The sequence below is a fragment of the Rutidosis leptorrhynchoides genome, chromosome 11, assembly GCF_046630445.1.
Source record: "Rutidosis leptorrhynchoides isolate AG116_Rl617_1_P2 chromosome 11, CSIRO_AGI_Rlap_v1, whole genome shotgun sequence".
Classification (NCBI taxonomy): domain Eukaryota; kingdom Viridiplantae; phylum Streptophyta; class Magnoliopsida; order Asterales; family Asteraceae; genus Rutidosis; species Rutidosis leptorrhynchoides.
In genome coordinates this window covers 71,084,923-71,157,011 of record NC_092343.1, presented here as the reverse complement: position 1 = coordinate 71,157,011, position 72,089 = coordinate 71,084,923, and the positions used below count along the sequence as shown (strand labels likewise).

The 72,089-nt window shown below is 31.9% G+C and overlaps 2 protein-coding genes across 2 annotated transcripts; one reads left to right on the top strand and one right to left on the bottom strand.

The window, feature by feature from the left end:
• The first annotated feature begins 21,488 nt into the window (after positions 1–21,488).
• Positions 21,489–39,739, top strand: LOC139874672 (uncharacterized). Its single transcript, XM_071862079.1, has 7 exons — positions 21,489–21,748; positions 37,725–37,782; positions 37,849–37,966; positions 38,086–38,146; positions 38,890–39,077; positions 39,168–39,394; positions 39,482–39,739. The coding sequence occupies exons 1-7, from the start codon at positions 21,489–21,491 to the stop codon at positions 39,737–39,739; spliced, it is 1,170 nt and encodes a 389-aa protein (XP_071718180.1).
• Positions 39,740–47,137: 7,398 nt separating this feature from the next.
• On the bottom strand, positions 47,138–48,351 carry LOC139877847 (protein FANTASTIC FOUR 2-like). Its single transcript, XM_071865253.1, has one exon. It carries the CDS (start codon positions 48,246–48,248, stop codon positions 47,298–47,300), a length of 951 nt encoding a protein of 316 aa, XP_071721354.1. The 5' UTR covers positions 48,249–48,351; the 3' UTR covers positions 47,138–47,297.
• Positions 48,352–72,089: the final 23,738 nt, after the last annotated feature.

The window sequence follows — 72,089 nt, the reverse complement described above, 5'->3', positions numbered from 1 at the left end:
CACCTTTTCAACAACTTTTATTCTTTTAAATCGTGGGCTGAGAAACATACATTACATACTTATATACATTTCACATGTATATATACTTTTCATACTTTTATACTTTGAACACAAATACGAATACAAAGATACAGACGAGTTAGAACAAAAGTCCTCAATCCAATTATCATTAGTTCCACTTGCAGGGTGTAAGTGTAAGCGAGTGATTATGTTGTGTGGCCATACGGGTTTAACGAACCCTCATTCAGACGGTTCGCTACCGTTAGTGGATGAAATATAATTTCAACGTGCATAGTGTATGTTCTAACACTATATTCAAAATTCAGAGGGAAGATTCAGTTAAGCTTTGGTAATTGGGTGCTCGCAATACAAACTACATTCTTCGGAATAAATACGATTTGGATAATCATCTATACAAACTATTGTGGTTCAAAATATACGTTTACAAATACATTTATGATCTCACCAACGTTTTTGCGTTGACAGATTCTTCTATGTTTTCTCAGGTTTTCACATGGCTATTTGTTACACGCTTCCGTACTCTTTGATTACTTGATTGGAGTCTACCATGCATGCATACGCTAGGGATAGCATTTTTGGATTCAAACTTTTGTCTACTTACTTACGCTATGTATAGCAACTGTGGTTTCAAACTAATTATGTCGCAAGTTATTTCATTCATACTTTATAACGTTGTAAACTTAAACTTATTGTCGATCCGTTTGTTAAACTAAACTTTGTACCTTTCAAATGAACGCGACATAATTTTGGTCAAACGAGTCTCATATAGGGGCTACGACCATGCAACGGGACCTAAGTTAACGACGCCGTCAATAACGGTTTTGGTCGGGTCGTTACAAGTGGTATCAGAGCGTTGGTTGTAGAGAACTAGGATGCATTAGTGTGTCTAACAGAGTCGTTAGGACGCATTAGTGAGTCTAGACTACAACCGGATAGTTAGCATTTGCATTCTGACATACATTTGCTATAGATAGCACTTACTTGACTACTTGTGCATTATACTTGAATCATTCTTAGGCAAACTTTTTAATGGTACCCAACCTTCATCATACGAACTCGTATTCCGCCACTTTTTGGTAACACACGTAAATTCATGATTCATACACGTATGGATGACGACGACTTCATTAGTCACACTTGTTCTAGAACTCTGTCTCCCGGATTGTTATTTGCCACCGTTTCAACTTACTATCGGTTTCCCACTGGTGTTTCTTACTATCTACTTTTTGGTGTTACTACCATCACTACTCTAGGTGAGTATCGTCATCAACATTTATCACTACGGTTGCGTGCTACTCGTTATCATGACTCGTTACTCTTTTCATACCTGAATACCTTATTGTTTGAATCGAACCAATTTGACGTGAACAATCATTTATACACTTCCCACGGGGGAACGCTTCTTTATAGTTGCACTAATTCTTTCGATTCAATACGAGTCACGTTAGAGACGTTGTTACACTTTGTTTATTTTAAACTTCACGATTACACGAACTTGAATCCATAGAGTGATGTGGGAATGGAGGTATGAGTTAGCGTAATATAACGACACTCGATCAACGTGGTTATATTACGGTAAGACATACCAAAGTTCTAGTGACACGTGATGGTGGTTAGACTCGATCAACCTAAACACCACCATGTGCCATGTACATGACTTCATCTTTTCAGGTTTGGACATCCGAAAACTCCGAGAATATTTATAACAACCATACCGGGGACACACCTTCAATTATTGTCAAATTATATTTATGCTTCTGAATGAATTACCGATTCCATTCGACTTCAACCGTATGTCACACGGGTATACTAGCTCGTCCTCTCGCAGTCTTATTGACTAACTACAATTTACTCGTTATGCTCACACCGAGGTGGAAACTTCTCTCGTATTACACTCGTACTTCCGTATAAGGAAATCATTATTCTAAATTCTCAATGGAGAGAGACTCTTCACGTTATACTAGTATTCGCCTCGAGGGTGAATAGTCTCGACGAACGTATTTGGAAACCGATAAATCTTCCGCGACGCGAATTTTCTTGAGAAACTTGTCCTAGCTAACGTTTTCGATTCCTAGCAAACTTGTTCAATATGCCTTAGGGAGATGTACCTCGTTTCGGATCGAGATCCTCGTTTCACTTCTAGATTTTGGAGTACCTTACAAAAAGCCTCGGGACCACGTTTAGACATGAGTACCGCGTACCATCCGCAACCCGACGGACCGAACAAACATACGATTTAAACCTTGGAAACCATAATACAAGTTTGTATTACCAACTTCAAATTTACTTGAGAAAAGTATTTTCCTTAAACCGAATCCTCGTACTACAATGATTTTCATTCGAGTTTTAACGTCACTCCTTTTGAAACCACATGTGACCGGAAACGTCATTCTCTTTTGTCGAACAAAGTAAACGATGATCAATTCACCGGGGCCGAGTTTATTCATGAGCAACTGAGAAAATTTATTCATATTCAAGAAAGACCCAACACGACTCGTAGTCGCCCAGAGAGCTTGCCAATGTTAGACGTAAACATTTCAAATTCCACGTGGGAAACCGCGTCACGTTAAGAGTCGCACCTTGGAAAGGTGCAATCCGTTTCGGGAAAACGTAGGAAGCTAAATCCGCGATATTTTGATCCTTTAAATTCTTGGGGTGTTTTGGACCCGTCGCAAGCCGTTTAGATTTTTTCCGACTCATTTTGGGTCTCCGTTTATCCTACATTCGATGTATCAACTCAAAGACGTGTTTTGCGAAACGAGAACTTGTTATCTCCTTTGATGAACTCACTATCGACGATAACCCTCACTTCCTAGGAGGACCGGTTGAAACCATAAATCGTGAAGCCAAACCTTAAAACAACATATGATCCCGACCGTCAAAATTCGTTGAAATACCCTAGAACGTACTTCTCCCCCATTCGTAGAATTGGCAACACAAGATCTCGAGGAAGATTCAACAACTACTACTTCCAACTAAATTTCGGGACGAAATTTCTTTTAAGGTGTAGGTAATGTAACATCCCGCCTTTTTCCGTTAAATTTATTTTTAACACCGTCTTTTTTTTTTAATAATACCTTTCGTTATTTAAATTCGTAGTTTCCGTCGACTAACGTTCATAATAATTCCGTCATTTAATTATAACACCTCTCGTTAACTTGCGTTTTAAAAATATTCGATCGGTTAAATCCCGCACCCGCTTCTAAACTCGAGGGACTAAAATTGACACGGGGCAAACTAGTTGACTAGGTCAACTAGTCCACCCCAATCACCACCATTCAATCACCTCTCTCTCTCTCTCTTTCTTTCTTTTTTTCTCTCAAGAACACAAACATAATTCATCATCTAAATTCGGATCGGGAAGCAAACTTCAAAACAAATTACATATTCGTGATCCTCTCATCATCCTCTTCGATTTGGTACCAATTTCATCCATTTTGGGTAACATTTCTAAAACACTAAATTTCTCTGAATTCGTTTTATATACTTGAAATTGTGTTAGTTAGTGTCTATGGCTCGTGTGTAACATGAATATATGTTTTGTTTGCTCGATTTGTGGTTTGGAGTAACTAGTTTGAGTTTTTGAAATGGGTTTGCTTAATCCTTAATTTTGGATGAGTTAATGTTGTTAGATTGTTAAAGTGCATGTTTTAATTGTGTTACTAGTATCATTAGCCACATTTGGATGTGTAGGTTGATTAAGAAAACTTCAAAAACCCGATTAATGATTTTGTGATGTTTGACTAGGGTTTGATAGTTCTTGACATGAACTTTTGGATGCTTAAATGCCATGGAATGTTAATTGTTAGTGTTTAGTAGTAATGTATGCTTCATTACCTTCAAAACGGCATATCATATGTGTGAATTGGATTCCCGGAACTCAAAATGCATTTGATGAACTTGAAACTTTGAAAATGGACTTTTATTGATCACTTGATGAGATTTCGGCTATTGTAAATGATGTTTTTGTTTGATGATATGTGGTTAGTTGTATTGCTCGTCAAAATACCTTTCCGAGGATATAAGATACATGTTTTGGTTGTTTGCGGATCATAAATGGTGAATGTTTGATGTTTGGTTCGTGCATACTTTGAAAAACTGACCAGAAATCTCTGCCCAGATGGTGGCGCGGCGCGCCCCATCCCAGCGCGGCGCGCGGATTGGCCTGGCCAGATTCTGCTCACTTTGTCACATTTCACGCGAAATGTTTGACTAGCTACCGACCTCCGATTCACATGAAACTTGTTTTAATATACTTGTATATGAATATTTAGCATAGAAAAATAGTTCGGGACCCGACCCGAACGCGTTGACTTTTTCGTTGACTTTGACCAAGTTTGACTTTTAGTCAAACTTAACCAAACTTTTATACAATCATTCTAACATGCTTTTATACTTGTTTCTTGTATGAAACTTGACAACGTGATTCACATGCTATACTTAATCGAGTCGTAACGAGCCATAGGACTAATTGAACACATTTCACCCGACCTTGTATCGTAACCGGTTAATTGATATAACTTACTTGTTTAGGTCAAGGCTAAGCAACTTTCATGCACACGTTTACTTGTTGAAGTACTTTTATACTCGTGCACTCGAGGTGAGATCATAGTCCCACCTTTTCAACAACTTTTATTCTTTTAAATCGTGGGCTGAGAAACATACATTACATACTTATATACATTTCACATGTATATATACTTTTCATACTTTTATACTTTGAACACAAATACGAATACAAAGATACAGACGAGTTAGAACAAAAGTCCTCAATCCAATTATCATTAGTTCCACTTGCAGGGTGTAAGTGTAAGCGAGTGATTATGTTGTGTGGCCATACGGGTTTAACGAACCCTCATTCAGACGGTTCGCTACCGTTAGTGGATGAAATATAATTTCAACGTGCATAGTGTATGTTCTAACACTATATTCAAAATTCAGAGGGAAGATTCAGTTAAGCTTTGGTAATTGGGTGCTCGCAATACAAACTACATTCTTCGGAATAAATATGATTTGGATAATCATCTATACAAACTATTGTGGTTCAAAATATACGTTTACAAATACATTTATGATCTCACCAACGTTTTTGCGTTGACAGATTCTTCTATGTTTTCTCAGGTTTTCACATGGCTATTTGTTACACGCTTCCGCACTCTTTGATTACTTGATTGGAGTCTACCATGCATGCATACGCTAGGGATAGCATTTTTGGATTCAAACTTTTGTCTACTTACTTACGCTATGTATAGCAACTGTGGTTTCAAACTAATTATGTCGCAAGTTATTTCATTCATACTTTATAACGTTGTAAACTTAAACTTATTGTCGATCCGTTTGTTAAACTAAACTTTGTACCTTTCAAATGAACGCGACATAATTTTGGTCAAACGAGTCTCATATAGGGGCTACGACCACGCAACGGGACCTAAGTTAACGACGCCGTCAATAACGGTTTTGGTCGGGTCGTTACATGATTACTGAGTGTATTATGTCTATTCTCAGGAGGAAAAGATAAAGAGAAAGCTCAGTAGTCAAGATCTGAGTCGTTGCTGGATATTGGTGAGTGGGTCTATCTCCGGATAGAGTTTAAGTAACAAGTCATGTTACTGTGGTTTATTCTGATAACCTGGGTAGTATAGTGATTACCATGCTATTTAGATATTGCATGCTTGTTATTGTTTGTTGTATATGTGCACTGTGTTTGGCACCAACTAAGTCAGAAAGGTTGAGGACCAACCGAGTCAGAAAGGTTAAGGTCCGTATGAGGTCATCAGATTCAGAAAAGTTGGGTCTATGTCCTACAACCAGTACGGTATAGCATAGAAAAATACGTGGTTGTGTTTGGAAAGTTATGCAGCAGACTCGGTAGGAGGGACTATCGGTAGACTCTAGCCCGATCAGCTTGGGTCGTGTGATGACCCGGGAATTTCCGTCCAAATTTAAACTTTAATCTTTATATATTCCCGACACGATAAGCAAAAAAAATCTGTAATGTTGAGTCTCGAAAGTTTTGAAATCTATAATCATGTAATCAATTACCCTTTGACTATGCCTGACGATTCAAGAACATTTATGTGATTATAGATATATATATTTATATTCATATATAATAATAATTTGAAGCATTTAATTTGTTATATTATTATTAATATTACTAAAATTATTGTCATCAGTATTAATATCATTATTTAATTTACTTTTATAATTATTCTTATTATTATTATTAGTATCCTTATTATTATTAATATATTTATATTTATATTTTGTTATATTAAAGTAAAAAAAATAAAAATTAGATTGTACAAGTTGTTACATATCACGATCAAATATATATTTACTTGTCTCTTTTCTGTATTTCTGTTTTACTCGTGATTATATGTCAAACCTTTCCATCACTATATGACAGCTGAGCAATTCACCTGTAAAGAAAATAATTCAACTTTACATAATTAATAATATAGTATTATAGTATATTATATCTAGATATTTTACGAATCTGTTTTTCATTTAACTGTCCACTAACTAAGTACTTATATATTTAATATATATTCATTCATATAGAGATTTGATAGAAGGGAAAAATCACTCAAACATCTTATCTCCTTCACCATCACAAACACTTATGCTTTTTCTTCTCCACTCTTTATATCCGTCATCACCCTTTTCTTTCTCGATCCCATTTGAAAAACCCCATCGACCACCTTATCTAACTGCTACGAAGATTACTACTAAATGAGTTTCTGTTATGCTGTAAAACAATCAATCGTCACCAAACGAGTCACATACTTGTCTCACTTACAATCACATCCGAAATTAATATAGGTAACTACTAAATTAATTTCTGTTTTAATTGAATCACAACCACCACTCGTACCCACTGTTTGCAGCTGAATACCCAACTCCTATAACCATAAAAACCACTCTCAAAGGTCAATATACTGCCACATGTTTTCTGTTTCGATCATCATCATGAAACACCACAAACAACACACTCGCCATCACTTCAACATCATAACTACCACCATGACCACCACCGTCAACTCCACCACTTTCTTTGATTTCTCCTTTACGGTTACAACCATCTTCACCACCTCTTAAACACTACAAAACATCAGAACAAACAAACCATAAAATTTATCGTGTCTAGTTGCAACTTCAAAAACGAACCCACATACAACTACAACTGTATTCTCCTACTTCTGTTTATACTTCTGTTTTAACTCGATTGAAACTCACAAACCATCGACTATATATTTTCTTTTTCAACTGCTATTGCTGCAACCTTTTCTTTTCTAGCTGTGCCGTTACTCTTCATGACCCACACACACACTTATACACGAAACCACAACTGCCATAAACCACCATGTTCAACCACCATGAACACCATCTGAATGCTCGCTATTTAATGCTGTTTCTAGTCGCTGTAAATACGATAAAGAATGATGATTCACTAAGTTGATAATGAGATGTGGGTTCGGTCAGTTAATAAAGAAAAGAGAAAGTGGCCGACAATTGATTTATGTGTTTATTACTTTGAATAAAAAAAAGGCGTACATGTCTAGGGATTGAGAGATGGTTGGCCGCTGCTATTGTTATTTTTTTTTTTAAACCGTGAACCAGGCCCATTGTATGTGTTGTTGATTGATACAATTGGGTTTATAAAAATGTGTGGCTTATGAAACTGCAGTTGGGCCGGATCCTATGCCTTTTTCTTTTGGGCTGAGACCCATCGGTTGTTTTAAGTTGAATATGTTATAAAATTCCTTGATGATGGATGACGATATGTTATAAATAATTATGTTGGATTCAAATAAAAAAAAACAAGGACAGATAAATGGTTAAGGAGTGTTGGTATTATGCGAGAGGTCGTGGGTTCGAACCCGGGCAAGGGCGGTTTATTTTTAGGAGCTTGGTTACTTCAAAGGTTGTATTTTTATTATTATTATTATTATTATTATTATTATTATTATTATTATTATTATTATTATTATTATTATCATTATTATTATTATTATTATTATTATTATTATAAATTATTGAATATAAAAGATAATGAATAAAACTAAGGTGAGTATATGTAAATGTTAGTAATTGTAATATTAGAAATTTTGATGAAATTTGGATTATGAGAACGATAAGTATAATATTAATGGAGATAAAATCATCAGTATTGACAATAGATAATATTAAGAATATGTATAAAATTTATTTAAGTTCATGAATTATATATGTACGTATAACACAGCTTTGAAACTTTATTATAAGTATTATTACTAATATTATCATAAGTATCATTTCATAATTATTAGTATTATTATTATTATTATTATCTATATCATTATTATTAAGTTAATATTATTGAAAAATAAAAGTTTTTAAATGACGTTGCAAAGATTATAAGTATTAAAACAAAGAGTATAGATATAAAATTATATTTAAATTACATAACTTAACTATATTGATAACAAAATGAAAATATATAAATAATTAATAAAACTTAAAATATTAAATATGATAAGTACATCACTAATAATAATATATAAACTTATTCGATTACAAATATGTGTATTAATAAATATACAAATGATATAGGTTCGTGAATCCAAGGCCAACCCTGCATTGTTCAATATAGTTATATGTATTTTTAATACAAAATACAATATGGTGAGTTCATTATTCCCTTTTTATATACATTTTGGGCTGAGAATATATGCAAATGCTTTATTAACTGTTTTACAATATTTATATGCGTGAGTTTTATTTGCTCCCTTTTACTCATTACATTTTTGGGCTGAGAATACATGCACTGTTTTAATAACTGTTTTACAATATTTATATGCGTGAGTTTCATTTGCTCCCTTTTACTCATTACATTTTTGGGCTGAGAATACATGAACTGTTTTAATAACTGTTTTACAATATTTATATGCGTGAGTTTCATTTGCTCCCTTTTACTCATTACATTTTTGGGCTGAGAATACATGCACTGTTTTAATAACTGTTTTACAATATTTATATGCGTGAGTTTCATTTGCTCTCTTTTTAAATGCTTTTGCAATATATATTTTTGGGACTGAGAATACATGCGCTGCTTTTATAAATGTTTTACGAAATAGACACAAGTAATCTAAACTTCATTCTATGGTTGGATTATCGAATCGAATATGCCCCTTTTTATTAAGTCTGGTAATCTAAGAATTAGGGAACAGCCACCCTAATTGACGCGAACTCTAAAGATAGATCTATCTGGCCCAACAAACCCCATCCAAAGTACCAGATGCTTTAGTACTTCGAAAATTATATCATGTCCGAAGGAGGATCCCGGAATGATGGGGATATTCTTATATACATATTGTGAATGTCGGTTACCAGGTGTTCAATCCATATGAATGATATTTTTGTCTCTATGCATGGGACGTATGTTTATGAGAATTGGAAAGATGAAATCTTGTGGTCTATTAAAATTATGAAATGATTATTTATGCTAAACTAATGAACTCACCAACCTTTTGGTTGACACTTGAAAGCATGTTTATTCTCAGGTACGAAAGAAATCTTCCGCTGTGCATTTGATCATTTTAAAGATATTACTTGGAGTCATTCATGACATATTTCAAAAGACGTTGCATTCGAGTCGTTGAGTTTATCAAGATCATTATTAAGTCAATTATAGTTGGATATATTATGAAATGGTATGCATGTCTGTCAACTTTAGATGAAATGAAAGATTGTCTTTTCAAAACGAATGCAATGTTTGTAAAATGTATCATATAGAGGTCAAGTACCTCGTGATGTAATCAACTGTTGTGAATCGTTTATAATCGATATGGACTTCGTCCAGATAGATTAGGACGGGTCCTTTCAGTTGGTATCAGAGCGGTGGTCTTAGCGAACCAGGTCGTGCATTAGCTTGTCTAACTGATAGTTGTTAGGATGCATTAATGAGTCTGGACTTCGACCGTGTCTGTATGTTAAAAGTTTTGCTTATCATTTCGTGTAGGAAATTACTTACTTATCATCCTTAAAGTTTAGACACATCTTACTGCCTCTATTGCCTAGATAGTGTATAGACAAAACTCATATCTTAGCATATCTGCTAATTCATATCTTAGCGTATCTGTTACAATAGACCTTGCCTGACAGCTTTCGTAGATTTCCTTCGTAACTTATGGGATTTTAGTATTATATCTGCATATGTAAATTATGTATTGCAGGGTACTAATCTACATCCCATAATCTATTCTTATCGAAAATCCTTCATCTGATCATACGAGATGAATCCCTCAACCAGTTCGAATTCCTTGTATTCTGACAGCTATTCCGATATGGAGTTTCAACTAAGCTCTGAAAGCAGAGTCACCAGAATGAATCAACCAATTCATCTGATGGGTTCGTAGTCTACTCAATCATTGGAGACAAGAAAAAAAAAAGCGATCCTTTCCACCAACCAAATTTCCCTCTTGGCGATGAACCAGAAGCACTCACCGGCGAACCAATCCGAAACACCATTTTCACCCTCATTTTTCGAATATCTCGCTATGATTATATACTATCTCAAATTTAAAACCTTATTCACTCGCTGTTCCTACCGACAATCATCCCGAAGAAATAAGTCAACGAGCTTCGCACCCGAGTTGTAGCCTTAAAAAAAATATGGTGCAAAATGTACCAGCTTCAGCAACATTACCGGCACCAACAGTACCACCAACAACAACATCCGCATCTCAAGCCTAAATTTCTCAATCTGTACCTCGAACATCAATATCCTACGCACCATAGATACCAAGGAGTATCAACAACAACTATTAACGATGAAGTATTAATTCATAACTTCATTAATATTATGCGAAGAATATGTGGTTCCTAATAGTTTTAGAGATTACTTATTCTAGCTCAACCCGAAAATCAAATGAGTCTAATATTATATTGACTCATTAAATCCATAATTACATCTGAAGAAAATATATATGTATATATATATATATATATATATATATATATATATATATATATATGTATATATATATATATATATATATTTTCATAAAGACTGTAATTAAAAATTCTTTTGTACAAACTGTTAATGGTGAAAATATTTTAACGGGTAGGTAATACCCGAGGAATATTTAGATTTCACTTTAATAAGTTATACTGTACATTCTTCGAAGCTGATTCAACAGTCATTTACTATCATATTTACAACCACCGATATACGTATCCGTTCACCAAAGAATAACTATTTTCATTCAAATTCAATTTCATATTTGGATTTTGACCTATCAGAATCCAACAAGTGGTATAATGAAGAAATAATGGACACAATAAAAAATTGATTAGAAACAGACTAATTAACAATATGAAATTTTGTTAAGAAACCACGCTAACAAGATCCTAGCTAACTGTTCCTAGCTAACTATTAATTCCGTAATACATTTTATTTTATCGCATTTTATTTATCGCAATTTACATTCTCGCAATTTTATTTATCGTCATTTAATTTCTGTTATTTACTTTACGCACTTTATTTATCGTCATTTAATTTCTGTTATTTATTTTTACACACTTTAAATATCGGGACATGTATACAAGGTTTTGACATATCATATCGACGCATCTATATATATTATTTGGAATCACCATAGAGGTTGATTCTACAATAATATATATAGTTTGAGTTGTGATCGAGTCTGAGACATGTACACCGGTCACAATACGTATTAATTAATTCGAATATTATATATTAAATTATATATGAATTGTGGAATTGCTAACTGTGGACTATCAATCGAGGACTACCAACATTGGACAATTAAAATGAATTAAAATATTGATTAGAACATATGAAACTAAACAAATCTTCAAGTTTGCCACTTGATTTCATCTTCAACCTCATTTGTATCTTGACGATTACAATCTGCGTTCAAACCTTTCATGATTCTTGAAAACACCTCAATCGATAGGATGAACCAACCGCAGTTCATCCACGGAAGAAAAGATTGATACATATAGTTATGCATCTGAAAAACTCTCGGAAACAGAGTAAACGTTTAACACGTAGTTGTGTTAATTCCTTAGTGTTATTATTACCCAAAATAACTTGATAATCCCTTTTCAAATTAGCCAATTTTGTCACAGCTCCAGCAAATCAACTTCAACTTTCATTCGGATTAAACTTATTATAACTTCGATATATAAGTTGCCTTACGTCATCGATACCAGAAAACCGTTTATATCTCACTACATTAGCAGTAAACTTACCAACAACATCATTAATCTTTGACTTTATGAAAAGTTATTATATTCATTGAAATCCTATCATCTACTTATCTACATCTGATAACGAGAATTACCGTACCAAACACCGAGAATCAGCAATCAATATTTTGAAATCTCGCAGCATGTCTACATCAACAGTTATAGGTAAACATATAACATTTATCTCTTAGAATTATGATCTTCCATTCTGAAATTCTGAAAAGCAACCAGTCTACAAATCAATACCACAAATTCTGAAAAAGCTGAATGAAGCAGCAGAAAACTGTAGATAACCGTAAACGATCTTAATCGTCGGAAGTTTGATGATAGAGAATAGTACGTTGGAAAAGCTCAGAAAAATTGAAACTAGAAAGCGAATTGAACTAACCACGAAGGAGATCAAGGACAAATACAAATACCAAACTCTATATTCAAAGAATCCAGGTAATTCTGGATCCGATGAAATCTTTAGAGAATATCTTGCTCCGAAGTCATAATCTTGTGGAAAATCTTTCTCCATCAACCATCGAACTTAGAAATTCCAAAATATCATCATCAATATCTTCGATATTTCTGAGGATATTTTCATAAATATTCTCGTCTGAAATTATATACCTCTTCGTGCTTCCTGTGTATCATTATATTGGAAACATTCAATAGAAAATTTAGTACCGAAAAGCAGATTATGCGAAATTATGAAGAAAACCGTGGACAAATCACAAAGAATAAGTTTGACTTCAAAGAATTCAAATGATTCAATGTCTTTTAAATCCTTTAGTGAATATCTTACTCCTTACTCTAAACCCTTGCAGACAATAATTTATATCATCCTCTGATATTAGATATTCCGAGATATCATCATATCTTTTATTATAAATATCCTCCATATTTCTGAAGATATTTTTATAATTATTCTTATCTGAGATCATCAATCTTTCGTGTTATCAGTGTTACCTCATATAGAAACTGTTAGTTTCTATATATTCTGTAAACTTTCGAGCTTAAAATATGAAAGTTATTGAAGTAATGTTGGAAATTGATGCATGAGTTAGTATAATATAATGACACTTGATCAACGTGATTATATTACAGTAAGTCATGCTGAGTTTCTAATAGGACGTGATGATTCACAGAACATACCATCATCATGTGCCATTTACACGACTCTTACATTCTATCTAATCTCCAAACATATTAAGAACATATCTCCTTAATAGTTCTATCTTTTCGGATATTATGGTAATTGCCAAATCAAGATCGTGCCATTTTGATTTCTTTCTTAGAACATTAAATATGTTCATTTCACAATCCATACCTACGAATTCCGGACCATTATTCGCTTGACTTAAAGTCGAGAAGAAGAGACAAAAGTATGGAACTCTTGAATATAAAAAAAAATATAAAGCCCACTAACAACACGGAGGTTACAAACCGTGAATATTAATACGAATAACAATATAAAGACACGGTATAATTACGAATAGTATCATTCCAAAGTAATAGTAGAAGTAAACAGATTTTTTTTTCTGGTGGAAGATTTAAAGGAAAAATGACAGAAATGATAATTAGGAAAATATCAAGGATTAGAACGGGATTTAGCATTTTCACAATCTTTTGGATGGATGAACTAAGAAAGAAAGTATAGGAATGGTGAGAATAATGGAACGGAAGAGCTTAATTTATAATGGAAATATCAGACAGAGTAATCGAGGCAGATCACCGTATTTATTTATAGAGATCTTCATTTCCTTATTCGCCGAAGAATCAAATCTTTTAAATTTTGAAGATTTTCTTTAAATTCCTTAAATTCCGGAATTCAATCGCGACTACGTCAAAAGTTATGGAAAGATCTCCATTTCTTCATCTCGATCTTCTGTGATAGCTTCATTCATACGCTTCGATTAATCGAATCATTTTATCCATATTACTCAATGATGATAAAACTCTATTTATCAACTCATATTCGTCATGAAAATATTTTTATTGTTAACCATGACCACCTCACTCAAATTTCGGGACAAAATTTCTTTAACGGGTAGGTACTGTGATGACCCGGGAATTTCCGTCCAAATTTAAACTTTAATCTTTATATATTCCCGACACGATAAGCAAAAAAAAAAATCTGTAATGTTGAGTCTCGAAAGTTTTGAAATCTATAATCATGTAATCAATTACCCTTTGACTATGCCTGACGATTCACGAACATTTATGTGATTATAGATATATATATTTATATTCATATATAATAATAATTTGAAGCATTTAATTTGTTATATTATTATTAATATTACTAAAATTATTGTTATCAGTATTAATATCATTATTTAATTTACTTTTATAATTATTCTTATTATTATTATTAGTATCCTTATTATTAATATATTTATATTTATATTTAGTTATATTAAAAAAAAAGGAAAAAAAAACAAATTAGATTGTACAAGTTGTTACATATCACGATCAAATATATATTTACTTGTCTCTTTTCTGTATTTCTATTTTACTCGTGATTATATGTCAAACCTTTCCATCACTATATGACAGCTGAGCAATTCACCTGTAAAGAAAATAATTCAACTTTACGTAATTAATAATATAGTATTATAGTATATTATATCTAGATATTTTACGAATCTGTTTTTCATTTAACTGTCCACTAACTAAGTACTTATATATTTAATATATATTCATTCATATAGAGATTTGATAGAAGGGAAAAATCACTCAAACATCTTATCTCCTTTACCATCACAAACACTTATGCTTTTTCTTCTCCACTCTTTATATCCGTCATCACCCTTTTCTTTCTCGATCCCATTTGAAAAACCCCATCGACCACCTTATCTAACTGCTACGAAGATTACTGCTAAATGAGTTTCTGTTATGCTGCAAAACAATCAATCGTCACCAAACGAGTCACATACTTGTCTCACTTACAATCACATCCGAAATTAATATAGGTAACTACTAAATTAATTTCTGTTTTAATTGAATCACAACCACCACTCGTACCCACGGTTTGCAGCTGAATACCCAACTCCTATAACCATAAAAACCACTCTCAAAGGTCAATATACTGCCACATGTTTTCTGTTTCAATCATCATCATGAAACACCACAAACAACACACTCGCCATCACTTCAACATCATAACTACCACCATGACCACCACCGTCAACTCCACCACTTTCTTTGATTTCTCCTTTACGGTTACAACCATCTTCACCACCTCTTAAACACTACAAAACATCATAACAAACAAACCATAAAATTTATCGTGTCTAGTTGCAACTTCAAAAACGAACCCACATACAACTACAACTGTATTCTCCTACTTCTGTTTATACTTCTGTTTTAACTCGATTGAAACTCACAAACCATCGACTATATATTTTCTTTTTCAACTGCTATTGCTGCAACCTTTTCTTTTCTAGCTGTGCCATTACTCTTCATGACCTACACACACACTTATACACGAAACCACAACCGCCATAAACCACCATGTTCAACCACCATGAACACCATCTTAATGCTCGCTATTTAATGCTGTTTCTAGTCGCTGTAAATACGATAAAGAATGATGATTCACTACGTTGATAATGTGGGTTCGGTCAGTTAATAAAGAAAAGAGAAAGTGGCCGACAATTGATTTATGTGTTTATTACTTTGAATAAAAAAAAAGGCGTACATGTCTAGGGATTGAGAGATGGTTGGCCGCTGCTATTGTTATTTTTTTTTTAAACCGTGAACCAGGCCCATTGTATGTGTTGTTGATTGATACAATTGGGTTTATAAAAATGTGTGGCTTATGAAACTGCAGTTGGGCCGGATCCTATGCCTTTTTCTTTTGGGCTGAGACCCATCGGTTGTTTTAAGTTGAATAGGTTATAAAATTCCTTGATGATGGATGACGATATGTTATAAATAATTATGTTGGATTCAAATAAAAAAAAACAAGGACAGATAAATGGTTAAGGAGTGTTGGTATTATGCGAGAGGTCGTGGGTTCAAACCCGGGCAAGGGCGGTTTATTTTTAGGAGCTTGGTTACTTCAAAGGTAGTATTTTTATTATTATTATTATTATTATTATTATTATTATTATTATTATTATTATTATTATAAATTATTGAATATTGAATATAAAAGATAATGAATAAAACTAAGGTGAGTATATGTAAATGTTAGTAATTGTAATATTAGAAATTTTGATGAAATTTGGATTATGAGAACGATAAGTATAATATTAATGGAGATAAAATCATCAGTATTGACAATAGATAATATTAAGAATATGTATGAAATTTATTTAAATTCATGAATTATATATGTACGTATAACACAGCTTTGAAACTTTATTATAAGTATTATTACTAATATTATCATAAGTATCATTTCATAATTATTAGTATTATTATTATTATTATCAACAAAATATTATTGATATTATCATTTTTAGTATTAGTATGATTATCATTAATAGTATTGTTATTATTAAAAACTATTATTATTATTATTACCCTTTTTACAAAAGTTATTATTTTGTTATTATTAAAACTATTATTATTAATATTATTATCAAGTATTATCTATATCATTATTATTAAGTTAATATTATTGAAAAATAAAAGTTTTTAAATGACGTTGCAAAGATTATAAGTATTAAAACAAAGAGTATAGATATAAAATTATATTTAAATTACATAACTTAACTATATTGATAACAAAATGAAAATATATAAATAATTAATAAAACTTAAAATATTAAATATGACAAGTACATCACTAATAATAATATATAAACTTATTCGATTACAAATATGTGTATTAATAAATATACAAATGATATAGGTTCGTGAATCCAAGGCCAACCATGCATTGTTCAATATAGTCATATGTATTTTTACTACAAAATACAATATGGTGAGTTCATTATTCCCTTTTTATATACATTTTGGGCTGAGAATACATGCAAATGCTTTATTAACTGTTTTACAATATTTATATGCGTGAGTTTCATTTGCTCCCTTTTACTCATTACATTTTTGGGCTAAGAATACATGCACTGTTTTAATAACTGTTTTACAATATTTATATGCGTGAGTTTCATTTGCTCCCTTTTACTCATTACATTTTTGGGCCGAGAATACATGCACTGTTTTAATAACTGTTTTACAATATTTATATGCGTGAGTTTCATTTGCTCCCTTTTACTCATTATATTTTTGGGCTGAGAATACATGCACTGTTTTAATAACTGTTTTACAATATTTATATGCGTGAGTTTCATTTTCTCCCTTTTTAAATGCTTTTGCAATATATATTTTTGGGACTGAGAATACATGCGCTGCTTTTATAAATGTTTTACGAAATAGACATAAGTAATCGAAACTGCATTCTATGGTTGGATTATCGAATCGAATATGCCCCTTTTTATTAAGTCTGGTAATCTAAGAATTAGGGAATAGACACCCTAATTGACGCGAACTCTAAAGATAGATCTATCGGGCCCAACAAGCCCCATCCAAAGTACCAGATGCTTTAGTACTTCAAAAATTATATCATGTCCGAAGGAGGATCCCGGAATGATGGGGATATTCTTATATGCATATTGTGAATGTCGGTTACCAGGTGTTCAATCCATATGAATGATATTTTTGTCTCTATGCATGGGACGTATGTTTATGAGAATTGGAAAGATGAAATCTTGTGGTCTATTAAAATTATGAAATGATTATTTATGCTAAACTAATGAACTCACCAACCTTTTGGTTGACACTTGAAAGCATGTTTATTCTCAGGTACGAAAGAAATCTTCCGCTGTGCATTTGATCATTTTAAAGATATTACTTGGAGTCATTCATGACATATTTCAAAAGACGTTGCATTCGAGTCGTTGAGTTTATCAAGATCATTATTAAGTCAATTATAGTTGGATATATTATGAAATGGTATGCATGTCTGTCAACTTTAGATGAAATGAAAGATTGTCTTTTCAAAATGAATGCAATGTTTGTAAAATGTATCATATAGAGGTCAAGTACCTCGCGATGTAATCAACTGTTGTGAATCATTTATAATCAATATGGACTTCGTTCGGATAGATTAGGACGGGTCCTTTCAGGTCGTTTGTCCGTACAAGCCGTCGATCCTCATATTTTCTTTGAATCTATGGTAGTTCATGACGTTAGCATAGTTGATATGGTTGTTTTTGTTTGGTGCTTAAGCTTAATATGTTAGATAGATTACAGTCACTTAGCTGTGCGTTAACCCCCACATTCCTCCCTTGCAGGTTTAGGGACTGCTGTTTGGCTGGGTGTTAGTGATTGAAGACATGTTGGACAAGCAAACTCTGATGTGGACATAATAAGTAACACCGATAATAAATGTTAAACACTATTACGTGGATTTATGTAATAATGTGCCTATTGTTGTGTTTAATAGATTAATATTTTCTGCTGTGATAAAAAAAATGGCCGGTGTTACAATAACATTTTACCTCCATTTTATGTAAAATTTAACATTTTTTTATTTAGACTATTCAAATGACTGTGTTATCAAATGTTAGTAAAAAATATGAGTTTTATTACTATTAAGTTAGAACTTCATTAAAAAACTAACGATATTTCCTTTTTTGATTGACATTTGATAAAATAAAGATTCATTACTGTATAACTAATTATCCAAATTGAATAAGTTCTTAAAGTATATGAAAATAAGGGACTTACCTGCATATTTTCGATTGACATCACGAATATAACCAATCCCGTAACCGCCACTATAATCGCAAACATGATTTTATCAACGCAAGTACTCGTCGCCTAAATTTGCCCCAAAGAACTGCATTATTTATGTACGAAATGTAAATTAAAAAATGGAGTATCATTAAATTTTTAACGGAATTCTAACTTAAAAAATAACGATACTCATCTTTTTTATTAGCATTTGGTGAAACAATCATTTAAATAGTCAAAATGAAAATATGTTACATTTTATAGAAAATTAAGACAAAAATGTACCTTTAATGGGATTTACCCTTCATGATTTAATGGATTGAATAACACATGTATTATTGCTAGTTAGGATGGGTGTAGGTGATGATGACATGTTTGATGAGTGAACTCTGATGTGAACTTTTATAATCTATATTTTGTAATAAAGTAACATTATTTGTAAACATTAACCATTATGACGTGGATTAATTTAATAATGTGACTATTACGATGTTTAATAATTAATGTCTTTCACTGTGATTTAAAAAAAAAGGCTGGTGTTACAAGTTGATATAAGAGCATAGCTTTGGCAGTAAGTACATGCATGTATTTTGTTCTCAAACCTTGCGATAAGTCAAACATGTTTGTGGGGTATGGTTAAGTGAATGCAGGGATACGTGTATGTTATTAGTGCTTTGCTAACCAGTTATCCATTAAGCTTTTGCGTGAGCTGTTTCGTATCACAGATATGGCAGATAGAGATGGGAACGCTACTGGACCAACGAACCTCGGAACATACAGAGCCTCTGATGAAGGTTATGAAACAGATGATGAACAACAAAGTTATAATTATGAGTTGGAAAGAAAATTAAAAGAGGCTCAAGATAAGGTTACCGAGCTTGAGTTAGCTAGGCTTTTTGGAAATGATGATACAACACTAGGATTTCCAACCGCTCACTCCCAAACAATACCTAATGTGAACCAGACCCAATTTCAGTACCCGATGCAAAACCAAGTACCACCTCAGTACTATATGTCACCATAAAACACTTTTCCTTACTAAAACCCAGTGATGATGAACCCGTACCAAATATAGATGTGTCCACCATAATTTATCCAACCTCAAAAGAAGTGCTTATACAAGTATTTTCATGATTTTAAAACCCCAAAATTTTTAGGTGGTACTGATCTGACGGAAACCCTTAACTGGTTGCAGAAATTGAGCGGGTATTTGAAGCCTGTTAGTGTGAGCGTGAGTTACGAGTTACTTATGATGGTCAGTTTTGAAAGGTAGGGCTATGGTTTGGTAGGATTCTTGAAGGAACAATTAGGCATGATCACGTGGGAACAATTTCATTGGAAGGTTTGTAAATAGTACTCTAATTCATTTGACATGAATCGAATTAAGACCGAGTTCTTAGACATAAAGATGACACCTCAAATGACAACTGATGAAGTGGTAGAACAGTACATGGATAAGCTGTTGTTTGTTCAGCAGTGGGTGCTGGATGAATCATCTTGGATTCAACATTTTGTTAATATAATTCTACCAGAGTATAGAATTTTTGTGAGGTCAGCTACATCATTGTCTCGGGATATTGTGATGGCTAAGATGGTGGAAAGTGATGTCAAGGCTGCCAGAAATAGAATGTTTGGAAATGTGGTACACCAAGGTGGACAGGCGTCGAGTCAGTCGGGATATAAGTCCAAGAAGTCCAGTGGGTTTAGATCAAAGTAAGTGGTCAGAGTAGTTATGGGTCTTAATCAGGTCGATGGAATTGGTGCCACATTTGTAAACGTTCACACGGTGGTCAGTGTACAGAGGCAATGAGACGGTGCTTAAGATGTGGTGTTGTTGGGCACGAGTCCCTAGTGTGCTCATATTCGAGTAGTGTGTGCTAGATTTTTCATCAACCAGGGCGTCGTGCAGCAAGTTATCCGTCAAAAAGTGTTACTTTCGAGGCAGGTTCAGGTGCGCGTTCAACATCAGCCGGAGGGTCTACTGCCTCGAGTGGGCAGAAGAAGAAGACCCCTCCATCATCAGAGGCTAGGGATTTTCACATGTTAGTTGAGATAGCTACTGCAACTGACGATGTGATTACAGGTATGTTATTAATCAACTCAATACATGCTAGAGTATTTTTTTTTTATTCTGATGTGAACACGACATTCATGTCTTTAGAATTCTGAGCTAAACTTATGTCACCTGCTATTGTGTTGTCTGAGCCAGTAAGAGTAGAGGTAGCTGATGGTAAGACGATCCTAGTTACAATGTATGTATCTAGGGTTAGCATAGAAATTGACGGAAGACCTTTTGTTATGTCCTACTTAGTGTTGCCTATTAGTAGCTTTAATGTAATAATAGGCATGAACTGGTTGAGCCTCCATAAGGCAAACATTAAATGTGATAGGAAATTATTACCTTCAATATGACTGATGGTATTCGACTTGTAGTTTGAGGGGAATGAGGTGGGTATGGTTTTCCGTTAATATCAATAATGAAAGCGAAGAAATCGTTAGCGAAGGGTTGTGAATCGTTTCTTGCATACGTGATTGATGTTAAGAAAGAAAAGAAAACGATAGCCGATATCCGCGTAGTTTCAAAATTTCCTGAAGTGTTTCCGGATGAGTTACCAGGATTACCACCAGTAAGAGAGGTAGAGTATAAAATTAAGTTATTTCCGGGAACTACTCCAGTTGCTAAAGTCCCATATCTTTTAGCTCCGTCTGAGATCCGTGAGACGATGTCACAGATTCAGTAATTGTTAGATTGTGGGTTTATTCGACCGAGTTATTCACCGTGGGGTGCTTTGGTATAATTTTTAAAAAGAAAGATGGTTCAATGTTGTGTATCGATTAACGTGAGTTGAACAAAAGAACAGTGAAGAATAAGTACCCGTTACCTAGAATAGACGATTTGTTTGATCAATTATAGGGTGCTTCGTATTTCTCGAAGATAGACTTACGTTCAGGGTATCATCAGGTTCGTATTGCGGAGTCAGATATACTGAAGACATCGTTTAGAATGAGGTATGGTCATTACGAGTTTTTGGTCATGCCGTTTGGATTGACGAATGTGCCGGCAGTTTTCATGGATTTGATAAATAGAGTGTGCTGCATATTTCTTGACAAGTTTGTGATTGTATTTATAGATGACATATTGGTGTATTCTAAGACAGAGGCTGAGCATGTTGAACATCTGAGTCAAGTTTTGAATCTGTTGAAATGTGAGCAGCTGTTTGCTAAATTTTCTAAGTGTGAGTTCTGGTTAAGAGAAGTTCAGTTTTTTGGTCATGTTATCTGTGTCGAGGGTATTAAAGTGGATTCATCTAAAATAGAAGTGGTAATTTTAACACCCCGTCAAAAACCATTAACGGCGATGTTAACTCTGGTCCCAGTGCTTGGCTTGACTTCTATGTAACAGCAAAGTTTTACAGCAGAAGCAAAAAGTATCTGAGAATAAACATGCTTAAAAAGTCAACACGAGGTTGAGCGAGTTCATAGGTTTGTCATAATTAATGATTTTGATAATAGTAATAGATCACAAGATTTCAGTCTCCATAAATATCCTTACACCGCAGTGTAATAAAAATATTCTACAACCATGGACACCTGGTAACAAGCCTTAACTATAATAATATAATAATAAATACCCCTGATGTCTATAGAGCACCGAACTTCCGTTGACTGCTAGCGCAATTAGCCCGGATGGGGTTGTCAAACCCGATAGATCTATCAATAGGATTCGCGCCTACGGTACAGAGACCAATAGATTACGTTACCAAGCTAGGGGAATATTTGTGATTCTAACCCACGTAGAATTAAGTTTAATACTTGTATCTATTTTGTAAAATAGATATAAAACATTGCATGTATTCTCAGCCCAAAAATATATATAAAAAGGGAGCTATGAAAACTTACGATACTGTATTTCGTAGTAATTACGCATATGATGACACTGAACAAGTGCAGAGTTGACCTCGGATTCAAGAACCTATATCAAGTATATATATTAACACATATACTCGTAATCGAATAAGTTTATATATATTTCAATTGTTATATATTTCTATATATATACTTTTATATATATATATATATCCTATATATAAGTATTTATTGGATAAAATGATATTAATAATGATAATGAATAAAGAGTTGTATTATTTTGTAATAACAATAATAATAATATTCATAATGATAATGGTAATATTCATAATGATACTAGTAAAAATAATAATAATAATAATAATAATAATAATAATAATAATAATAATAATAATAATAATAATAATAATAATAATAATAATAATAATAATATTAATAATAATAATAATAATAATAATAATATAGTGTTAATGATAGCAAAAATAATAATTTTTATAAAAATGATAATAATGATAATACTTTTTAATAATAATAATACTAATAAAGATAGTCATATTAGTAATAATAATAATGATAACATTAATAATAATACTTATAAATATAAAATGATACTAATACTAATAACAATGATAATAATAATAATTTGTATTGTTTTCAAAATAATAATAATAATAATAATTCTAATCATAATAATGATAATAATATTTAAAATGATAATAATAATGATAATAATTTTAATCATAATGATAATAATAATACATATTTTAGTAATAATAGTAATAATAATAATTATAATACTTGTAATAATAATAATAAATGAACAATAACAATAATAACAAGAATAATAATAATAATAATAATAATACCTATAATAATAATTGTCATAATAATATTAATATAAGAAATGAAAACTACCTTAGGAGTCCTTTTAAAAAAATGCCCAAGACGGGACTCGAACCCGTGACCTCTCGCTAACCCGCAAACAATCCTAACCATTCCTCTGCTTCGTGTCATTCTGTATTATTTCCTATTTTAATTCTATTTAACCCGATATCTGGTTTCGTTTATTATCATCTTCTCAAACTCGATTTGATTAATGGACACCATAAACATGATAACAAAATACTTGATTTAATTAATTATAGAAATTGTATTATAAACAACCAGTTGTGTTACTTGATTTACAGAAAAGAAAATAAAAAAAAATATTACAGCTCGTTTTTGAAGAACACGAACTCAATACTTGTTTTCGAATTTAAGGCTGTTTTAGCTACTGATTTCTACACAAGATAGTTAGCAAATCATTCCTAGAAACTTTCTGGATTGTTAATTTAACTTAAAACACAACAGAAAACTCAAATTTTACCAAAAACAAATCGTTTGACTCTTTGAATTGAAACTTTGACTCTGAAATTCGAACTTGTTTTGAAGAATTAAGAACTGAAACTTTACAGATAGTTTGCTCAAAGGATTACTAACACAACTGCATTTTTAGATTTTGAAATTGGAATCGAATTCGATTTTTGGCTAAAAAGTGGAAGAACAGAGGTATATCGAGTTGTTTTCTTGAAATTTAATTTAATTTCTCAATTAAATGAAGTTGTTTATATAAAATTTATAGTCTACTGTGATGTGCTACTGAATTTGTTATTTAAACAAGATTAGAGACAAGATTTGATCAATCAAGCACAGAATAAAAAAAAAATAAAAAGTAGTCCACAATGATAAAAAAAAATTAAAAGCTGATCACGATATATATATATAAAAAAATAAACAGATTTATATAATCAGTACATTTTATTTGACTTTTTAATATATTTTTAATTGATATTAATTATTAATAAATATATTAATAATAATAATTTGATAATATTATTAATAATAATAAAAGTAATAATATTGATAATAATAATAGAAATAATAAATGATAATGATAAATTATTATTCATGATAATAATAATAATAAATGGTATTATTTTTATATTAATAAGAATAACTATATTAATTATTAATGATAATGATAATGGTAATAATAATTATGATAATAATATTAATAATCATAATAATAAATAAAGTCAAAATTTTACTACTAATTATAATATTAATATTAATAATGATATTAATAACTATAAAAATAATAATGCTAATAATGTAATAATTTATATGTATATATACAAATATAGTGTAGTTTATATATATATATATATATATATATATATATATATATATATATATATATATATATATATATATATATATATATTGATAATGTATCTATTTACAATTAGTTGTTCGTGAATCGTCGGAAACAGTCGAAGGATAATTGAATCCATATAAATAGTTCAAAAATTTTTGAGATTCGGGATAACAGATTTTGCTTATCGTCTGAATTATGAAATCATTTATAGATTTAAGTTAAAAATAAGACGGAATTTTTCGGGTCATTACAGTACCTACCCGTTAAAATAAATTTCATCCCGAAATTTGATCGAGGTCGTCATGACTAACAATAAGAATATTTTCATGATGAAATATGAGTTGATAAATAGAGTTTTATCATGTGATAGCCCCGTCAAAACACTTAACGGCTCCTTCACTTGGTCCCACAGCTTGATCGAACTTAAATGAATTTAATAAATGACATTGCATTCTTTTATTTCAAAAGTTTCCCAAAAAGGAAAGCATACCAAAATATGTAGTTTAAAAGTAACCCAACATATTAATAATCCAAAGTTGACACAAAAACATTGTCAGCAACCCACAAGTATTAATTATTCAAAAACCGAATGCAAGCCAAAGTTTCATAAATTATTTCATAAAAATCTGCCCAAATGCATGCAGACTCTTCTAAACACAGCGGAAGCATCACATAAACTCAAGTACCTGTGAAAACATGCGAGTAAACTGTCAACACAAAGGTTGAGTGAATTATAGGTTTAAATAATTGAATAAACTTTAGACCACAAGATTTAAAAATGTTAGAAAACATTAAACATTATTCCATTATCAATGAGCCACCTGGTAACCAATTAACCCTTTATTTACCCTTGCCAAACACAATAAATAAAAATATACACTGGACAGTGTATCTACAACAAAATACGAAGTACTGAACATTTCGATTATAAATTGCTAGCGCGACTAGCTCGAAATGGGGTTGTCAAACCCGATAGATCTATCCGTAGGATTCGCGTTCACCGGTAGAAACCAATGATTACAGTTATCAGACTAGGGAATATTTTTGTCCAACTCACAATGAATAATTTAAATTTAATTGTCACTTGTGTCTAAACGTGAAATAAAATGCATGTAATCACATCCCAAAAATATACTTTGAAAAGTATGTAAAAACGGGACTATAACTCACCTTAATAGTAATGAAGTAACCAACACAATTAAGCGAACAGCGAATGTAGTACAGTGATCAAGAATGATCACAACGTCGACCTATAAATAAAGCAGGTCGATATAAATAACTAACTTAGGTCAAGTCTTAGTATGATAGCTATTGTACATGTTTCAAGTAATCATAAAATAATACTCAATATGCATCGGTTTGATTGGAACAGCTTACGGACACACACTTTCTATTTTTAGCAGGTTTCCATTTTTGGAAAGTTTCTATCTTTGGAAAGTTTCTATTTTTGAAAAGTTTCTATTTTTGGAAAGTTTCCAAATTTAGAAAGTTGCTATTTTAGAAAATTTTATAAGTTAGGAAAGTTTCCCTAATTAGAAAGTCAACAAAAGTCAACTGAAAGTCAAAGTCAACCAAAAGTCAACTCAAAAGTCAACCTTGGTCAAACATGGTCAACGTTAATTTTAAAAGTGTAAGTTATAATAATAATATAAGTTATAACGTTTATTAAAGTTAAATATGTCTAATTATGTCATAACATAAGTTTAATTAAATTAAAATGAATTATTAAAGTTAATATAAGTTTAAATGATATAATTAATATAACATAAGTATTTAATTAATTAATTAAATATTAGTCATGATGTAAGTATTATTAATTAATAATTATTTTTAAATCATATCATAAGTATTATTAATTAATAATGAATTATTAATCATATCATAAGTTTCTAATTATAATTATTAAATCATAAGTATTTAATAATTAAATTATAATTAAATAATAACTAAGTCTTATAATAATTAAATAATTATTTAATCCTTATTATAAATCTTATTATAATAATCTCATAATATAAGTTTAATACTTATCATAAGTATTTTTCCATTAATAATGAAGTATTATTAATCATATGTTTAATTAAAAAGTTAATTAAATCATAAATATTAATTAAATGATATAATAAATATATATCATAAGTTGTAAATAATAATAATTACCTTTTTTTTATCATAAGTAATTAAATTATAATGAAATCCATTATTTATATCCTAAGTTTAATAATTAATCAAAAGTTTTAAATCAAAAGTTCATCGGGTCGTATCCTGAGCCCCGGGTGTCGGTTTTCGGCGAGCCTTACATATATCTTCGCCTAAGTAAACCACCCGACACTTTGGTACACTCAAGAACACCCCAAGAACAGTCCAAAAGTCGTATTATACAGCCAATACACCACTTGGACTTCAATTCAATCAAAAACGTGTTTTGGACGTAACGGGTGATTCGTGGCTCGGATTGAGATGACCCGGACATGAAAGTTCACCCCACCATCAGTCCTAACACACTAACACACCCTAAAGTCACCAAATATGGTCACAAAGTCGGACCAAACCTGGTTCATACCAAAATCACATTCAATCTTAACAAAATACCACTTTGATCATAACTAGGGTTCCGGGAATCGAAACGACATGAATCCGGTGTCTAAAATTAATGTATTGATGAGAGGAACTCATTTATATACTTTATTTTAACTTTTATATCAGTTACAAAGTCAGAAACACATGAAAAAGCTGCTGTCCAAATTATATCAAACCGAAAACATATGTAAACGAGCAATTCTACGCATACAATCAACATTACAACAACTAATAATCATCATACTATTAATAAATCATCAAAATACAGAAAATTAAGGAAAAATTAAAAGTTCTAGGGTTAGGGTTTATACCCTAATCAAGAAACGAGAAGTATAATCGCGTAGAGAACGGAACGAGGAACGCGTTGATGTATAACAATCCTTGATCCAAGCTATGAAAATTGATGAAGATGATGATGTTATGATGATGGTTGGCGACAGCAAAGAGGAAGAGGAGAGGGAGAGAGCACCAAAAAAAGGAAATTAGGTTTAATAAAAAGTGGGATGGAAATAATACTCCAAAAATAAAAATCAAGGGAGTTTTACTCCCCTCCCTTGGTGTCTCGGCCGAATGAGGGGTCATGGGGTGGGCCCCATGGCCCAATCTTGCTAAATATGTAAAAACTTGTGGCCCGAAAGCTCGAACAAGTCCCGAAACGCGAAAACGTACTTACGCGATTAAAAATTCGGAAAGATAACAAACGCGCGACGAAAAATAAATATAAATACCATATATAATTATATGATCATAAAATATCATAATTAAAATAATTAGGATTTAAATATCCCAAAAACGCGACCGTTGGTATGAAAACCGAAAAGATTCGCCGGATAGAAATCCGCGACACGTAGAAACGTATAAATTAAAATATGAATACAATTATTCACATAACACTTAATAATTAATATATTATTATTAATATAATAATATAGGCCATAGAAATGACGTAGCACAAATAACAGTTAACGGTCGTTAAATAATTAACGGAAAAGATAACGGAAAAAGTAGGGTCGTGACATATCACCTTTGAATAATATGGATAAATTGATTCGGTTATAGGAAGAGTATAAACGAAGCTATCGTAAAAGATTGAAATGAGGAAATAAAGATTCGTCTTGAATTTTGACGTAGTTATAGTCGTTTTCCGGAATTCAAGAGATTTAAAGAAAATCTTCGTAATCTATAAGATTTGATTCTCCAGTGATTAAGGAAATTAGGATTTTCTTTGATTAAATGCGGTAAATTGTCTCGATTACCGTGTCTGGAATTTCGCTATAAATTAGCTTCTTCCGTTTCATTATCTTCACCACTTCTATACTTTCTTTCACAATTCATACTTCCAAAAGATTGTGAACATGCTTAATCCAGTTCTGATTCTTGATATTTTCCTGGCTATCATTTCTGTCATTCTTCTTTTTCATCTACCACCAGAGGAATTTATTTTCTTCTACTATTACCTTGGGGTTATAATGTGTTTAATTCTCACGTGTCTTTATGTTGCTCTACGTATTGATATACACGGTTTGTAAATTTTGTGTTGTTATCGGGCTTTATATTTTCCCTTATATTTCGGAGTTCCATGCTTTTGTTTTCTCTTCTTAACTTTAAGTACAACAGGTAATGGTCCAGAATTCGTAGGTATGAAATTTCGAATGATCATAATATACTAAGCAGAAAAAATGTAATAACAAGATTTGACTTGTTAAATTACCAGAATTACTGAGGATAGAACTATCAAGAATATATTTTCTTGATATGTTCAGAGATTAAGTAGAATGTGAGAGTCATGTAACATGGCACATGATGATTGTAAGGTCTGTGAGTCATCATGTTCCATTAAAATTTAGCATGACTTACTGTAATATAATCACGTTGGCCCGACGTCATTATATTATACTAACTCATGCTTCAATTCCCAACACTTCTCCAGAAATCATTCATAATTTAAACTCAAATTTTACAGAAGGATAGAAACTAAAACAGTTTCCTTTATGATGTGAAGAGATAACTAATTTTGGACAAGAATCATTATGAAGATATCTTCAGAAATATCGAAGATATTTATAACGAAAGATACGATGATACCTTAGAATTTTCAAAATATTTAAAGTCGAAGGATAATGAGGAAAATTTTCTGTAAGGATTTAGAATGCGTAAAGAGATCTTCTGTGATTTCCATCAGAAATCGAATCATCTAGATTTTTTGGGTATAGGTTTAGTCCTTGTGATTTGTCCACAGCCTCCTTCATGGTTTGCTCAATCCGTTTTCCAGTCCCAAATCTTCAATTGAGCGTTTCCAACACTTCATTCTTTATTATCAAGCTTTTGGCCATTAAGACCATCTATAGTTTTTGCTGCTTCGTCATCATTCACAACGTTAACATATCTGAATCATTGGTTATCAATCTGAGGTGTGTTCAAGAATTTCGAAGAGTTTGAACGCAGATGGTAATCGTCAAGATACATATGATGTTTAAGATGAATTCATTGTGAATTTTGAATGATGCGAATATTTTTCTCTGGGTTTTATGAATAGAAGTGATGTTCTAACACATTTTTGAAGTCAAAGTATAGCTTTGAAAGATGTAGGAATCTAAGAGTGATGCCATTTGTTAAATCTTGACTTGAATTCTGATTTGTCAGAATCAGAATATGTAATTGCATTTGTATGAAAATAATTGTTCTTTAGTGAACGAATACATATATCTTGTGAATGTAAGTAGTGTAAATGAATGTTGAATCAAAATTGAAGAATGTACGGTGTAACATATTAATGTGAGATATAAATATTTCTCAGGTATTACCTACCCGTTAAAATATTTTTACAATTAACAGTTTGTACAAAAGAATTTTTAGTTATAATCTTTATGAAGATATACAGTCATATATGTATTCTTCATATATAATATAGATTTAATGAGTAATATAATATTAAACTCATTTGATTTGCGGTTGGAACGAGAATAAATATTCTTCAAAACTTGAGAGATTACCTAATCATTGCGGAATATTTCTTTAATGAAGTTATGAATCAATACTTTATCGTTCATTGTTATTGATATACCTCCGTATATGATGTTGATGCTCGTGGAATCCTTGTGAACTTCGCAAGGCACGAAAAAGTTTCGAGTACTTCAAAAATGAAAGTATACAATCAAACATGTATTTGAATAATACACTTGGCTTATTATGAAATGGAATTCATTGAGTTGAAACAGAGATTGTAGTTAAAGATGGTCAAGTCGTTAACGAAGGATGTACATCATAGCATATTAGTAATATGATTTAACCGAGTAGTACTTGCCCTTTAAAATTCAGACGTAATAGCTTAGTACGAAAAGATACATTATGGTTTTTTTTTCCAGGATTCGTATATATAATATATAAATTCTTTGGAAATAATGGGTTAATACTTCATAACTCGTTATTACAACATACTCATTGGTGATTGTGGTGATGATTTCTACAGTGATTGCGGAGTTTTAAGAGCTTGTGGTGAGCACATTTTACAGTGCTTGCGGTGTTGGTGATGTTGGTGGTACTGCTGGTGGTGTTGCTGTTGCTGATACTGGTGGTGCCTGTGATGCTTGTGATGCTTGCAAGTTGTGCATCATATTCTCCAAAGCCACCACTCGAGCGCAAAGCTCGTTGATTCTTCTATCACACCGGGATGGTTGGCGGTTCAGACGAGTGGATGAATAAGATCTAGAATTCTAGATATTATATACTTGTGGCAGGATATTCTGGAAATAAGGTGAAAATGGTGTTCCGGATTGGTTCGCCGGTAAGTGCTTCAGGTTATTCGCCAATAGGGCAATGTGGTGGGTGAAAAGGATTACCTTCTTCACTTCTCCATTGATTAAGTCAACTACGAACCCACCCCCAATTCATCCAGAAAAGATGATGACTAATTGGTTAGTTCATTCCGGTTACGCTGCCATTGGAGCTCGAGGAGTTCGAGGAATCAAGTGAGAAATCCATATTATATGATCGAATAAAGGGTTTTTCGATATGAGATGGGTGTTGAATACTGAATGATATCTCTGTCTCCTCGAATACGTATATATAGCAAAGAGATTTCGTAATTTACGGAGGAAATTTAGGAAAAGTGTTGGACAAAGTCTATTGGGATAGATATGATTTGTCTATACTCCATTTATGCAATAACTGCATTATGACGTGTCTAGATTAAAAATGATAAGTATGTAATCAGATAAACTTTCGATTAAAGACTTTCAATTCGTAATGGCCTATTCAGGTCTAAGGGCTTGAGCTATAGGATCCTTTAAATCGGTAATCCAAACTCTTCCATTCTAGAGTTTTGTAGACGCCACCCGTCAAGAAAGTTTATGTGACGATCGCTCCAAATCCATTTGGACGAATACGTCATTCATTGATTTCATTGCGAGGTATTTGACCTCTATATGATACGTTTTATAAACATTGCATTCTTTTGAAAAGGCACACCATAAATGAATATTAAATCAAAGGTTTTCGACATCTGATGATTTCTACATATAAACAATCACCTTATATAATAGTTTACAACAGTACTTCCGTTGACAATGCAGTCTAAATAAGGTACATGGTGATGAATTGGTGAATGCAACGTTTTCTTGAAAAATATGCCATGTAAGATTCCATGCACATAGCTTGTCTATCATATAAGCAAACAGCGGAAGACTTCAAGGGAACTTGAGAATAAACATGCTAACAAGTGTCAACACAAAGGTTGGTGAGTTCATAGTTTTAGTGTTTCGCATAATCTGTATGTAAAGGTGAATCACAAGTTTTCAGTTGTTTCATCCAGAAACGTTTATCAAAATATTCTACGAAATTGAGCACCATGGTAACTAAACTTAACGTATATATATTTTATACCCTTTGTATAATCATCTTAATAATACACGCAAACCAACGTGTACGCTTCTCAAATAGCATACGTCCGTTAAAAGGCTAGCGCTCTAGCTCGGATGGGGATATCAAGCCCTATGGATCCATATACTACTACTCGCGCCCACCAGTTCTTATAACTGGCAGTTACTAGTTACCAAAGCTAAGGGATTTTCGGTTCAAACTCAGTGTAGAATTAAGTATGTACTTGTATCCATTGTGTTTTTAAAATAAAGTGCATGTATTCTCAGCCCAAAAATATATATTGCAAAAGCAATTAAAAAGGGAGCAAATGAAACTCACACATATAAATATTGTGTATCGGTTAATAAAGCATTTGCATGTATTCTCAGCCCAAAAATGTAGAGAGTAAAAGGGATCTTATGAAACTCACACAAAATCAGTTTTAGTATTTGTATCCATTTAGTAAAACAGTTTATCAAACTGCGCATGTATTCTCAGCCCAAAAATATATTGAGTAAAAGGGATCATATGAAACTCACAGTTAAATATTGATATACAATATTGTAGGAAAGCACGTAGATGCATCGGAGATGATAAACACGAGGTTTGCTTCACAAAAATACCCCCGAACATTACCCATAACCTCCTTGGTAATAACCCATATTTTCCTTAGCTCTAGCTCGCTCGGAAACTCGTTTTGAAAGTGACACGCTCAAGACCTCGTCGTAGTATTTTATGTATAATATTAATACTACTAATAATAATAATAAGATTAATAATAATATTAATCTTAATAATAATAATAATAATAATAATAATAATAATAATAATAATAATAATAATAATAATAATAATAATAATAATAATAATAATAAATACGGAGTAATATATGTGTAAAAAAAATGGAAGAATTCGACTGAATTTATAGAGGTTGCCTGCCCAGCCTTCCCATGCGATCGCATGGGTCTGAGGCACAATGGCCATGCGATCGCATGGCCTCTTTTTCCAGCTCACAATCATTTTGTATTTTAGTTTGTCGACATATTTAAATATAATATATATTATATTTAATTTATATAATTATTTATATATTATATTATATTTACGTGCATAGTTAACTTGTAACTTTTGTTCCGATAAGTCGTACGCTGTTACTTGACTTATGTCCCGGTTCCGGTTTCTCGAATGTCCTTTCGTACGCTGATAAAACTTGCATTTTACATTTCGTGACTCGTACCTTTGTTAAAATATAGCCTTAAATTATTCCTAAACTATACCACTCAAAGTATATCTTAAACTTTCGAGTATTTTGGTCATTTACTTCTATAAATCATCGTCTCACTATTTGGTAAAATACATTTTTAAAATAGTGTTTTACTGTAGCAAAGTAAATTTTACTGTAGCAAAGTAAATTTTACTGTAGCAAAGTAAATTTTACTGTAGCAAATAGTGATTTTCGAAAACACTGTAGCATTTTGGGTACTGTAGCAATTTGAAAATACTTTATCAAATTAGTGTTTTACTGGTTCATCTTAAACGTTTTAGTTAAGTTATCTAAATATCAATCAAATCAATAATCGAATGTTACTATCGTTTACTAAATAACTTGAAATAATATATATTCAATTAGATATATAAACCAATAAGTTTAATGTACGGTATTATGCAATGAAAACTTTGTTACGTTTTCAAGTTATAGTATATATATGTATCTATTTACATATAATTGTTCGCGAATCGTTGAGAAAATCGAAGGGTACTTGAATGGTTCAAAAATTTTGAGATTCAGTTTAACAGACTTTGCTTATCGTATCGAAATCATATAAGATTAAATTTAAATTTGGTCGAAAATTTTCGGGTCATCACAGTTTAATGATAAAAAATAACGAGAAATCAAAAAATTTAAAAGTAATGAATATGAATAGTGATGACATTATAATGTCTTTGAGTTATCAAGAATCTTTATGAGTCAATAATGACATTTTTCGATTCACAAACCAATGCATAAAGACATAGGGCATATAGGTACGTGATATAACAAGGAGGCTATATACGTATGAGTATGAGTAGTAACAAATATATAAATTTCAAAAATCAGGGATGACATTTCAGGTAATACATACGTAATACACAAAACCAGGATAGATGACATAAGAATGTCAAGAATTTCAGAAATCATGATTGACATCCCTCGGTTTCACCAACCGAGGTGATCTTATAAAGATAATGCGCGTGAGTTATAGAATATTGTGAACCACAATGGGAGTTCCTCCCGGAATGACAGAATAAGAGATATGTATATGTATAATGCAAGTAATAATATTTTAAAGCTATAGGTCAGGCAGTAGACTAGACTTTAATGCACCCTATAAATCTGGGTTATCCATGAGAATTTCAGCCAACATGGCCTAGATGACCCACTCATCAAAATTTGATTTTATAAATTGGCCCGAACAATTAAACGAGCGCGATCTGAGAAAAATACCGCTACGCAAATTAAATATGCGAGAAGAATAATAATTCAAGAAATAAAACATAGGAATATTTTATTAAATCATACGACATCAGAATATCGTATTAAAATAATTCGGATTTGGAAATCTTGAAAGTCTAATCGTTGGTTTGGAAACCGAGACGATTCATCGAATAAAAACGTTATACGTAGGAACGTACAAACACATAGTCACACCTTTTTATTTAATAAATAATATAGGAATATTAGAATATAATTTAGTCACATAAAATGACTTCATAAAACCTTTCAAAATTTTGAGACTCATAATAACAAGTTTGCTTATCGAGTCGAAAGCATTCAATCATATAGAGAATTGACTTAAAAATAAGTTGAAATTTTTCGGCAAGAAATGATAAGTAAAATTTAAAATAAACACGTACGGTCAAAGTCCAGACTCACAAATGCATCCTAACAACTACTGGTTAGACACACTAATGCAAATTCTGGTTCGCTAAGACCAACGCTCTGATACCAACTTTAACACCCCGTCAAAAACCATTAACGGCGATGTTAACTCTGGTTCCAGTGCTTGGCTTGACTTCTATGTAACAGCAAAGTTTTACAGCAGAAGCAAAAAGTACCTGAGAATAAACATGCTTAAAAAATCAACACGAGGTTGAGCGAGTTCATAGGTTTGTCATAATTAATGATTTTGATAATAGTAATAGATCACAAGATTTCAGTTTCCATAAATATCCTTACACCGCAGTGTAATAAAAAGATTCTACAACCATGGACACCTGGTAACAAGCCTTAACGATAATAATATAATAATGAATACCCCTGATGTCTATAGAGCACCGAATCAAGTGCGATAAATAATCTCGAAGTACTAAACATCCATTGACTGCTAGCGCGACTAGCCCGGATGGGGTTGTCAAACCCGATAGATCTATCAATAGGATTCGCGCCTACGGTACAGAGATCAATAGATTACGTTACCAAGCTAGGGGAATATTTGTGATTCTAACCCAAGTAGAATTAAGTTTAATACTTGTATCTATTTTGTAAAACAGATATAAAACATTGCATGTATTCTCAGCCCAAAAATATATATAAAAAGGAAGCTATGAAAACTCACGATACTGTATTTCGTAATAATTACGCATATGATGGCACTGAACAAGTGCAGAGTTGATCTCGGATTCAAGAACCTATATCAAGTATATATATTAACACATATACTCGTAATCGAATAAGTTTATATATATTTCAATTGTTATATATTTCTATATATATACTTTTATATATATATATATATCCTATATATAAGTATTTATTGGATAAAATGATATTAATAATGATAATGAATAAAGAGTTGTATTATTTTGTAATAACAATAATAATAATATTCATAATGATAATGGTAATATTCATAATGATACTAATAATAATAATAATAATAATAATAATAATAATAATAATAATAATAATAATAATAATAATAATAATAATAATAATAATAATAATATAGTTTTAATGATAGCAAAAATAATAATTTTTATAAAATGATAATAATGATAATACTTTTTAATAATAATAATACTAATAAAGATAGTCACATTAGTAATAATAATAATGATAACATTAATAATAATACTTATAAATATAAAATGATACTAATACTAATAACAATGATAATAATTAAGATCTGAAACTTTGCAGATAGTTTGCTCAAAGGATTACTAACACAACTGCATTTTTAGATTTTGAAATTGGAATCGAATTCGATTTTTGGCTAAAAAGTGGAAGAACAGAGGTATATCGAGTTGTTTTCTTGAAATTTAATTTAATTTCTCAATTAAATGAAGTTATTTATATAAAATTTATACTCTACTGTGATGTGCTACTGAATTCATTATTTAAACAAGTTTAGAGACAGGATTTGATCAATCATGCATAGAATAAAAAAAATAAAAAGCAGTCCACGATGATAAAAAAAATTAAAAGCTGATCACGATATATATATAAAAAAATAAATAGATTTATATAATCAGTACATTTTATTTGACTTTTTAATATATTTTTAATTGATATTAATTATTAATAAATATATTAATAATAATAATTTGATATTATTATTAATAATAATAAAAGTAATAATATTGATAATAATAATAGAAATAATAAATAATAATGATAAATTATTATTCATGATAATAATTATAAATGGTATTATTTTTATATTAATAATAATAACTATATTAATTATTAATGATAATGATAATGATAATGGTAATAATAATTATGATAATAATATTAATAATCATAATAATAACTAAAGTCAAAATTTTACTACTAATTATAATATTAATATTAATATTAATAATGATATTAATAACTATAAAAATAATAATGCTAATAATGTAATAATTTTTATATTAATATACAAATATATGTATATATATATATATATATATATATATATATATATAGATTGATAATGTATCTATTTACAATTAGTTGTTCGTGAATCGTCGGAAACAGTCGAAGGATAATTGAATCCATATAAATAGTTTAAAAATTTTTGAGATTCGGGATAACAGATTTTGCTTATCGTCTGAATTATGAAATCATTTATAGATTTAAGTTAAAAATAAGACGAAATTTTCCGGGTCATTACAGTAATGAATTGGAATTCTCCGAGGGTTCGACTGAGATTAAGAGTTTTCTAATATTTGCTGGATATTATCGCAGGTTTATCGAAGATTTCTCGAAAATTGTGGGTCCATTGACTAAGTTGACTCGAAAAGACGTAGCCTTTTGATGGAGTGATGAATAAGACAAGATTTTTCAGACGTTGAAACAGTTATTGTGTCAGGCACCAGTGTTAACTTTACCAGAGCGTTTAGATGATTTTGTGGTATACTGTGATGCTTCATTAGCCGAGTTGGGTTGTGTATTGATGCAAAGTGACAAAGTAATTGCCTACGTCTCACGTTAGTTGGAAATTAATGAGAACATTTACCTAGTGCATGATCTTGAAATGGCTGCAATAGTGTTTGCTCTGAAATTGTGGAGACACTAATTTATGGAAACCATTGTGTTATTTGTATAGGTCACAAGAGTTTGCAGTACATTTTCTCACAGAAAGAAGTGAATATGCATCAGAGACGATGGCAAGAATTGATTAAAGACTATGATTGTGAAATTAAATACCATCCGGGTAAAGCGAACGTCGTTTCATATACGTTAAGTTGTAAAAAATTTTGTGAGAATGTGAAATTTCTTCATTTAGAGGTTACTTCAAATTTGATTGACCAGTTAAAAACTGTTCAAGCCTGTGCTTTGGAAGATGAACATGTTAAATCTAAACTTATAACTAAATAAAAATTTGACCTAACCGACGATTCACGTGGACTTAAGACCTATCATAACCGTGTTTGAGTGCCTATGATTGGAGAATTAAGGGATTTGATCTTGACAGAAGCTCATAAATCCAGACCGATTGTACATCCAGGCAGTAATAAAATGTATCATGACTTGAAAATTGTGTATTGGTGGCCGACTATGAAAATAGACATCGCTAGTTTTGTTGAAAAATGTTATATATGTGTGTAAGTGAAAGAAGAACATGAAAAATCGTATGGTTCGTTACACCATTTAGAAATCTTTGAATGGAAGTGGAAACATATACGATGGATTTTGTAACCAAATTACATTAAACTCAGAAAAGACATGATATGATATGGGTGATAGTCGACCAGTTGACCAAGAGTGCTCAATTTCTGGCTACCCGTGAAACAACGTCGTAAAGTGATTTGGTCGAGTTATATGTGAAAGAGATCGTTAGTCGACATGGTGTGTCGTTATCGATTGTGTCAGACATAGATTATAGATTTGTGTCAAATTTATGGAACAGTCTACAACATAATCTGGGTACACGTGCTAATTTGGGTACAACTTATCATCCTCAGATAGATAGTCAGAGAGAGAGAACAATACAGACTCTAGAGAATATGTTGAGGGCTTGTGTGCTAGAATATGGTGGTTCGTGGCATTCACATATGTCGTTGGTTGAATTAGCGTATAACAACTCTTATCATTTGAGTATAGGGATGCCGCCTTATGAAATATTGTACGGTCATCCTTGCAGAACTTCGAATTATTGGTTAGAAGCTGGAGAGAAACATTTTGAAGGTCCCGAAATTGTTCAAAAGACAGCCGAAAAAGATGCTATTACGAGAGAAAAGTTGAAAGCCGCCAGAGACAGACAAAAATTGTATGCTGATCCGCGTAGACGTCTGGTAACCTTTAGCGTGGGTGATCGTTTATATCTGAAAGCATCGCCGTGGAAAGGGGTTATCAGATTCGGTAAACGTGGTAAGCTTGCGCCGAGATTTATTGGACCGTTTCCGATTAGTGAGGTTTTGAATGATCAGACAGTGGTTTTAGATCTTCCGCCTGAGTTAGCAGGAATTCATAATACTTTCAACGTGTGCTATCTGCGTAAGTGTAAAGTCGATGATGATACTCATATTGTACCGTTAGGGGATTTGAAGGATGACCTGAGTAAGAAATTGGTTGAGGAACCGATCCGTATATTTGATCGTAAATTAACAAAATTGAGAAAGAAACATATTCCAATGGTGTTGATTGAATGGAAGCACGGTTTTGGGTCTCACTTTACGTGGGAGACAGAAGAGTTGATGAAGAATCGTTGCCCTCATCTGTTTGACCTAGACCAGATTTCGAGGACAGAATCTCTTTAAGGGGGTGGATTGTAACCGACAGAAACCTGGGTTCGACATAAGATGAATACTTTGCCCTTAGGTTTATATTTGTGGTTATAAGTGCTTTATTTTTATATTATAATTAGTGTTATTTGATTATTTGGTTAAGACCAATTTGTGATAAGGGTCACAAAACATGTTTGTTTATTTAATTTTAACTCTGTAAGGGCCGTCTAATGAAATACGAAAGATATCATATAACTGGTAAACACCCGTGTGTTGTGGGGTATGAGTTTTAACCCAAATAAGTGTTTTATATCTGCTTCATTTGGTCACATTCTACAAAATTCACCAAAAATCCTCGCGTACCTAACTCTTCACCCTCTTTGAAACCCTAATCATCTAATCTCGTTTTTGTGTTTGATTCAAGTTAGAAATCTGTTTCAAGTGAATTCTAGAGTCGAAACAAGGTAAGAATCGGGCATTTTCATGTCCAAATCAGTGTTTAATTGGGTGTTCATGTGAGGTTTTGTTAAAAAGGTGATTTTGGGTCAAATTGCTTGATTTTGATGTTGTTTGTACGAAAATATTGTGGGTTAATGTTCCAAAATGTTTTATAAACAAGATGTGGTAGGTTTTGAGGTCAAAATCGAGTCCAGAATCGAGATTTGGTGATTTTTGGGTGAAACTCGTATGCTTGTTGCTGTTGCTGCAGCTCAAGAACACAGTCGGTCGACTATCTTTGGACACCCGGTAGTTTTTCTAGACAGCCGAAGTTTATCTAGACATTCGGCTAATTGTCTCTGAACAATCGGTAGTTTGTCTTTTGGAGGATAGTCGATAGTTCTAGACAGTCGGTAGTTTGTCTAGACAGTCGACCGATTGTCTCTGGACAGTCGGTAGTTTTTCTAGACAGTCGGCCTACTATCTATGATAGACTACCGAAATGGGCAGTTTGGGGAAATTTTATGAAAAGTGTCAGTATTTAGTCGTTATGCTACACGTGTGTCTAATATTAATTAGAGCACTATACTAACCTGGTTTATATTGTTCTCAGGCGATAAGAACAAGGAAGAAGCTCAGAAGCTCAGAAGTTAGATAGCTGAGCTGGTGCTGGTAATTGGTGAGTGGGTCTATCTCCGAATAGAGTTTAAGTAGCATGTTATGCTATTGTGTTTTACTTTTTACCATGCTTTATTATGATAATATTTTTATGTTTAGATAATGGTTAGCATGTTAGTTGGATATTGCATGCTTATTTTTGTGTGTATGAGGTCAATCGAGCCAAGGGAGGTTGGGTTCATATCCTGTTTTCTGTGTACTGATTCAACAGGAAGGCCTGTCGGTAGACTCTAGCCCAATCGGCTAGGGTCGTGTGCCCGTATAGCCGCCAATCCTCGTATTTTTTGTACTTGTATGCTAGTTGGTAGATAGCATGTTTGGGGTGTTGTTATTTGCATGTGTGTTGCTTAACCTTTGTATGTTACATACATACATACATACATACATACATACATACATACATACATACATACATACATACATACATACATACATACATATATATATATATATATATATATATATATATATATATATATATATATATATATATATATATATATATATATATATATATATATATATATATATATAGATATAGTGGTAAGATCAAGAGAGAAGTAACCATTCGGGGGGAAGCGGGGAGAAGCAAAAACTTTTTTTTTTTGTTTTTTGAAAAAACTTTGTTCACGAACATTATAGATGAGATGAAAATATGAACATTTAGTAGAGACACTTTGTGATAAATGTTTTTATTTTGGCGGGAAAACGCTCGAAGAAGTAATATTTAACAATTATCGTATTTTTCGAGCGTATTTTGAGGTTTTAGCTATTGGGGTTTAGATATTAAAGTTTAGATATTAGGGTTTATAGGGTTTAGATATTAGGGTTTAGAAATTTACGGTTTAGGGTTTAGATTTAGGGTTTAGATTTAGGATTTAGATTGAGTTTTTAACACGAACGGTTTAGAATTTAGGGTTTAGGGTTTAGGGTTTAGGGTTTGATGTTTTGGGTTTATGGAATAAACCCAAAACACCAAACCCTAAACCCTAAACCCTAAACCCTAAACCCTAAACTCTAAATCGGGCTAAATTTTACTTCACAAAACATGAAGAAAAAAAAACGTTCATATTCTTCACGAACAATATTATCTTGAATGTTATTTTTGTCGATCGTTTTTTCGCCTAAATAATAACATTCATCATGAAGTGTCTCTTCTAAATGTTCATATTTTCGTGTGATCTTGATGTCGGGAAAAAAAAATTTCAAAAAAAAAGATTTTTTTTTTTGCTTCCCCCCGCTTCCCCCCGATTGGTTACTTCCCCATTGATCATGCCCCTATATATATATATATATATATATATATATATATATATATATATATATATATATATATATATATATATATATATATATCAAAAGTTCAAAAGAGAACAAAAAAAAGGCGAGAACTGCGAGAACCATTAAATTATAAGAATTTTCCATGTGAGTAGGTTGAATCACATATAAATGTTGATGGAAAGTAAGATTGAACAAAAAATAGTTTGTAAAAACCAATAATTTAACTATAAAATTTAATATATAATTTATCGTCCACATGTGCAGATGCGTTTATGTAACATGAGAAAATTTTATATAATTCACAATTGAACATATATTGTAGTTATGAACATGTTTTTACCAATGATATGAACATTAGATAACAGTTATCTGCAATTTATTGAATATAAATGTATATAAACCATGTAATTAAAGAGTTCTCGCCCTATTTGTGGTTCTCGTATAAAAATGTCTCTCTCTCTCTCTCTCTCTCTATATATATATATATATATATATATATATATATATATATATATATATATATATATATATATATATAGTGTGTGTGCGTGTGTGTGTGTGAATTTTTAAGTGTCGCTATATAGTGTGTGTGCGTGTGTGTGTGTGTGAATTTTTAAGTGTCGCTACGTTTTTTTATAAAACTCTTTTAGGAATATATATTTCTTAATCTGATGAATTAAGAAACAATCGTTATTGCTAATGTATGTTGGATGGTTGATGTCTAAAAAAAGTGTTTACATCGATTGACCTTAGATAATGATTCATTGGATATGTTGAATGGTTAGAAATTGATATCGTTTGATATGTTGGATATATGTAAAAAGGCGTTTGCTACTTTAAATGTTTATAAGTGATATCATTGATTTTTAATTTTGATTTACAGTATGGTAATGTCTTTAGGGCCTGTTTATTTAGGCATTAATGGGGATTAATGTCCCGGAATGATTATTCAGTAAGAAGTTAGAGTTGTTTACTTGTGACTTAATGGTTGGGCCCAACTGACCCAACACCTTAGCCGCTCACCAACAAAAGGGGTGTTGTCCCCATCTTGCCTTTCTTTTCCCATATTTTGCCAATACTGCTCTTCTTCATTTCATTTTATGGGCACGCTGCTTCTTCTTCAAAGCTCCACAGATTCATTGAGCAATATTACCTTTTCCCAACTCATCTTCACCTCTAGATCTTTTTTATTTATACACCTCTTCATTAATTCTCACTAAAAATTCCTAATTCAATTAGATAAAATTCGATGGCATCAGATGAGTTTTACCAACAATCAAAACTGCACCAAACTCAAATCCAAAACAGCAATGCAACTTGTGATAATGAAAAAGTAATTTTATGTTTGTTGTGATTTTGTAAAACATTGTAGTAAATTTTATGGTAAAATAATGACAGAACTCTCTAGAATTTATGTTTATTGCTTACAATTATATATATTATAATTTGTTTAATTGGTTATCGTCACTTGTTCTTAAATAATAATATTATTATTGTTATAGATTAAAATTATTAATTTATTATTATTGTTACTGTATTCTATCCATTTCATTATTTTATGTGATAAAATTAGGTGAATGTCTATTTACATACAAAGTTCGTAGTCAGTAAATATTAATATTCTCTAATAGGGTAAAATTGTCAATTTTATCTTTCAGACTTTTTATTCAGCACAAAAAGTAAACAACATTAATCATTCATCAATTACTCCATATAGCTATTCAATATCCATACTGACATCTATATCCATATAGATCTTAATAAGAAAAAAAAGTAAACAACCCCTTAGTCTCTAATGCAATTCAATTATATTATATTATACCTATATTCTAAAAGACATAGGCCAAATGAATATTAATCGGGGTATTTTCGACTTTTTCCTTTTTTTTTTTTCAAATTCAACCACAAACCACCCCACATTTTATCCAAAAAAATAAATCCACCCCCCAAACAGGGGGTAAAGTGTCAATTAACCATTCTCATAAAAAAACTTAAACAAACTCCACCCAAATATTCAACGGGCCATATCTTCGCACTCGCAACGAGTTAAATTTTTCCGCCACCATCGTTAAACTCGAAATAATTTTAGGAACACAATGTCACTAGCTATACGCAAAACGGGCGCTTTTTAAAAAACGTTAAATATTTGGGGTACTTTTCATACACGTTAATTCCCCGTTAAATTTTTAAAAGTCGACAACTCCATAGCGAAACGCGGAGATGCACATATATTGTTAATTTTAAATAACATTTAAATCTTTCACGGGTTATACCTTTTAGTTCGACTCGAGTTGCATTTCAACAACATCATCGTTAGCCACAAAAAATTTTTACAAACTAAACGCAATAAAATACATTAAAAACCGAACTTCCGGCGCGAAGCGAGGGTTCGAACACTAGTTATATGTAAATGATTATAGCTTACGATAAGTATACATGTATGTAACTTACACATATCATACAACATTATATTAATATTATTCCATCTATAGCTCACAAATAATAATTGGTTGATAAACTCAATAAATTATGCACGGTTATTTCTATCACTCGTGAAATGCATGAGATCTAAAATTTAATATATATATATATATATATATTGTTTTAATCAAGAGGCGCACTTTTGGGGAGAAGTAATTTTTATTTTATTTTATTTTTTTAAATTTTTCTCAAACATTAAGATTACATGAAAATATGAACATTTAAAAAAGACATTTTGTGATAAATGTTATTATTTTTCCGGGAAAACGCTTGAAGAAATAAATGATAACATGCATCATATAAGGGATTAGAAATTAGGGTTTTGAAATTACGGTTTGGAGTTTAAATTTAATTTTTAACACAAACGGTTTAGAGTGTATGGTTTAATGTTTTGGGTTTAGGGACTAAACCCAAAACAATAAACCGTAAACTTTAAATCGGGCTAAATTTTGAAAAAAAATATTCACATAAGATGAAAAAAAAATAATGATGAAAAAAACCCAAATTAAAACATTACTCATGATGCATATTATAATTTATTTCTTCAAGCGTTTTTTTTACCAAAATAATAACAATAATCACAAAATGTTTTTTTAAATGTTTATATTTTTATGTGATTTTAATGTTTAAAAAAAATTCAAAAAAAAAATAATAATTTACTTCCCCCCTTTACTTAAAAAAAAGAAAAGTGTTTGTCTCTTAAATAAACACATAACTAAAGGAATTGAAGGTTATGAAATCTAAATCTAAATAGAGAATATTCTATTTCCAACGCAAAAAACATATGTGTTTATTTTGTAATCAGAAGTGTACGGATAGATGATATGATAATGACCTAAACGTTGGAAGCTTCCTTGTTGCTCCTCACGATCTATTGGTACCACTACGTATTGTAGGTATCGAATGGAACAAGTTTAAAGACATGTCTATTCTTTTATTTCTAATAATAATAAAATAATTAATACAATCATATAATTAATAATAACTGTATTAATTTTTTTTTTTTTTTTTTTTTTGTTGTTTACATCGCCCAAATTTTCTATCTTCTTATTTCTTCGGAATTTTTTGGCGGGAACGTATGAATCCCCACTCCTATTATCGTACCCGTATGGTCAAATATTTGTTTTATGAAACCGGTATACCCGCTACTCCCAAATGCGGGATGGGGAAAAAGTTGGGGTGCCGCTACTCCCAAATGCGGAACCCCTTGTCTCCATGTGACCCCTGCATGTTTACGTTGCTTCAGAAAATGTGGGAGGGTACCGCTACTCCCAAATGCAGAACCCTCTAACCCTAACCCTAATAATCAGTACGTGTCAAGAAAAAGCAAGTGTTTTCGACTATATTTATGGGCAAGTGAATGCAAGTGTTTTCGACTAAATTTATGGGCAAAAAATTATCACGTACATACAAATATACAATAATGATGTTACAATTCAGTGATCAATCTATGTATTGTATGCATGTGAGCAATGCATTCAAACTGACGCCATGGATCATATTCAAACTGACGCCATGCATGTGAATACTTGGGTTGCAATATTTAGAGGGTTCCGCATTTGGGAGTAGCGGTACCCCTCCCACATTTTCTGACACACAATAATCATGCAGGGGGTCACATGGAGACAAATGGTTCCGCATTTGGGAGTAGTGGCACCCCCAACTTTTTTCCCATCCCGCATTTGGGAGTAGCGGGTATACCGAATTCATAAAACAAACATTTGACCATACTGGTACGATAATAGGAGTTGGGATTCATACGTTCCCGCCAAAAAATTCTATATTTTAACTCGTTAATTAGACTTGATGTTTATAGCAAAACTTGTTTCGGTGCATTATATTAGTGCATGCACAACAGCACAAGTAAACTAGAGCTAGGATGAAAATTCAATCTTCTTTTTGCACATTATATTGAAAGTTTTAGTCCATCTAGATATACGAAGATATCATTTTCAAAAACGTGTTTGATGAATTACTCCATACAGTTTAAACCATACGGCATCTTTTCCCCAAGAATGCTGATATATAACATAACCAAATATTCTTCATACACCATCGTATGTATTTATATCGAGTAATGTTTTATTGCGGAGAATAAAAATTCATAAAGCACATTCAACAAAACAATGTATTAAAACAATTACTCCCTCCTTTCCATAGTAATGGTTCATCTTTCTTTTTTACTATGTCCTAAATTAATAGTTGATTTCCATAAATAAATAAGAATAATTGTTATAATACTTTTATACTCTTACTTTATTTAAGTAACACAAAAATGTACGTAAAGCTTCTGTAAAAGTAAGAAATAAAGTTGAAAAGTAGAGAAAAAATACATGTACCAATCATTTTTTCTTAAATTGCATGTTTTTTAATAGGTGGACTATTAAATTAGAATCCACCTATTAAATTAGAATGGATGGAATAATAGTATATGAATCACTTTCATTTAGTGAACACAAAACATAAATTATACTATAAAGATTATTGCATAGATAAAAGAAAACAACAGAAGATAAAATAGAAATGATAATTTCATAACCATAATAACTACCTACTACATTAGAAATTTGAAAATACCCTATAAATAGGATATCAAAAACAATTCCACAGCATCAGAGAATGAAAGAAAAAACATAAAATCATAATATAATTTGAGATTAGAAAAATTCTTCAAATACCAATAATCAATTTTTTTCTTATTTTAATTTGATTTTTAAGAAATTGCCACCCAAGATGAACCCCAATTTGCGAACACTTTATTCTCATTTCCACCCTCCTTACACCTTGTTAGCATTCTCAACTCCCCTTTTCCGGCTATAGTCCACCGGTTTCCGTCCATATCCCACCGCCAACCACCACCCTCTTCTTCATCTTCTGCAACAATCACCCCCACCTCATTATTATCATCGTTATCGTCGTTGTTATTGTTGTCGTTATCGTTATCGTTATCGTATTCAGTTTCTGATTCCATACCACCTTCATCATAATTTTCCATTTCAATTCCTTCATTTTCAAAACTTTCAATTTCAACCCTTTCACTTTCAGAACTTTCGATATTAACCCCTTCACTTTCATAATTTACACAAACGTTTTTCAACAAAGAAAGCTTAAGTGTACCATTTGTACGTTCCACTTGAAAATTTGTACCACGATTAGAAAAACTAACTGCTTTTATAACTAACCGCCCACCTTCTCTATGATGATTGACTTTGACCGTACCATTTGACCCACTAATAGAAGTCAATGGCGGCGGGAAGTCACTACTCCGGCGTACTTTCCGATCAAAATGCTGGTCAAACTTTGACTTTTGAATAGCTCTTAATCTCTCTCTTTCTTCATCAGAAATAAAAGAAAAGTCATCACCACTTTCACTTAAAACATCACTTCCTGTTTCACTTCCTAAACTCTCCGTACACATTTCTAAGCTTTTAGTACTCAATGATGATGCACTACGTTTATCCAAAGGGTGGATGTAAACGTTGTCGTTTTGATCAAAATTCTTGGAATTTATTGATGGGGTTTGATCAAGAATTTTAGAAAAGCTCCACCCATTATTAATTTTTACTTCAACATTATTCGTTTCTTGAATTTTAGTTGGCAAAGATAAGGTTACTTCATGTTCAAGGCAAGATTGTAAACCTTGACAAACAATGGATGATGCCATTTTTGAAATCAAGAAAAATAATTTAAGAAAGACGAAAACGAAATAAATAAACAAAAATGGACCCTTTTTATTATTTAAAAAAAGGGTAAAAAATAGGGTGAGTTTTTTAGATAAGTTGATGTGGGGAGTGTGGTTATGACATGAAAAAAATGGTGAAAGGGTGAAGCTTGTATTTATAGGTGCAAAAAGAGTAGTGGTATGAGAAAATGGTGGAAAAGGCAACTTTTTATTGCAACTGGAATTTTAATTTTTATTGGTTTTTTAAAAAAAAAATATTTATGAAACATTTTTACTTGTCCACACATTTTTATTATCAAATGAAAAGGAACACGTAGACATTCTTCGAACTTGTCTATGAAAGGTTGGATTTTTCTTTAATTTATAGTTTTTTCACATGTATTTTTAATTTGAATATGCAGATAATTTCAATTTTTCAATATATATATTGAGTAAACCTTTATTAAGGTTTTTTAATATGAAAATGAGATATATCATTTCACTTAATCATTTTTAACAAAAAAATCATCTTGCTTAGTCCAATGAAAATGGCGTTTCAAAAGTTTTTATTAAAAAAAAAAAAAAAAACGCTACACACATACATACACACATAAAAAAAATGTCAATTAGTACGTAAAAGCTCAATTCTAATAAACCTTTGCTAAAACGGGTTATCCACTCCAATTGAAAAAGACCTCTCAAAATACTTTTTTTGGCATTAAAAACTTCCAAACATATATTTATTTTGTAGTTGCCTGGTTGGATTTCTCATTTTTTTTTTTTTTAGGTAAACGAGGAAACTCTCCTATGAAACGAGCACATTGGCTCCCCCATTGAAGGTAAAACTTCGGGTAATCAAACTTCCCGAGCGCGAGACCTGATACCGGGTGAATTGCGCATTATGCGCACCCTCAAGTCACACTCCATTTTTAAACAAATTGGCATAGTCAGAAATTGAACCCGAGTGATGTGCTTCATTAGGCAACTCAGTGACCACTCAGACAAGCCGCGTGGTTAGTGGATTTCTCTTTTCATATTCTCAAAATTTTATTTCCTGAAAAACGGTAATTCATCCTTCTCTCGTTATGTTTTTTATTGTACACCAACAACAAAATATCTCTAGTTGACACAAGAGTAACATTTGGTAATGTAAATTAAACACTATATTCTAAACAAGTTCTGAACAATAAATTTAAATATATATGTTACATTGCAACATCATATCACTAGTTTTAACTGAAATAATTTGAATCTTAACACCATTATGTTGAAATAATAGAAATAATAACTTGTAGAAGTTTTATAACCACTATATTCAAAACAGGTTGTATCAAACTTTTGTGATTTAGCATTGCGACATCACCGCTATGTCAAAATAATAGAAATAATTGGAAGATGGTCTGACCGGGTGTTAGTTGCTATAACGATAGTTATTTTTGTGATATAGTTACATTTATATTTATAATATATATATTTAGCATATGATTGTAGCTATTAATTACTTTCGTATTCATAAAGATTTATATTTACACTGCCAAAATTTATAAATGTAAGATTATACTTCCTACGTGTCAATTCACTTGTCCACTGTTTCTGTTTGAACATCCAAATGTCATGTCAAAAACTCATTTATTAACACAAAATAGACATTCTAAATACAATGTCATGTTATGTAGTGTCATTATATTTTCAATGTGCTCGCTTTTTTCAATCAATGTTTTCGTCCAATGTTTGTAAGATGATAAGAGCGAGCCATTGCAATTTCAATCATTGTCGTTTGGCAAAATTACTCCCGTCGTCCTTGAACTTATATGGAAATTGCTGACGTCGTCCTTAAACTTTTTTTTTTACTCACGTCGTCACTGAACTTGTAAATAATAACGTTCGTCGTCCTTCTGTTAAGTTGCCGTCTCTTTTCTCCGTTAACGTAAAGCATGTGCTAGACATGTGAGGGCAATTATGTCATTTTATCTCTTTTACAGGGACGACCAACGTAATTTTATCTTTCTTACTTTCTTCTTCTTCTTCTTCTTCTTCTTCTTCTTCTTCTTCTTCTTCTTCCCCAATATTGCACAAACCCTAGTTTTTTTTTTCTCACCTAACCTTCTATTTTTTTCATTACAAAATTATAAATGCTATTCGTAGTATATTAACACATCTAAATCCAAATCCAAACTTTAAAAACTAAAAATAAATCTCAATTAAACAATAAAATTATAATTTTCAATGCAACAACCATTTTAGCAAATATATAACTTTTTTTTTTTTTGAAAAGCAAACATTCAAATATATTTATATTAGCAAAGATCCATTACAACTCAAGCCACTCTAGATACAAGACATCTAGCAGCAGCAGATATGAAAACTAGCTCGAATCAAACACACACCAGCACACATTGACTCGAACTACATGTATGCACAGAAAAACTCGAGTAATATGCTGAGATAGCAGATAGAGATCACGAATGAGACAAATATATATCTTTTTAAAAACCCAACAACATTAGCTAACGAACGATTATCAAAATTTTAACAAAAAGAAGAAGATTAAGGGGAAGAAAACTCACTTTCTTATACATCAACCATGTTCTACTTCTATTTCAAACACTCAAAATTGCATATAGCAATAATATATACAAAAATCTAAATCGACATATAGATCGGCAACATCATGCTCATCAACAACATCATTGTCATCAACAACGTCATCATCAACAGCTTCACTATCAAAAACTTCACCATTAACACACTTCTTAGATTTGATCCAAATCAGACCCAAATCTGTCCCAGATCTGATTCAAATTTGACCCATGAACTCCGGTTAAACCCACTTCTTTAATCGGAAGGTTGAAGGATGAATGATGGTGCAATCGAAGGTGCAATCGAAGGTGTGGATCTGAGAAACAAACGATGGTGCAATCAGAACCTGGTGAAGACGATGGTTTGCTAAAAAATACTCCGTATTCTGCAACTGATCGATGCATATGTATATAATCAATGAGTGTGTTTGAAAATATTGTTGTGTATGAAAATGAAAGTGATATTTGGGAATGGAATTTGTTGTTTGTTTGTATGTATACGATGTATACGATCGGTGACAAACAAAAAAGTACAAATAGTTTTTTGATTTTAATTTAATTTTGATATAGTTAATTAATATAAAATTAATAATTAATGAATTTGTTTTTTATTTAAACGTATTTAAAAGGAACAAACAATGAAAAGACCATTTTACCCTCACATGTCTAGCACATGCTTTTAGTTAACAGAGAAAAGAGACGGCAACTTAACAGAAGGACGACTAACGTTATCTTTTACAAGTTTAGTGACGACGCGAGCAAAAAAAAAAGTTTAAGGACGACGTCAGCAATTTCGATATAAGTTCAAGGACGACGGGAGTAATTTTGTCTTGTCGTTTGTATGTACCACAGGATCTTTAAATAATATTATCACTATAAATTAAATGAAACTAAAAAATGATGTCGTTTTAGCATATATAGTGATAGTGATTGTAGTTTTAGAAAGCTCTAACAAATTTTATTTTGTGTTTTAATTATTACTATTTTTAAAATAAAAAAAAAATCTTAACATGATATTGCATTTTTTTACGGCAAAAAAAAAAAAAAAAAAAAAAAAATATATATATATATATATATATATATATATATATATATATATATATATATATATATATATATATATATTTTTTTTTTTTTGCCGTAAAAAAATACAATATCATGTTAAGATTTTTTTTATTTTAAAAATAGTAATAATTAAAACACAAAATAAAATTTGTTAGAGCTTTCTAAAACTACAATCACTATCACTATATATGCTAAAACGACATCATTTTTTAGTTTCATTTAATTTATAGTGATAATATTATTTCCTTTTTTAAAAATATATATATATATATATATATATATATATATATATATATATATATATATATATATATATATATATATATATATATATATATATATATATATATATATATATATATATATATGGCAGGATCAATGGGGAAGTAACCAATCGGGGGGAAGCGGGGGGAAGCAAAAAAAAAAAAATTCGTTTTTTTGAAAAAAATTTTTCCGGCATCAAGATCACACGAAAATATGAACATTTAGAAGAGACACTTCGTGATGAATGTTATTATTTAGGCGGAAAAATGATCGACAAAAATAACATTCAAGATAATATTGTTCGTGAAGAATATGAACGTTTTTTTTCCATATTTTGTGAAGTAAAATTTAGCCCGATTTAGAGTTTAGGGTTTAGGGTTTAGGGTTTAGGGTTTGGTGTTTTGGGTTTATGGGAATAAACCCTAAACCCTAAACCCTAAACCCTAAACCCTAAACTCTAAACCGTTCGTGTTAAAAACTCAACCTAATCCTAAATCTAAACCCTATAAACCCTAATATCTAAACCCTAATATCTAAACCCCAATAGCTAAAACCTCAAAATACGCTCGAAAAATACGATAATTGTTATATATTACTTCTTCGAGCGTTTTTCCGCCAAAATAAAAACATTTATCACAAAGTGTCTCTACTAAATGTTCATATTTTCATCTCATCTATAATGTTCGTGAACAAAGTTTTTTCAAACAACGAAGAAAAAAAGTTTTTGCTTTCCCCCGCTTCCCCCCGAATGGTTACTTCCCTCTTGATCCTAGCACTATATATAATATTTTTAAAAAGGAATTAATGATAGAAACAAAAAGGCATGACTAAGTTGTCATAATCTATTAATTAATCTACAAAAATAAAAAGGAAACTTGGAAATTGTGAGGCACTTTGGGAAAGGATGGATTAATTGAGGGCTATAAATGTGAAGCATTTAAATTTGATTGGTTACTTTGAGAAATACTAAAAAAATCAATTTGCCGGTACAACTTTTATTTTGGTTTGCAAAAGCATTATGATTGGCACACTCTTCTTTCATGAGCAAAAGTGAGCCTACAAAGAGACAAGGTGATTTTTAGGTCATAACTTTGCTTTATATTCTCCTCTTAGAATCGCGTCTTTTTATCAATTACTCCGTAATACAATTTTTTCCTATGTTTCCTTACTGTCGCTTTTTTTTTTTTTTCTTTGAAAAGTCAAAAAATTTTATAACGAATATAAACAGATACAACCTATTACATATATATGAACTCACAAAATTACAACTCAAAAATGCTAATAAGGACTCGAGTAAGATACAATGGGAGTGAATGCAGAAAAAAGCCATCATCTCACGAATACTACAATGGTTGGGAGCAGGTTTTTTATGCCAGGATCTCACGTCTCCTACATGGCTCGGGGCTAAAATATATTCATACCATTTTATATACCATTTATTTTTATTCGTACACCAAAATATGTTCATTATTATTTTTTTTTTGAAAGAATATTCATTATACACTACTAGAAAATCTGGAATTGGCTACGGATTTGTGACGGTCAAAAATTCCGTCCCTAAATACCGACGGCTTTTTGACGGGTTTCCAACGAACCCACATTTGCGACGGTTTAGCGACGGATTAACTACGATAACTCATTCGTCGGTAATCTGTCCCTAAATATAAGTTTTGCGACGGATTACCAACGGATTAGCTACGTCCATAAATCCGTCCGTAATTCGTCCCTAAATATAATGCTTTGCGACAGATTACCAACGGATTTGCTTCGTCCCTAAATTCGTCCCTAATCCGTCGGTAAAATCATAATATTAGGGACGGATTAGGGAGGGATGTTTTTTATAATTAAGGTTTTATCAAGTTTACGAGAACGAATGAACACGTATAAGTACTAAAATGTCTTTAAACACTTATACTATCAAATATATCATATATACATCAATACATGATACGTTTGTTGCATCTATTCCTTCGATCTTGTGTTTTTGATATAGGTTCCATAATCGTTGTTAGTGAATATATGTATACCCGTACGAGTGTTTGCATTTATAAGCTACTTAGTAATTTTAAAAATGTTTGTTAACTAATATAGATGCATTTAGGAATAAGTATCTATGCGTTTTCGTCTAAATCGTAATTTTAAAAAATATATAAATATTAGGCCGTCCCTAATCCGTCGGTAAATCAAAATATTAGGGACGGATTTGGGACGGTTGTTTTTTATAATTGAGATTTTATTGAGTTTACGAGTACGAATGAACATTTATAAGTACCAAAATGTCTTAGGATACACTTGTACTATCAAATATAACACATATACATCAATACATTTTATGTTTGTTATATGTATACATCCGATCTAGTATTTTTATATATATGTTACATAATCGTTGTTATCGACTATGTATATACCCGAACAAGTGTTTGCATTTATATGCTAACTAGTATTTTTTAAAATGTTTGTTAGCAAATATAAATGCATTTAGGAATGAGTGTCTATATGTTTTCGTTGAAATCGTAATTTAGAAAAATAAAATATATGGTCGTCCCTAATCCGTCGATAAATCAGATTATTAGGGACGATTTTGGGACGAATATTTTTTATAATTGATATTTTTTCGAGTTTGCTAGTACGAATGAAGACATATAAATACTCTGTTTTAGAATACATATATATTATCAAATATAACATTTATACATCAATAAATTATATGTCGATCTTACTTCCTCTTGGTTGATCCTTCCACAATCTATGTTGTCCTGTAGATATCATTTGCTCCTTCTTTGGAGTGTAGTTTCCTATACAAATCTTCATATGCCTTTTCTTTTGCACGAGCTACAGCATTCTTAGCTTATCTTTTGGCTTCTTTATATCTCTCTTCAACTCTAGTTCTACCCGTCGGAGTCCCCTCCCGACAAGTGATGAGGTCTCTTCAACCCTAGTGTTTTATTATATAATTTCATAATCGTTGTTAGTGAATATATGCATACTCGTACGTGTGTTTTTTTTATACGCTACTTATTATTTTTAAAATATTTGTTAATTAGTATAGATGCATTTATCATCATTTTAATTACTCCGTATGTAAAACACTTGAAAACGTGGTTAAATATGACAACAATTATCATCATTTTAATTATGTAGAACACTTAAAAAGTCTTTTATATTTATGAATTGGCTCCAAACTTATTTTAGTTCCCGCCCATCACCATTCACTTTGGGGTTGGCTACTTGTCCCAAATATTTTAAACATTTTAAAAACTTGACAAATAAAAAGAAAATTATATACGGAGTACGCAGTACATTTCCCCTAATTTTGTTCTTGGGGTTCTCTCTCTATCAAGCCTCAAAAACCCTAACCCTCTCTAGTCTCAACTACTTCTCATCAACCATCTCAATTCTAAATTTTCGAAGGTTTGTTCTCAATCTAATTGTATATGTAATTATAGTAAACATTGTTATTCTAATTTTTGTTATGGATTATTAAACTTTTATGTTAAGTCGCTGATTACAGTTTGTATAGATGAAAATTATAAAATCACAAATTGTAAATCTTTGTTACATTTTGACTGTTTCTTAAAGATGAAAATACATGAAGTTGGTACGTTCTATTCATGTCTTGCAATGTTTTGATTTTCTACTTAATTAGTTTTTATCAATCAAAGAAGATGGCATGTACCCTGTTCCTGTTCATGAGTAATTGTCTTTATGTAATTTATTAATCAGTATAAAGCTAAAATATATGCAGTCAAAGAGTTTGAAGAGTTTGGTGGAATAAAATTGATGTGGTCAAGAGTTGTCTTTATTATGTTTTTTTGTGAGTATGTATGTATAAAATGCTATGGTACTATTTGTTGTGAGTATGTATGTGTAAAATAAATGGTTATGTACCAATTATTTTTGTTTTCGTCACTATAGTAGTTATTCAAATATTATGTTTTTGTGGATTTCTAGTGCAAACTTATGTATTTGTAGTGAAAGTTTATGAATTCGTAACAATTTAGATTGTTTGAAGTTGACTTTTAATTTTATATTTTAGCTATTTGGTATTAAAAACATGTCAGGACGAAGCTCAGCTGGGCGTAGTGTTAGTCGTACAAGTCAAGTTAGAGGTGGGCGTGTGCGCGGGCGTAATTCTAGAGGTAGAGGTAATTATGGCAGCAATGTATCACGGTATATATCTTATGATGATACCGAAGATGAACATATGGACCATAATGATGGATTAGACAACCTCAATGGAACTAATGTTCCGGAGATTAGATCACCTTCTTCTCAAGCACGACCATGTTCAGATGCACCGCCATCTCAAGCAGAACTAGGTTCAAATGCACCTGACATTAATATAGACAATCAAAATAAGGTGTGGATTTCTGTTACTCCCGATAGGTCACGGTAAGTATTATATATGTTATTTGTATTTTGTCAATGTTAAAGTTTAATGCTAACCGTTTCTTTTTTTAATTGTGCAGTTTTGCCAAAGGTAGCGGTAAAGCTGATAATGGTCAAATTACTCGCGCAATCACTACGATTCTGAAGAACTATTACCGTGGAGAATGGCCAACATGGACAAGTGCCCCCGCTGATAATAAAACTATGATGTTTGAGAGTTTTAAGGTTGTTATTAACATGGTTCTATCAACTAGTTAGTATAATTTGATATAACATGGTTCTATCAACTAGTTAATAATAATAATAATCATAATAATAATAATAATAATAATAATAATAATAATAATAATAATAATAATAATAATAATAATAATAATAATATTTTTATGTTATATGTTATGAAGCTATATACTTAAGTTTAATATGTACTATTTTCAGCATAAGTATTGTTGGGATCGGACAATGGATGTGTTTGTTCATGACGTATTTAATGCCTCTATTGCAAGAAGATTGTCAGATCGTTTAAGTGCTGCTCGCGAGTCAGCATATGTGCAGGCTGAAGCTGCTGGAAACCCAGCTACCGATGATGATTTATCTCCCATCCTCCTTTATAACCCAACCTGGATGAGGCAAGAACACTGGAAGAAACTTGTCGCGGATCATTGGAATAAATCTGAATGGCTACAGAAAGCAAGGGCGAAGAAAGCAAACAAGGCTAAATTTGTTGCTGGCCACCATTGTACAGGCTCTGCCGGTTTTGTTTCATTTCGAGAGCAACTTGTAAGATATCTCAAGTTTTTTGTTTAATGTATAACCTTGCTTAAATTCTAATCACTTTTGATGTAATCTTTGTAGGAAGAAAAAATAGGCTGCAAACTATCGTCTTTGGATTTTCTAATTGCACACATACAAAGAAAGAAAGGAGAGTTGAGGGGGAGGGTAGCTGTTCATCTGATGGCTTGATCGATGATAGGGCACGTGAGGCTGTGGTAAGTTTTCTTTACCCGATGCATGATTTATTTCTGAATTTAGATCTACGATTATATTGTTAGGTTGTTTACTTAGCGATATTGACATTAATATTTATATAAATCCATATATAACAGGAACTGTTAAGAGAGTTTATGATTGAGAGGTATGGCCCGGAAGTTGACAATCATCCGAAGCATGATCAAGAGTTGTGGGAATGGGCTACTGGAGTGAGAAAGAAAGGGAGATCTTACTGTTCTGGTACGTCTTCTGATCCAAGTTTTGTGTTGACGGGCACACCCTCTGCTGATGATAGTGGTAGCTCATATGCTAGACCCGGGTTGAAGAGGTATGTGTGTTTTTTTAATTATTTATTAACCCATGTTTTTGGTCACGGGTTCAGTTTAGTCATCATTTTACCCACAATTATTCTTTATATATGTGTTTATCTTTATTACTCACTTTTATTATAGTACTCTAATATATACAAAATTTTACATGCTACTTATGCCACAGTTTGGTGCTGAAATGAAAATTGGTTTACATTGGATGTGGTATGTTTTTCACATGCTACTTTTGCCAATAAAATTGGGAGGCTGTAAAAGTAATTGAAAGTCGGAACTATATCACATTGTGCCTATACAAACTTGGGAAATTATATATATGTTATGTATTATTATGAAAGTGTTTATGATAAATTTCCCAACTACAATAAAACTGAATTTGTAAAACTGATTTCACATTTAGGAATTTTTGTTTATGATACATTTACAAAGTACTAAATGTCATAAAAACTTTCGTAATACAGGACAAATATATAAATTCGTAAGTGTATATATATATATATATATATATATATATATATATATATATATATATATATATATATATATATATATATATATATTGTATGTATTTGCTATATATGTATTTGATAAATATCACCAATCTTTATACCAATCTTTATGTTGTATTTATTTCTATGTGTTACTTATTTTGTAGGTAGAAAAAATAAAGCAAACGATGGAGAAGATGTGTGAAGAACATGAAAAAACAAAAAGGGATATGGAAGAGAGTCAGGAAAAGATGCTTGAAGCTCACGAAATTGCAAAAAGAGAGATGGAAGCCCGTGAGGAGCGTCTTAAAAAACAAGTCGAAAATAGTAAAAGTGCGGCGGATGAAGTTAGGAGAGAGATGCTCGAGAAGTTGGCCGAAATCAAAAAGCATCTACCAAACTTCCGTATTTGAACTTACCAAATTCTTAGATTTGTCGTTTTGTTGATGAACGGTAGTTTGTTTTAGGATCAAGATGGTAGTTTGTTTTAGGATCAAGATGGTAGTTTGTTTTTGAACAATGAATGTGGATGATGTATGGATATCTAAGATGTTTAATATAATTCAGTGTTTTTAGTAATTTTTGTTTTGATTTTTGAATAAGAAAACTGAATTCAGTAGCTAGAACAACAGAAAATTTACTACTTGGAAAACAATATTTAGCGACGGATTTAAGACGGAATAGGCTGTTGCTTGCTAAACACTTTCGTCCCTAATCCGTCGCAGATACACCCGTCCGTAATCCGTCGCCAAATCCGTCGGAAACATTATCCGTCGCTAATAATAATGTCGCAAATCCGTCGGAAAAAACCGAAGGCAATCTGAAGCAAATCCGTCCCTAAAAGCTACAGTCGAAAATCTGTCGCTAAATATTGTGGTCGTCGCAAAATCCGTCCCTAAAATTTTTCGAGGGCGATTTTAGGGTCGGACGATATCCGTCTTTAAACCCGTTTTGGTACGGATTAGGGACAGATTTTGCTGTAGCTAATGTCATATTTTCTAGTAGTGATACAAGACAACATTTTAACACCTATAATTTAGCTCTGTACAAATAAGAACTAGTGATATATATATATATATATATATATATATATATATATATATATATATATATATATATATATATATATATATATATATATACACGAATCATCACCCCTTTCGCTATGTTAGCTTGAATAATAATAAGTGCACTATCCATTTACTTGAAATTTTTTTTTATTAATAGTGATATTGTACACAAAATTTTTTTAATAAGGAACCCCGTAAGAATGAACACATTAGCTCCCTCATAGCAGATAAACTTCGGACATCGTGAACTCAAACGAGCACATTGACTCCCTCATACTATAATCAAGAGTCTACAACTTATTGCAAGACATATTACTTCCTTTGTCTATAAGTAATGACGAGAATGATTAGATTTGTTTAAGATCACATGACCATTTTACATCAACATACATGGTTTTGTAAAGTTGTCGACCTCACTACACACTAGCATCTCCAAACTTAGAAAGCATATGACGTATAAAAAGGATGGCAAAAAAATTATATCATGGAATATACTTTTGTCCTAAACTATTTTCCCTAAATTTGTTCGTGTACGATCTTTTGCACCCACTACTACACAAATGAGTATCCAAACCTCTTTTCAAAACTGGTTTTGTGGATAACGGGTAAAAACCAGTTCTGATAGGCAAAAGAGACCGGTTTTGGGAAATCGGTTTTTACGAAAAACCGGTTCCGAAAGTCAACTTTGCAAACCTGTTTTTTGTAAATAACCGTTTTCAACTTTGCAAACCTGTTTTTTTGTTAACTAGTTTTTTGGCCCGCGCTTTCGCTGCGGGTTGGTTTCGGAAAAAAAAAGGTATTGTAGCTACAGTAGCAGCTGCAGTAGCGGGTATTCGGGTCGGGTTGGTGGAGCAGGTCAGGGGATCCGGATGGTGTTGGGTTAGTGGTTTGGGGGGTGTTGGGCAAATCATGTTTTGAAAAAAAAAAAAGTTACTATTAACGAATGGTGTTAACCAATCATAGGTTGACACCATTTACCACAATTTATATATATATAAATAACCAATCTCGATGTTTTATGCGGGAGTTTAAAATTTTTATAACATTCAAAATCTGATCATTTTATCCTTTATTTCTTCACCTCTTTTTACCAAAATCTTCATTTTCAATCACCAACACATACATATCTCTATTCACACACCATCACAAGAACTATATCTCTTTATTATGGTATTTCATCAAAGAATCGATATGGTAAACACACAACAGCTCACCATGTACGTTCCTTTTATCACCTTCAATTCCTACTTTAGTTAATTTGAATGTAAATATGATGCAGATTATGCTAGCTGTTTGGTCATCACAACACCAATATATGTTGAAGATAAGATAATAAAAGTAGCCATCGTAAGTTGCCGTTGTATTTTATTGATTTAGAATCTATTTTTGCTTTTGCTAAAGATGATGGCTTTATGTTCTGAAAATTTGCAGGTCGATGATGGCCTTAAAAATGACGGCCTTAAATAACAATGGATTTAGTGACTTAGAAGACAAAGAACTTAACATAATGAAAAACAAAATTCATGATAACTTGTGAGGATGTAATAAACTACCATACTGACTTCGAACATGAACATTACAATGAATATAAGTCACTGCAACTATTGTAAAAATGAGAATGTTTGTTAATTTTTCTTTTTTAAAAAAATTCGACATTGCAAACCGGTTTTTTTAAAGAAATCGGTCTCTATTCTCACCCCAACGGAACCGGTTTTAAAACCGGTCTCAACTTTCTAAACTCATACCTTTGCAAACATGTTTTGAAACCGGTCTCGAAACTCCTTTTTTGTAGTAGTGACCCATCAAGATCAACACTTATTGAACAATCTATAATCAAAAGGACTAGCTCATAAGTAAACAGATTAACCAACAATACTACAAGAATCTAGTCGATCACCAACGGTTCGAATTCATGGGTAAATGGCTTAAATTCGTGGGTAATAAGCGAATACCTACGAATTTCCCACAAATGCAAGTGGATGGGTAATACCTGGTAATTGTTTCCACACGAAAAGTTTAATCCGAGGGTAATTTTAACCACGACAATATTGGTGGACGAACTTGTTACATTGATGGGTAAATATGTTGTGAGATTGTACATATGACCACGATTTTTTCATAGATGTAATCATTGGAAATTCGTATGTAAAAGTACTCATTGATATAATCGTGTGTAATAGTCACATGTAAATATCATGTTATTTCAAAAAGAAAGAGAGCGAATGTGTGAGAGAGGAAATAGAGAGAGCGGGGTTTTCGAATGCATGTGCAGCAGGTGCGGCGAGAGCTCAGGAACAATACAACGGGTACTATGGAAACCAAAATAATCGGTCAGGCGGAAATCATCTTACGTCGTACATGTTCTTCAATTTTTCGGAAGATTGGAGGGTGGTTGATTTCTGGAGATTATTCAAACCTTATGGCACAGTTAGAGACATTTATGTTGCAAACAGACGTCTCAAAGGGGGTGAACGATTTGCCTTCGTAAGATTTGCGGATGTAAGGAACGATGTCGTGTTGCTGAAAAAACTAGAAGAAGTCAAGATCAATAGAAAACTTATCAAAATCTTCAGAGCAACAACTAGAGCTCCAAGGAATGATGGGATTAATGATGCTAAACATACGAATATGGGGGCCTCCACAGGTGGTCCACCCCGTGACTGCTTTAATGATGGGCGAAGATTTAATGAGGTGGTTGGTAACGCACCTTTTGATATAAGAGATAGGCTCATCAACAAAAGAAACGAAGAGAAAGGTGATGCACCATTCGACCTAAGGGACAATCTTGAGAACAAAAAGAAGAAACATGGGTCAACCCCAGATGGTAAGATGGACAATACGAAAGTGAAACTAATCATGGTTGAAGAAGATAACTTTAACCAAAGTCTACTGGATAATGCAATTGTTGGAGAGGCCAAGAGTCATAGCATTGGTGGAAATCTGGTGAAGGTCATCACTGAGGAAGGATTCAACAACGTTCAAGTTAAGTCACTAGGGGGCTTAGCATCATGCTCATTTTCAACACAAGGGAGACTGCTACAAAAGTGGTTAATGAGAGTAATCACCCATTAAGAAAATGGATCCACAAGATTGCTTTTTGGGATGAATCGAGTTGGCCTGAAGGAAGGATGGTTTGGCTTAAAATTACTGGTGTTCTGATACATTGTTGGACTCATAATACCTTCATGTCAATAGGTGAATGGTGGGGTGCGGTATATGTGAAATGTCCCGTTCATATCGATTATAAACGTTTCATATTAATTGATCTCTTTGCGAGGTTTTGACCTCTATAGGAGACGTTTTTCAAAGACTACATTCGTTTTTTTTTTTAAAAAAAAAATAAACCATAACCTTTATTTTATCGACAAGATTAAAAGGACACTACCTAGATTATCAAGAAATGATAATCTAAAAATATCACACTTACACACTACCAATACATATTGGTTTACAATATTAATATGTTACAACAAAGTAAATCTCGAATGCAGTTTTAAACAATATTATACAAGCATGCTGACACCGAATATTGTCCATATTTTAGCATGCAACAGCGGAAGCTCTTAATAATCACCTGAGAATAAACATGCTTTAAACGTCAACAAAAATGTTGGTGAGTTATAGGTTTAACCTATATATTTATTAAATCGTAATAATAGACCACAAGATTTCCATTTCCATTTTTCAAAAACATGCGAACTGCATAAAAAACCATTCATATGTTGAACACCTGGTAACCGACATTAACAAAATGCATATAGAATATCCCCAAAACAGAAATCCATCTGTATTAATAACTCGAAGTACTAAAGCATACCATTTTCCAGCATGGGGGAGTTAGTGCCCGTAGATCTACCTTTAGGATTCGCGTCAATTAGGGTGTCTGTTCCCTAATTCATAGGCTACCAAGCTAAAAGGGTAATATTCGGTATTCATAATCCAACATAGAATGTAATTTCAAGTACTTGTGTCTATTTTGTAAAACCTTTATAAAACTGCATGTATTCTCATCCCAAAAATATTAGATTTAAAAGTGGGACTATAACTCACTTTCACAGATTTTTTCTTTCGTCGGAAAATAAGACTTGGCCACTGGTCGATTCACGAACCTATAAAAAATATGTACATATATATCAAAGTATGTTCAAAATATATTTACAACATTTTTATTACGTTTTAATATTTTGAGTTTATTAAGTCAGCTGTCCTCGTTAGTAACCTACAACTAGTTGTCCACAGTTAGATGTACAGAAATAAATAGATATATATTATCTTGAATCAATCCACGACCCAGTGTATACACGTCTCAGGCTAGATCACAACTCAAAGTATATATATTTTTTGGAATCAACTTCAACCTTGTATAGCTAACTCAAACATTACTGCATATAGAGTGTCTATGGTTGTTCCAAATAATATATATACATGGTTCGATATGATATGTCAAAACATTTGCATACGTGTCTATGGTATCTCAAGATTACATAATATATTAGAATACATGTATGATACTATATAAGTTAGCTAGGATATGATTAATATAGATTTGTTACCAATTTTCACGTAGCTACAACAAGCAAAATTATCCAATCTTGTTTTACCCATAACTTCTTCGTTTTAAATCCGTTTCGAGTGATTCAAGTTGCTATGGTTTCATATTGAACTTAATTTTATGAATCTAAACAAAAAAGGTATAAGTTTATAGTCGAAAATACAGATTACAAGTCATTTTTGTAAAGGTAGTCATTTCAGTCGAAAGAACGACGTCTTGATGACCATTTTGAAAAACATACTTTCACTTTGAGTTTAACCATGATTTTTGGATATAGTTTCATGTTCATAAGAAAAATCATTTTCACAGAAGAACAACTTTTAAATCAAAGTTTATCATAGTTTTTTTAATTAACTAACCCAAAATAGCCCGCGGTGTTACTACGACGGCGTATATCCGGTTTTACGATATTTTTCGTGTTTTCAGGCTTTAAATCATTAAGTTAGCATATCATATAGATATAGAACATGTGTCTAGTTGATTTTAAAAGTCAAGTTAGAAGGATTAACTTTTATTTGCGAACAAGTTTAGAATTAACTAAACCATGTTCTAGTGATTACAAGTTTAAACCTTCGAATAAGATAGTTTTATATATATGATTCGAATGATGTTATGAACATCATTACTACCTCAAGTTTTGTGGATAAACCTACTGGAAATGAGAAAAATATATCTAGCTTCAAAGGATCCTTGGATGGCTTGAAAGTTCTTGAAGCAAAATCATGACACGAAAACAAGTTCAAGTAAGATTTCTACTCGAAATAAGATTGTTATAGTTATAGAAATTGAATCAAAGTTTGAGTATGAGTATTACCTTGAATTAGAAAGATATCTTACTGTAAATAAGAAAGATTTCTTGAGATTGGATGATCACTTGAAATGGATTTGCAAGATTGAAAGTAAGCTAGCAAACTTGGAAGTGTTGTTGGTGTGTTCTTGAGTAGTTGTTTTGTAACTTGGTTTATGTATGGATTTATGAACTAGATTGAGCTAGATTTTGATGAATATGATGAAGAACACTTAGAACAATGGAAGAACACTTGAGAGAGTTTAGTTTGATGCATAAAAATTGAAAAATGAAAGTGTTTATGGTGATGATTGAAAAAATTATGTAGGTACTCCATATAAGGTCACATTAGTTTGTAATTTTGTGTAATCATTCATGCTAGTTGCCAAATGATGGTTCCCACATGGTTAGGTGACTCACATGGGCTGCTAAGAGCTGATCATTGGAGTGTATATACCAATAGTACATACATTTAGAAGCTGGGTATTGTACGAGTACGAATACGGGTGCATACGAGTAGAATTGTTGATGAAAATGAACGAGGATGTAATTGTAAGCATTTTTGTTAAGTAAAAGTATTTTGATAAGTGTCTTGAAGTCTTTCAAAAGTGTATTAATACATATTAAAACACTACATGTATATACATTTTAACTGAGTCGTTAAGTCATCGTTAGTCATTACATGTAAGTGTTGTTTTGAAACATTTAAGTTAACGATCTTGTTAAATGTTGTTAACCCATTGTTTATTATATCTAATGAGATGTTAAATTATTACATTATCATGATATTATGATGTATTAATATATCTTAATATGATATATATACATTTAATGTCGTTACAACGATAATCGTTACATATATGTCTCGTTTCGAAATCCTTAAGTTAGTAGTCTTGTTTTTACATATGTAGTTCATTGTTAATATACTTAATGATATGTTTACTTATCATTTATCATGTTTATATATAGTGTATCAATATCTTAAAATGATTCATATGTAATTAGTAAGACGTTGTTATAACGATAATCGTTATATATATCGTTTTCGAGTTTCTTAATTCAATAGTCTCATTTTTATGTATATAAATCATTGTTAAAATACTTAATGAGATACATACTTATCATAATATCATGTTAACTATATATATATCCATATATATATATATATATATATATATATATATATATATATATATATATATATATATATATATATATATATATATATATATATATATATATATATATATATATATATATATATATGTCATCATATAGTTTTTACAAGTTTTAACGTTCGTGAATCGCTGGTCAACTTGAGTGGTCAATTGTCTATATGAAACTTATTTCAATTAATCAAGTCTTAACAAGTTTGATTGCTTAACATGTTGGAAACACTTAATCATGTAAATATCAATTTCATTTAATATATATAAACATGGAAAAGTTCGGGTCACTACAGTACCTACCCGTTAAATAAATTTCGTCCCGAAATTTTAAGCAGTTGGAGGTGTTGACGTATCTTCTGGAAATAAGTGCGGGTATTTCTTCTTCATCTTATCTTCTCATTCCCAGGTGAACTCGGGTCCTCTACGAGCATTCCATCGAACCTTAACAATTGGTATCTTATTTTGCTTAAGTATTTTAACCTCACGATCCATTATTTCGACGGGTTCTTCGATGAATTGAAGTTTTTCGTTGATTTGGATTTCGTCTAACGGAATAGTGAGATCTTCTTTAGGAAAATATTTGTTCAAATTCGAGACGTGGAAAGTGTTATGTACAGCCGCGAGTTGTTGAGGTAACTCAAGTTGGTAAGCTACTGGTCCGACACGATCAATAATCTTGAATGGTCCAATATACCTTGGATTTAATTTCCCTCGTTTACCAAATCGAACAACGCTTTTCCAAGGTGCAACTTTAAGCATGACCATCTCTCCAATTTCAAATTCTATATCTTTTCTTTTAATGTCAGCGTAGCTCTTTTGTCGACTTTGGGCGGTTTTCAACCGTTGTTGAATTTGGATGATCTTCTTGGTAGTTTCTTGTATTTTCTCTGGACCCGTAATCTGTCTATCCCCCACTTCACTCCAATAAATCGGAGATCTGCACTTTCTACCATAAAGTGTTTCAAACGGCGCCATTTCAATGCTTGAATGGTAGCTGTTGTTGTAGGAAAATTCTGCTAACGGTAGGTGTCGATCCTAACTGTTTCCGAAATCAATAACACATGCTCGTATCATGTCTTCAAGCATTTGTATCGTCCTTTTGCTCTGCCCATCAGTTTGTGGATGATAGGCAGTACTCATGTCTAGACGAGTTCCTAATGCTTGCTATAATGTCTTCTAGAATCTTGAAATAAATCTGCCATCCCTATCAGAGATAATAGAGATGGGTATTCCATGTCTGGAGACGACTTCCTTCAAATACAGTCGTGCTAACCTCTCCATCTTGTCATCTTCTCTTATTGGCAGGAAGTGTGCTGATTTGGTGAGACGATCAACTATTAACCAAATAGTATCAAAACCACTTGTAGTCCTTGGTAATTTAGTGATGAAATCCATGGTAATGTTTTCCCATTTCCATTCCTGAATTTCGGGTTGTTGAAGTAGACCTGATAGTTTGTGATGCTCAGCTTTGACCTTAGAACACGTCAAACATTCTCCTACGTATTTAGCAACATCGGCTTTCATAACCGGCCACCAAAAATGTTTCTTGAGATCCTTGTACATCTTCCCCGTTCCAGGATGTATTGAGTATCTGGTTTTATGAGCTTCTCTAAGTACCATTTCTCTCATATCTCCAAATTTTGGTACCCAAATTCTTTCAGCCCTATACCGGATTCCGTCTTCCCGAATATTAAGATGCTTCTCCGATCCTTTGGGTATTTCATCCTTTAAATTTCCCTCTTTTAAAACTCCTTGTTGCACCTCCTTTATTTGAGTAGTAAGGTTAGTGTGAATCATTATATTCATAGCTTTTACTCGAATGGGTTTTCTGTCTTTTCTGCTCAAGGCGTCGGCTACCACATTTGCCTTCCCCGGGTGGTAATGAATCTCAAAGTCGTAATCATTCAACAATTCAATCCACCTGCGCTGCCTCATGTTCAGTTGTTTCTGATTAAATATGTGTTGAAGACTTTTGTGGTCGGTATGTATAATACTTTTGACCCCATATAAGTATTGCCTCCAAGTCTTTAATGCAAAAACAACCGCGCCTAATTCTAAATCATGCATCGTATAATTCTGCTCGTGAATCTTCAATTGTCTAGACGCATAAGCAATTACCTTCGTTCGTTGCATTAATACATAACTGAGACCTTGCTTTGAGGTGTCACAATATATCACAAAATCATCATTCCCTTCAGGTAATGACAATATAGGTTCCGTAGTTAACTTTTTCTTCAACAATTGAAACGCTTTCTCTTGTTCATCCTTCCATTCAAATTTCTTCCCTTTATGCGTTAATGCAGTCAAGGGTTTTGCTATTTTGGAAAAATCTTGGATGAACCTTCTGTAGTAACCGGCCAGTCCTAAAAATTGGCGTATATGCTTCGAAGTTTTCGGGGTTTCCGACTTTTCAACGGTTTCAATCTTTGCTAGATCCACCCGAATACCTTCTTTGTTCACTATGTGACCGAGGAATTGAACTTCTTCCAACCAAAATGCACACTTTGAAAACTTAGCGTACTGTTTTTATTTTCTCAACAACTCTAGCACTTTTCTCAAATGTTCTTCGTGCTCTTGATCATTCTTCGAGTAAATAAGTATGTCATCGATGAAAACAATGACAAACTTGTCAAGATATGGCCCACACACTCGGTTTATGAGGTCCATGAACAGAGCTGGTGCGTTAGTCAATCCAAATGGCATAACCATAAACTCGTAATGACCGTAACGCGTCCTAAAAGCAGTCTTCGGAATATCATCCTCCTTCACCCGCATTTGATGATACCCAAAACGTAAATCAATCTTCGAATAAACTAACTAGCCTTGCAGTTGATCAAATAAGTCGTCGATTCTTGGTAATGGGTAACGGTTCTTGATGGTAAGTTTTTTCAACTCTCGGTAGTCGATACATAACCTGAATGTACCATCTTTCTTCTTGACAAACAGAACAGGAGCTCCCCATGGTGATGTACTTGGTCGAATGAAACCACGCTCCAAAAGTTCCTGTAACTGACTTTGTAATTCTTTCATTTCGCTCGGTGCGAGTCTGTATGGAGCACGAGCTATTGGTGCAGCTCCTGGTACAAGGTCTATTCGAAATTCAACGGATCGATGTGGGGGTAATCCCGGTAATTCTTTCGAAAATACATCGGGAAATTCTTTTGCGACGGGAACATCACTGATGTTCTTTTCTTCATGTTTAACTTCCTCAATGTGTGCTAGAATGACGTAACAACCTTTTCTTATTATTTTTTGCACCTTCAAACTACTAATAAGATTTAACTTCGCGTTGTTCTTTTCTCCGAACACCATTAAAGGTTTTTCTTTTTCGCGCATAATACGAATCGCATTTTTGTAACAAACAACCTCTGCTCTCACCTTTTTCAACCAATCCATGCCAATTATTACATCAAAACTTCTTAACTCGGCTGGTATTAAATCAATCTTAAACGTTTCATTACCCAGTTTAATTTCTTTATCCCGACATATATTATCTGCTAAAATTAATTTACCGTTTGCTAATTCGAGTAAAAATTTATTATCCAACGGCGTCAATGGGTAACTTAATTTAGTACAAAAATCTCTACTCATATAGCTTCTATCCGCACCCGAATCAAATAAAACATAAGCAGATTTATCATCAATAAGAAACGTACCCGTAACAAGCTCTGGGTCTTCATGCGCTTCTGCCGAATTAATGTTGAAGACTCTTCCACGGCTTTGCCCATTTGTATTTCCCTGGTTTGGGCATTTACTCTTGACGTGGCCCGATTTTCCACATCCATAACAAATAAAGGCGGCATTACTTGTCCCGACATTACTTGTTGCATTATTCTTGTTAATCACCGGTCCGTAAATTTCACACTTCGTCGCGCTATGACCACCTCTATTACACTTACTACACGTTGTCGTGCAGAACCCAGTCGGATGGTATCCTTCACACCTCTGACATGGTTTTTGCCTTTTGTTATTATTGTTGGGATGGTTGTTGTTGTGGTTGTTGTTGTTGTTGTTGGGTCATTTGTTGTAGTTATTGTTAGGATTGCGGTTATTATTGCGATTGTTGTTGTGGTTGTTGGGATAGTTGTTGCGATTGTGGTTGTAATTGTTGTTGTTGTTGTTGTACTGGTGACTCTTGTCACCGTTTTCCTCTCACTTCCTCTTGAGTTGTTTCGTGTTGGTTTCTTCGGCCGCCTGCTCTTTAATTCTTCCCTCAATCTGATTTATGAGTTTATGAGCCATTCGACTTGGCTTTTGTATGGAAGCAGGCTCGTGTGAACTCACATCTTCTTGAATCCTTTCTGGTAACCCTTTTACAAACGCGTCGATCTTCTCTTCTTCATCTTCGAACGCTCCCGGACACAATAGGCACAACTCTGTGAATCGTCGTTCATATGTGGTAATGTCGAACCCTTGTGTTCGTAACTCTCTAAGCTCTACTGATAAGGCTAAAAAGGAACATATATTTCATAGCAATATCCCTTCTAAATAATAGGTTTTCATATGTAATTGTATTATATTTTCATTGTAATTGTTTAAATTAATAAGTGCGAAGACAAAAGGCGAAAACGAAGATTTGAAGACACAAACGTCCAAAAAGCTCAAATGTACAAGATACAATTCAAAAGGTTCAATTTATTGATGAGAAACGTCTAAAAATGACAAGAGTACAAGTTACAAAACGCAAAGTACAAGATATTAAATTATACGAAAGGACGTTCGAAAATCCGGAACCGGTACCCGAGCCAACTATCAACGCTCGACGCAACGGAGCTGAAAGTACAAGTCAACTATGCACAAGAATATAATATAATATTTAAATAATTCATAATAAGAATAATAATAAATAATAAAAAGTTGTTAATTGAGCATAGTTAAGGGGTCATAAGTGAAAATTTCAATTCAATATTTGCCTATAAAAGGCAATTCATTTGATCGATTTAGGTACACCTTTTCTTCTTTCTTTCTCTTTACATGTAATATATATATTTATAATTATAATTTTAATTTTAGTTTAAGTTTAATAATAATTGGGTTATTGTAAGGAATGTTTTACGGGTTTTAAAGTCGAAACTCTGTCCGTGTAACGCTACACGATTAATAATCACTGTAAGTTATGTTCTTCCTTTTTAAATTAATGTCTCGTAACTAAGTTATTATTATGCTTATTTAAGCCGAAGTAATCGTGATGTTTGACTAAATATTAAGACGGGGTTATTGGATTTTGTACCATAATTAAGGTTTGGGCAAAAGACTGACACTTGTGGAAATTGGACTATTGACTATTAATAGATGGGGGGTACTGTCTAATTGAGTGACAACTCATTGGAGTCTGTCGAACCTATCTTCAAATTAATTATCCTAATAATTAATAATGATTATGGTTGTCCTATTTAGTGACGTTCATATGGAATCTATTATAATCATTTAATTAATTATTCGGGTTGGGTAATTGATTATTCAAACTGATCAAGTGGGTAAATTAATATTCATATCTAATCAAAACAGGGGTAGATTACATACAGTGATAACTGGTGTAATTTTTGACAGAAGTGATAACTGCGTCACAGTTTAAATCCTTAATTAGTTGGAATATTTGACTTCGGGTATAAGGGTAATTTGACGAGGACACTCGCACTTTATATTTATGACCGATGGACTATTATGGATAAAAACCAGAAAGGTATCAAATAAACCATGACAAAGGACAATTAACCCTAGTAACAATTAATTAAAATCAAAACGTTAAACATCATGATTACGGAAGTTTAAATAAGCATAATCCTTTTATTTCATATTCTATCGCAATTTTATTTATTGTTATTTTATTTATCGTCATTTATATATTTTACGCACTTTAATTATTGTCATTTATCTTTACGCTTAAAAATATAAAATCGACAAACCGGTCATTAAACGGTAAAAAACCCCCTTTTATAATAATATTACTACTTATATATATATATATATATATATATATATATATATATATATATATATATATATATATATATATATATATATATATATATATATATATATATATATATATATATATATATATATATATATAGTTTTATAAATATATAGTACGTAATCACTAGCTCCCTGTGGAACGAACCGGACTTACTAAAAATTACACTACTCTACGATTAGGTACAC

What these genes read in the sequence shown, in the direction of transcription:
- LOC139874672 (XM_071862079.1), top strand. Translation starts at nt 21,489, where the DNA reads ATGAAAGCGAAGAAATCGTTAGCGAAGGGTTGTGAATCGTTTCTTGCA. An exon ending in CTAAGTTGACTCGAAAAGAC is followed by an intron (nt 37,783 to 37,848) that starts GTAGCCTTTTGA and finishes TTATTGTGTCAG; the next exon opens with GCACCAGTGTTAACTTTACC. An exon ending in AGTAATTGCCTACGTCTCAC is followed by an intron (nt 37,967 to 38,085) that starts GTTAGTTGGAAA and finishes TTATTTGTATAG; the next exon opens with GTCACAAGAGTTTGCAGTAC.
- LOC139877847 (XM_071865253.1), bottom strand. Translation starts at nt 48,248, where the DNA reads ATGGCATCATCCATTGTTTGTCAAGGTTTACAATCTTGCCTTGAACAT.